This window comes from Cannabis sativa, chromosome 5, assembly GCF_029168945.1.
Source record: "Cannabis sativa cultivar Pink pepper isolate KNU-18-1 chromosome 5, ASM2916894v1, whole genome shotgun sequence".
NCBI lineage: Eukaryota > Viridiplantae > Streptophyta > Magnoliopsida > Rosales > Cannabaceae > Cannabis > Cannabis sativa.
Window position 1 is genome coordinate 25,890,796 of NC_083605.1, and position 72,089 is coordinate 25,962,884.

Consider the following 72,089-nt stretch of genomic DNA (forward strand, 5'->3'; position numbering starts at 1 on the left):
GTGTTCGTGTCCTTCTTGACACCACCAAGCCCCTCCACCGTGGAATGAACGTCCGTATTAGGAAACTATCCCTCACTAAGTGGCTGAAGTTCCTTTACGAGGGTATCCAAAACTACTGCTATCATTGTGGTAAGCTTGACCACACTTTCAACAAGTGTGATAAGTTTCTCCATCACTGTGACCACCATCCTTTTCCTCCCAGCTTAAGCTAAAAGGATGCCATCCGGGCCCCTGCCAAATCCATCTATAAGAAGAGTATCTTCGAACTGTCCAACTCCATTCCTTTTGAGGAACAACCTTCCCTTTCCAACCTTGGTCACCATAGCCTTCAAGACCAAACAAACCGGTTCATTGTGCCTACCATGCCTGCCACCTTCCCTACTACTGCTACTTCCTCTCCATCCCATAACTTTCTCCAACTCACCACTGCTCCTACTTCCAACATTACATATTCCACTCAGTCTCAAACTGTGCACTCCACCCTCCACTGCTCTCTCCCAACTCACCCCATTATGACTACCACCACCCTTCCCACCACTTCCAAAGGCAAAGCACCCATGTACCCACAGCCATCCCTGGTTTCTCTGAGCAGCCCGCCTTTCTCCAGTGTCCATATCAATGATTCCCCTGCTATCCCTTCCTCCACCAGGAAAAGGTCTTTTGCTAGGCAGACCTGTCAAGTTGGCTCTTCGGTTCGCAGCATGCTGAAAAGAGCCCGAGCCTCTCACTCTGACTTTGCTGTTGTTCCATCTATGTCTGACAACGAGGAAACGGCGGGTGTTGCTCAGCAACCCCGCCGAGAAAAATGAGTCTCATTAGTTCATTGTCTAAAATAGCAGAGGAGGATTTTCTTCCATCTAAAATAGTTCATTGTCTATCCTAAGGGTGCAGAGATACTCCAGGAGAACTAGACTATAGAACCATAATATCAGAAAAGAAAACCTCAAAACTGAGAGTTGTCACTTCCGATGCACTATTAGAACACCTACAAAATAAAGAGAAAGAAAATTAATACATAATAAATATTTAATAAAAAATAAAATTTCCCTTACAAATAAAATAAAACAAAATATAAAATTTTATATAAATAGTCACATAGAATTCTTTAATGTAAAATATTAGAACTTATCTATTCTCTTCTCCATTGCTAACGGTAACTACACTACATTTGATGTGTTATTATTAAATAAAACTGACCTTACAAAATTAAAACTAGCCATATAATAATTTTACAAAACTAAAAACTAGCCATGTTAGCCTTATAAAACTAAAATTAGTCATACTGACCTTACAAAAGAAAACTAGCCATATTGGTCATACAAAAAAACTAGCCACATTGACCTTATAAAATCAGAAAAACAAGACACTTACAAAACTAGACATATTGCCTTACAAAATATTAATTACAATAGTTAGAAAAAAATTAGATGTTAACACAATACTAATAAAAGCTAATCAAAATATGAAGAGAATTTTAAATTAATCAATATAATAAATAAAATATGATTGCCAAAAAGCCACATATAAAATAATAAATTAGTTAAAAATAATAAGACAAATAATATAGGATAATTGAGAATTAAAAGATACATATATTTATTCAAAAAAAGATATTACATACATAAGGTATTTGTAGATCAAACAAGTAATAAAATTTATAAAAAAAAAATTAACATTAATAGACATTTAATAAAATTATTTTACCATAAGTTAAAACTGTAATTTGATTAGTAATAATAATTAAATTGCATGAAAATTAATACCAAAATTTAAAATCGAGATTTTATAAATCATTATTATAAAATTTCAAAGCTGACACAAGAGAAGAAAACCTACTATAAATATAATATTTTAAAAAATAAATGATAATAAAGAAAGACAATTAATATTTAAAATAATTAAGAAGCTACCAATTTTTTTGATTGGTTTATGGAAGTGTTGGCAGTAGGCAATATGGGGTTAGTTGAAGAAGCTGTATGGCTGGTTGGGCAATTTGAAAGGCTCAGAATGATATGCTTTGGAATGGTAAACGTTGTAGTCCTGCTGATGTTGTTTGGATGGCTCGTACCACTCTTCGACAATGGACGTGTGCTCAGTCTAAGAGGCTGGACTCGATTTCCCTGGCCTCTAATCGAACTGACACAAGAGAACACTAGTCCAAAATGAATGCTCGAAAGTTAAAAATTAATGTGGATGGGGCGGTTTTTGAAGACACAAATGAGGTTGGGACTGGTTTTGTCGCACGTGGCTGTGATGGCCGATTAATTGAGGTGTTTTCAACTATTTCTTCTGTCAGTTGCCGATCCGAAATTCCAGAGGTTCTAAGTGTCAAAGAGGCACTTAGTTGGATAAAGAAGAATAACAAGTCAAATGTCATTTTAGAGACGGATTGCATCTTAGTTGCTCAAGCTATTCTTAGTTCGGTATCTATGCCTTCTGTTTTTGGTTTATTTGTTCAAGATTGTCAATTTATTTTATCTTCTCTAAGTAATGTTTCTATTGGTCCTGTTAAACTGTCTGCTAACAAAGCCACGCACTGTATGGCACGTGGTGCTTGTTATTGGTCAGGTCGTCGTTTTACTGAGAGTGATGTTCCCCTTACTCTTGAGTCCATTGTTTTAGCATATGTTTCTGTCTAATAAAGATTATTTTTATTCAAAAAAAATATTTAAAATAATTAAGAAAATAAAACTATAAGGAGAAACCCATTTTTATAAAAACTAATTAATAGCAAACAATTAAGGAATTAAATTATTAAAACTTATTGATTATTTGAAAACATAAACATAGCATAGAAATGCTGAATTAAAATAAAAAAAAAATCAATTACATATAAAATATGTACAATTTAAAATTTCGTTTATGAAGGAAAAAATAAAATAAATTTCACAAAAAAACCTCAATCTTCTTTCACCACCTTTAATGATAATTGACCATCCTGCACGTTAGATGCACGACCATCACTAAATTCTAATTACAAGCACAACCATCTCAGGCTACCGGTATAATGACCTCAAGACCACCAAAAAAAATATAATGAAACAGAAAAACTCACAGAATGAGTAAGAAACTACTAAGAAAGTAATATAATGATGGTATTTATAGAGAAAAAAATTATATATATTGTAAAGACCGCTTAGTTTAATTTGAAAATTAGTAGTTAATTATGTTTAATTATGGAAAATTATTTATAGCTATTTAAATAATTATTATGCTGTTATTGTTGAATTCTGAAATGTATTTTATGTCATTTAGTGATTTTCATAATTTTGCATTTCCGGTGCCCGGTAACATGGAACTCGGTGTTTGGCTCAGTACAATCACAACTTAGTATGATAGTATTTTGGCGAGGTCATTTAGACATTGTTAATGTCGGGATTGGCCGGGAATTTAAAATTTCCCAAAAATACCCCTTTAGTGCCTTTTATGTTATTTTAGCATGGAGGGGCAAAATGGTCATTTTGCCCCATTTATGTTTTGTCCTTTAGTGGACTTAGAAATGGAAAATAATGTTAATTGATGTTATGTATTGGCTGAAGTAAAGGTTGTTATTGCATTTCACTCTCATTATTCAAAGATTTCAAAAACTTAGAAAATTAGAAATTTCAAAAGCTCTCTTTCTCTCTCTCTCTCTCTCTCTCTCTCTCTCTCTTTTCGGCCAAGCTTGGGAGCTGCTAGGGCTGGATTTTCTTGCTTGATTCAAGTGATTTTCAGCAAGATCAAAGTAATTCTAGTGGAGGTAAACCTTGCTCTAGCCTCTTTTCTTGTTTCTTGGAAATTTTAGAAGAATTTTATGGTTTGCATGCTTAGTTTAGATTGTTGATGTTGCTGTGATTTTGTTGTTGTTTGCAGAGGTTTAAGCATGATTATTTGAGTAGATTAGAGCTAGTTTGATGCATGTTAATTGCCTTGATTCAAGCTTGGAATTTTTATACTCAAAACTATGGTTTTTCAAAGTGAAAATGTGAAAATAGCTGCTGTAAAGTTTCATTGTGTTTGAATTCGGTTTCTGCAGTTTTTATATGCATGAATATGTAATTTTAATCAAGGTTTGATGCATGGTAGGGTTGTTTAACCAAGTTTGAGTTTTGAACTCAAAGCTTGGAGCTTTAATGGCATTTTTGGTATCTGTGTGTTCTGGACTGTTTTGATACTTTAGTATTGTTCTTTGGGGTATTTAGAACAGGTCTGGAAGGTTTGGTTCAAGTTGGGTTTGAATTGAATGAATTATGAATTTTTGAAGGAACTGGAATTCCAGTTGTGTATCCGGAATTCCAGATGGGGTTCAGGAATTTCTAGAACCGGAATTCCGGTTGTGCAACCGGTCTGCCGGTTGGGAAATTTTAAGGAACCCTAGATTTTCTCGTTTTTATGTTATTTGGGGTATTGCCATGCTTTTTATCGATAGGGAAACTTTTAGTTTCTAGTTTAAGTCCCCGGGAAGTGATTTAGCATATCACTTATTAGTGTTGTGATTGTTATGGTTTAGGAGCCTGTAAACCGCCGCGCAGTTCGTTCCAGTCAGGTTGACCGGCACACCTGAATTCGGAATCCAGGTAAGATTAGTATAACAGTATGCATATGTATTACATGTTTAGCGTGCATGTAGGAAGCCTGTTAGATTACATTAGATATGTATGTTGGCTTCGAACCATTCGACTGTGTCACATCGGTACAGGCTAGAGTATGACTAGCAGCTGGAGTATGACCAGTGTATCGAGTATAGGCTGACACTGTATCACATCGGTACAGGCTAGAGTAGGACTAGCAGCTGGAGTATGGCCAGTGTACCGAGTATAGGCTGATACTAGGGTTGGTGGTTCTGTAATATTTGACGTATCACATCAGTACAGGCTAAAGTATGACTAGCAGCTGGAGTATGACCAGTGTACTGAGTATAGGCTGATACTGTAACACATCGGTACAGGCTAGAGTATGACTAGCAGCTGGAGTATGACCAGTGTACCGAGTATAGGCTGTTACTTGTCAATAGTACCGTCTTATGAACGTTCAGGACTCAGTATCGTGTGGGACACGGCAGTTAGGGTTATGGTCACGGGTATGGGCGTCTGATCATAACTCGGGATTTATGTATGATAATTGATTATGCTTTTCTTACGGAGTCTGTCGACTCACATTGCTATGTTTATGTGTAGGTAAGGGCAAGGCTAAGGCTGAAGAACTGTGAGAGCGAGCCGGTGAAGATTGTACATGTCGGGGCGGTTAGGCCTGGAGCGTACGATCCTCGGGACAGTAAGGCATTTTGTAATTAGTCGCTAGGCGACAAGTATTTTGTTTAGTCAGTAAACTTTTGTAAAATGTTTTGTAATCGGGATCCCGAGTATTTTTCTATAAATATTTTATGAGTTTAATGAAAAAGCAAAAATTTTAATTAATCACGATTTCCATAAACCTCGTTGATTAGCAACGAGCTGCACAGTATGTTTAAAAATCACGTAATACGCCTATGCTAGTTTGGGTGTTACAATTTTGTATCAGAGCTGCCAGGTTGTCTTCCAAAGATCGTCACGACATGTACAATCATCATCAGCAGTTAGCTCATTCTACGGTTCAGTAAGCTTTTATTGCTTTAGTAGCTTATTTAATTAATGTGAAATAAGAAAAGCCTGATAGGAAGCATGTTAGTAGCCTGATAGTAGAATAGGCGCATGTTTTTAATTTCCAAATTAAGCGGCATTAGTAAGCTCTCTTTGATCATGACCTGATGTGCCAACTCTTGGTTTCGCAGGCTGTTTAGACTAGATGGACGCCAGGCGAAACACCAGGAGTCAGGGCAACTCAGTCGGGTCAAATCAAGGTAAAGGGGCTCAGTCTCCCCTAAATGCTAGGGGCCGTGGTAGAGGTCCCAGGGGCAGGGCTCGTGGTCGGGGTGATGAGAACCCGCCACAGGCTGCCCAAGCCGATCAGGAAGCCCAGAATTGGGAAACTAGGTTTGCTGAAATGCAAGCCAGGATAGAGGAGCAAAATCTTGAGATACAGAGATTGAGGCAGCAGGGGGCTCCTGCAGTGCCTGAGCTAGAAGTTCCAGTGGCACCCGCCCCTGTTGCTGTTGCTAAATTTATAATCACTACGCAAGTATACGCAATCAAGTAGTAAACTCACACAGGTGAGGTCGAACCACAGGGAATTGGACTAATTACTACTAAATTATACTATTGATTCTATCTGGTAAAAGAATACTCTTTATGAATTAAATAAAACAATTCAGAAAATTAAAACTAACAAAAGGAAGATTAATCAAGATAAGAAAATAGGGAGACGAATCCTGTTGTTAAGTTACCAATGTTAATGTTTAAATGCTATCCTTCTCTTGAAGTGAATGACAGATTATGAATTAACCTAGCTCTTTTCAGATCTTCTAGGTTCTAAATCTCATGCTCTCTAATTAATCTCTTAATTAAACTAACATGAAATCAGCATTAAGCAATAATCTAAATGTCACAAAGGCTATGTAAATACTTTCGTTTCACATCAAAACCTAGACTATCCAATTTTAGCATTCTCAATTCTCACTTTTCAGATTTTGAATTAAGATCATAAAACATGTAAAAGGTGATCAATCTTGCACATGGAAATTAAACACAAATATGAATAGTATTCACAATCAAGATGGAGGAATGGCAATTAATCATTAACTAGGAAAAACTTAAACAACATTCATCATTCTCCCTAAATAGGAGTTTAGTTCAAAGCATCCATAATCAAATCCATAATTAACATTGAAATAGAAAAGAACATAGAAAAATTAAAGAGAAGAGAAAGAACTAGTTGAAGCAATCGATTCGGGTCGCCACAAGCCGCTCTTCTAGCCTCCTTCTTTGTTTCTAGGGTTCCAATTCTGAATCCCCTCTAATTTTCACGAAACCTTACTATTTAAACCAATTCTCATCTTTAAAATTCGTGAAATTACGAAACTGCCCAAAAATCCCGTCATAAGGGTCCCCGTCGCGACTGGCAAAGCCCCCGTCGCGACGGGAGTTCAACTTCGAATTTCTTGAAAACTTTCTGCCAGTTCCCGTCGCGACTGGCAAATTCCCCGTCGCGACGGGAACAGGCAGCGACACCAATCTTGGTTTTTCTTCTCGATTCTTTCACCATTTTTCCTCAATTCTTGTACATACTTTCTTTAAATGCCCGAGGACCTGAAACAAAAGAATCAAGCGTAATATAGCCCTAAAACTAGAAACAAAGAGTGAAAACTAACCGAAATATGACCCGAATCTTAGACTAATTTTAGCCTAACAAATTCCCCCAAACTAGATTCTTACTCGCCCTCGAGTAAGATAAATACTACTAACTACTAATCTACTAACTACGCTATGAGATAATCATAATACTACTGCCTCATGTGTTGTTCTCTTCTATTGCGCAAACTAGAATTTCAATTCTACCAACTCTAACAATTAATTTAGATGCTCAGTTTATAACACTATGCACAACTGCAAAAATTTATTCAAATGTGAAACATTGTTATAAAAGTTTTACTCTTTCTAACAGTTCCACAACCCGATAACTCATAAGCTTGCATGCTTACCTCTCTCCACTAATGTTGACAACATCCTTTCGGAATCAATAGGACTTTTTGAGGTTTAGAGAGTATGGCTTAGATCTTTAGAAAATGAAAAACAATTTTGGCTTAAGATATCATAAGCACAAAAATAACCCACAAGCTTCTTCTAATTTCAAATTTCCCAAAGTGTTCCCACAACTAACCAAGATTGAGAATTTTTTTTTCTTTTCCCAACATCACTGAATTTTATTATCTTTCTTGAATCATATATATATTTTTTTTCAATATATTCTTTTTCAGTGATATTGATCTTACAACTTATATTTTTTTTTCTCAATCTTGCACGTTTTTTTTCTCTATCTTCTCTCACACCATGCATTTTGCTCCCCCAAACTAATTATATAGCTTATGGTATCATTGATAAAATAGTGAGGACAAAATTTAATAGTGTGGATACATATTTCGATTCAACAGGTGAAGAATAAAACAAGTTTAGGCTCAAGAGGGTTAACTAAGGATAATCATTTCATGGTAGGCTTGAAAGGCTCAAACTATCCAACAAATGCCTAAATCATATTCCTATTGAATGTTGTCAAGGATTTCGCCTCAAAAGAATAAGACATGCAAGTTCTAAGCTATTCAGTCAATCTTACCACAAACCATAGTAAAACAATTATAACATATTTCACAGATCATCAAATTGCATTCTTACACATGTTATACAAGCATCCAAACTAATCCAAAGAGTTAACAAAATTAAGCACACAGTTATTTTGCAATTTCAGAGCACATTACAATAAACAGCAGCACACAATTATCTTTTAGCTTATTGCCATCCTTAACTAAAACAGAAAAAAAAACTAACACAGAAAATTAAAGTGCAAAAAATAAAATTTTTAATCTCTCCCCCCAAACTAAATATGACATTGTCCCCAATGTGTTAAAATAAAATTGTGGTTGAGAGATACTTACCTGCGCACCACATCAACAAGCGGTTGACGCCCGTAATAAGCGTCATGTTGGACAACTTGAAAGTTGTTTTTAAAAATGCCCTCAAGCTTGGCATGTAATGAGTTTGAACCAAAAACCACACCAACAACACAAGACTTTCGATGATGAGCTTGGGGAGAAGCCTTTCGAAGCTCGTAGAGGATATAATATGGTGTTGATGAAATATATGGATCCATTGGTGGTTTGTTTGTCAATATCATTGATGCAGTTGAATCAATGATGTCATGTTCTTCCTCATCCTCCAATGTCACAGTTTCAACACTTTCATCTAACAACCCTTCTTCTTGTTGCTCACTCTTCACTTGGCTATCCATACCCTCACTTATGATTTCATATTCAATGATTTACTTTTCACAAGGATCTTGATCTTCAACTGTAGGCTCATTATCTTCCTTGTATTCAAATAATGACCCTTCTTCATTGTACCAACAACTCTCATAACTTTCATCATTGGAGTTATTACATTCTGAATCATGAGTCATTGAATTATCACATAAAGATCTCACCATGTCAGTTAAGCGATTAATCTCTCCTGGAAGTGATTGTAGAAGTGATAGTAGTTGCTCCTCTTTTTCTGTTTGTTGGGATGAATTTGGGCAATAAGGTGGGTATTGGTGACTCCAACCCTGAAGTGATGGATTCCAATGCCAATCGTAATCAAAATCTGCCATGTTATTCAATAGATCTATTACGTCATAGCCTCTCATTAATAGAGGCGCTCCAGTTGCCTCTGCTCCATACTCAACCCAACTTCTTGTTTCATCGTTAAGTCCATTATACAAGAGCCATGTAAAACATCCACTTGAGAAAGTGGGATAACATCTCTCTCCAAGCTCTTTAAATCTCCTCCAAGCAGAATAGAATGGTTCATTGTGTTGTTGGACAAAATCATCAAGATATAGCATCTGGATTTATCTTGCAGTTCAAACTCATAAGTAAAACATTAGTAAAATTAAAAAAATAATAAAACTAAATTAGTACTAAAAAGATAAAAAAAAAAATTGAAACAACAAAATTAATACTAAAACTAAAAAGAAAAACCAAATTAGAAAAAAAAAATTTAATTTTTAATAATATTACAAAATTTAATCTAAAAGAAACAAATTAGAAATAAGCAAAAGAATTAACCAAAGTAGAAGTTAGTATAATTTTATGTAATATTAATCTTTAAACAATTCCCCGGCAACGGCGCCAAAAACTTGTTGCTAAATTTATAATCACTACGCAAGTATACGCAATCAAGTAGTAAACTCACACAGGTGAGGTCGAACCACAGGGAATTGGACTAATTACTACTAATTATACTATTGATTCTATCTGGTAAAAGAATACTCTTTATGAATTAAATAAAACAATTCAGAAAATTAAAACTAACAAAAGGAAGATTAATCAAGATAAGAAAATAGGGAGACGAATCCTGTTGTTAAGTTACCAATGTTAATGTTTAAATGCTATCCTTCTCTTGAAGTGAATGACAGATTATGAATTAACCTAGCTCTTTTCAGATCTTCTAGGTTCTAAATCTCATGCTCTCTAATTAATCTCTTAATTAAACTAACATGAAATCAGCATTAAGCAATAATCTAAATGTCACAAAGGCTATGTAAATACTTTCGTTTCACATCAAAACCTAGACTATCCAATTTTAGCATTCTCAATTCTCACTTTTCAGATTTTGAATTAAGATCATAAAACATGTAAAAGGTGATCAATCTTGCACATGGAAATTAAACACAAATATGAATAGTATTCACAATCAAGATGGAGGAATGGCAATTAATCATTAACTAGGAAAAACTTAAACAACATTCATCATTCTCCCTAAATAGGAGTTTAGTTCAAAGCATCCATAATCAAATCCATAATTAACATTGAAATAGAAAAGAACATAGAAAAATTAAAGAGAAGAGAAAGAACTAGTTGAAGCAATCGATTCGGGTCGCCACAAGCCGCTCTTCTAGCCTCCTTCTTTGTTTCTAGGGTTCCAATTCTGAATCCCCTCTAATTTTCACGAACCCTTACTATTTAAACCAATTCTCATCTTTAAAATTCGTGAAATTACGAAACTGCCCAAAAATCCCGTCATAAGGGTCCCCGTCGCGACTGGCAAAGCCCCCGTCGCGACGGGAGTTCAACTTCGAATTTCTTGAAAACTTTCTGCCGGTTCCGTCGCGGCGGCAAATTCCCCGTCGCGACGGGAACAGGCAGCGACACCAATCTTGGTTTTTCTTCTCGATTCTTTCACCATTTTTCCTCAATTCTTGTACATACTTTCTTTAAATGCCCGAGGACCTGAAACAAAAGAATCAAGCGTAATATAGCCCTAAAACTAGAAACCAAGAGTGAAAACTAACCGAAATATGACCCGAATCTTAGACTAATTTTAGCCTAACAGTTGCCCAGGCTGAGATAGTGGTAGCGGCAAACAGAATGGAACCCTTGTATGAAAGCTTCCAGAAGCAAGCACCTCCGATTTTTCTGGGAGGTCTAGATGTCATGAAAGCCGAGCAATGGCTAACGGTGATAACCAAGATACTGAATTTTATGGGTGTCACCGGAAATGACAGGGTGGTGTGTGCCACCTTCCAGTTCCAAGAAGACGCTCTAGTCTGGTCGGACATGGTGTCTCAGATTCATGATGTCACCACCATGACCTGGGAAAGGTTCCAAGAACCCTTCAATGTGAAGTATTATAATGAGGCAGTTAGAAGTGCCAAGAGAAAAGAGTTCACCCACCTGACCCAGTGGGAAAACATGAGCGTTACTGAGTATACCACCCAGTTCAATCGCTTGGCGAGGTTGGCCTTGGGGATAGTGCCAACCAATTTCAGCAAGAAGGAAAAGTATCTGGACGGGTTAAATGTGAAGATCAAACATGATCTTATGATCACCACCGACGACAAGACCACCTATGCTGAGATGGTGGAGAAGGTACTGCGAGCTGAGGGCGCAGTTGGATGTATGTCGGAGTCGGCTAGTACTCCAGTGAGTGGCGGGGCTCCTACCCCTCCTGCATCAGGATTTAGCAGGGGAGGTAGTGGTTTGGCCACGAACCAGAAGAGGAGACACGGCATCCGGTGGCTCGGGGAAGAACAAGAGGTTTCGAGGGAACCAGAATCGAGGCGGTCGTCAGGGTAGTGCTGAGACTCGTTATTCCTACCCGGAATGTCCCATTTGTAAGAGGCATCATTCGGGTGAGTGCAAAGGTCAGGGATGCTTTCAGTGTGGCATGCCCGAACATTATAAGAGGGATTGTCCCCAGCTCCGATCAAAGGCACCTAGGGCTCCGGCGAGACCTACTCCAGCTAGGGTGTTCGCCATCACGCAGGCTGATGCAGATGCCAGTCCCTCCGTTGTAACAGGTCAGCTCTCGGTTAATAACTCTTTTTACTCAGTGCTGTTTGATTCTGGGGCCACACATTCTTATGCGGCAGCCAGAATCTTTAGAAAATTGGATAGACCGTGTGATAGTTATGAATCAGGGTTTGGAACCCTTTTACCTGGCGGAGAGTTAGTTATCTCCAAAAGGTGGATTAGGTCTATGTCGATCAAAATAGATGGTAGAGAGTTAAGTGCTGACTTGTTAGAGATGAGCCTAGTAGAGTTCGATATTATTTTAGGAATGGATTTCCTATCTAAATACTCAGCTAGTATTGATTGCAAGAGGAAGATGGTGATCTTCCAACCGAAAAGTGAAGAACCATTTGTGTTTGTTTGTTCAGTTCGGGGATCTCGGATCCCGATGATTTCGGCCATGTCAGCTAAGGAATTACTGCATGGAGGTTGTTTAGGGTTTCTGGCCGTGGTGATGGACACCACTTGGCCAGATACCATTCGGCCAGAGGACATCAAGGTGGTTCGGGAATTTCTAGATGTTTTTCCCGAAGAACTTCCAGGGTTACCACCTCAGCGGGAGATTGATTTCGTTATAGATTTGGCACCAGGAGTGGAACCGGTTTCCAAGGCACCGTATAGAATGGCTCCAACTGAACTTAAGGAATTAAAGATTTAGCTTCAGGGGTTGCTTGACATCGGGTTTATTCGGCCTAGTGTGTCACCGTGGGGAGCCCCGGTTTTGTTCGTCAAGAAGAAAGATGGAACTATGAGGATGTGTATCGATTACAGAGAATTAAACAAGCTAATAGTGAAGAATAAATATCCACTACCTAGGATCGATGATCTGTTCGATCAACTTCAGGGGAAGACGGTCTTTTCCAAGATTGATCTCCGATCGGGTTATCATCAGTTGAAAATCCGAGAGGAGGACATTCCAAAGATGGCTTTCCGTACTAGGTATGGACATTACAAATTCTTGGTTATGTCGTTTGGACTAACCAATGCTCCTGCAGCATTTATGGATTTGATGAATAGGATATTCAAGGATTTCCTCGATATCTGTGTTATCGTGTTTATCGACGATATCCTTGTGTACTCTCAATCAGAAGAGGAGCATGAGTTACATCTTCAGATGGTATTGCAACGGCTTCGGGAACATAAGCTTTATGCCAAATTCAAGAAATGTGAATTTTGGCTATCTCAGGTGTCTTTCTTAGAGCACATTGTTAGCAAAGATGGGATCAAGGTGGATTGTTACGAAAATTATGTTTATACGCAAGTGCATGCAATCAAGTAGTATCTCACGCAAGTGAGGTCGAACCACAGGGAATTGGATTAAGTACTACTAAACTATACTTATGATTCTATTCCGTAAAATAATAAGATTGCAATTTGAAAGTAAATAACTCAGAAATTAAAGAGAAAATAAACGAAGATTAATCAAGATGAGAGATTAGGGAGGTGAATCCTGTTGATAAGCTACCTATGTTAATACCTAATTGCTATCCTTATCTCAATGTGAATGACAGATTATAAATTAACCTAACTCTTTTCAGATCTTTTAGGTTCTAAATAATATGTTCTCTAATTAACTTCTTAATTAAATCAACACAAAATCAGCATTAAGCAATAATCTATTAGTCACTGAGGCTATGTAAATACTTTCGTTTTACATCAGAACCTAGACTATCCAAATTTTAGCATTCTCAATTCTCACTTTTCAGATTTCGAATTGAGATCATTAAACATGTAAAAGGTGATCAAACTTGCACATGGAATTAAACACAAATAAAGATAGTATTCACACATAAGATGAAGGAATGGCAATTATTTATTAACTAGACATAAACTTAAACAACAATCATCATCCTCCCTTATTGGGAAATTTAGTTCATAATAACTCTAAAAACATCCATGATTAATTCAGAAATAAAAACAAACATAAAGAAGAATTAAAAGGGTAAAAGAAAGAAACTAGAAGGTGATATCGCTCCGGGTCTTCAAGATAGCTTCCTCTCCACTTGCCTCCACTATTAGGTCTGTTTTTGCTTACCCTTGACCTTCAATGTCGTATTCCTTATATAGGGATGAGTGGTGTGCCTCCAATTGAGAGAAAAATCAAAATTAGGTCAAATCTGCGATTTCCGTACCTAGTCGCGACTAGCATTTAAGCTGGTCGCGACTACAGGCAAAACTCGAAAAACCGAGTTTCTGCCAATTCTCGAAGTCGCGACCAGGGTCGCGACCAGGAAAAAGGGTCGCGACCTGGCTCTCTGGAGGTCGCGACTACTGATGCGTCTGGAGCCGAATTTTCCAATTTTTTTCCAAGTTTGTCCCAGTTTTTCGCCATTTGACTGAATTCGAACTTTAACACCCCGGGAACCTGAAATAATGAAAATCAAGCGTAAAACTGCTCCAAAAGACACCAATAGACGAGATAATGCTAACTTTAAAGACCCGAAACATAGGCTAATTATAACCTAACAAAATCCCCCAAACTAGATTCTTACTCGCCCCCGAGTAAGATAAAAAAAAAACTAACTACGCTATCAGATAATTACTACGCTGCTGACTCATGCTCTGTTTTCTTCCTTGCATAAACTAGAATTTTGATCCTACTAACTCTAACAATTAACTCGGATGCTCAATTAATAACACTATGTACAACTGCAACAATCTACTCAAATGTGAAACATTGTTATAAAAGTTTTACTCTTTCCATTAATATCACAATCTGATAACTCATAAGCTTGCATGCTTACCTTTCTCCACTAATGTTAACAGTGTTCTTCGAAATCATTAGGTATTTTCAAGGCTTAGGTAGTATGGCTCAGATATTCAGGGATAGGCAAAAGACAATTCTGGCTCAAGATATCATAAGCACACAAACAGAACCCACAAGCTTCTTACTTTTCTTTTTCAATACCCCATAGTGTTCCCACATTTACCAAGATTGAGAGAAGATATATTTATTATTTTCCAACATCACTGAAATCATATACTTTACTTTTTTTTTTTTGAACACATATTTTTACTTTTTCATTGTTTTTTTTTTTCATATTTTTTCAGTGACATTGATTTACACAATTTTTTTTTCTTCTCAATCTTACAAATTTTTCTCCCTCTCACTATTTCCTCACACTAAATGTTTCTCCTCCCCCAAACTAATCATGTAGCTTATGATATCATGGATAATCATGGTGAAAACAAAAATTAATAGTGTGGTTGCAAAATTTCAAATCAGTGGGTGAAAAACACAACAGGTTAAGGCTCAAAAGGGTAACTAGGGATACACATTATTACGGTAGGCTTGGAAGGCTCAAACTATCCAACAAATGCCTAAGTCATATTCCGATTGAACACTATCAAGGATTTCGCCTCAAAAGAATAAACACGCAAGTTCTAAGCTATCCTGTTAATCTTACCACAAACCATAGTAAAACAGTTATAAAAATTTTCGCAAATTGAGTAAGTACAATTAAACACAGGTTTCTAAGCATCCAAACTAATCCAAAGAGTTAGCAGAATCAAGCACACAGTTATTTTGCAATTTCAGATCACATCACACTAATCAGCAGTATACAACTATCATCAAGCTTATTGCCATTCCTTAACTAAAGCAAAAAAACTAAAAACAGAAAATTAAAATGCAGTCTCTCCCCCCAAACTAAATATTACATTGTCCCCAATGTATACAGTAATATGCAGAGAGAAGAAACTTACCTGAGACCCTTTCAGAAAGGGTTGGGCGGTGGCGGCCAGTCATAGGGATAAAACCGAGGAGGTTGTGCTAAATAGTTCGGGTCATCAATCCCAATATTCATTCTGTTGATAAGAGAGTTGAGTTGCTGAACTTGTCCCTCATCATAAATACTCCTTTGCACCATGTATTGTTGCATGTGGTTGTTCTGCTGAATTATATAACTGAGCTGTGCATGAGTGTATTGTGTTGTAGGATCAATGGGCCCAGGCAATTGTAGGAGTTGCTCCTCTTCTTCTTCAACACTAGGCTCATGTTGCCGCCTACGCCCTTGCGGTGCATTAGGTGGTGGCTGGCCATAGGGGTGTGGCTCTTTCAGCCTGTTGACAAAGGCGATGTCCATCTTGCGAAGTGGCAACACCGTGTTGTCATATTCTAACTGGGGAACTTCATATGCCCCGCAGAGTTCTGTGATAACTCCTGCCAAACCAAAACCACCTCCCGTGGCTCCTTGCACGATCTGCTCAATGCTTTGCCTTATGACTTGTCCAATGTTAATGTTGTACCCCTTCATTATGGCGTACACATATTTCAGGCGATCCATTTGGACATCGGAAAAATGCTTGTTGGGCACTAATCGAGCACTCACAAAGTACAGCCATGTTTTTGCCACCGGGTTCAGCTCACACCGGTATAGAATATTTGGCGACCCCTCGGTGCCATCATTGTCATGGAACCTCAACCCAGGAAATCCCACTGTCTCTGCCACATCCACCATATCAAACTGCTCTTCCTCCTCAATAATTCGGAGGCGTTGTTCCTCCCTAGTGTAATCTGGGACAGAGAACATCACATTGAATGCATTAGTAGTGGCGGGAACTTTCTTTCCACGCACCTTGACTTCCCCATTCCGGCGGTCGGGCCAATTCGCAAGGAACTCACAAGCCATAGTAACATTAGCTCGACCCCGAGTATCTACAAAGCTTCCCCACTTCATTCTTTCTATTTGAGCTCTGATTGTTTCAAACCGAGGTTGGCCCCTCAAGGGATTTTCCGGGAATTCAATACCCCGATCTTCAATATAAGCCCTATTCTTTAACCTCACGAAGCGATTGTGGGCCTCGATATTTCCAAAGCGGGTTCTATCAAAACCCGTTGGTGGTGGGTTTGAAGACGAACCCTCCTCTACATTCCTAGTCCTCTTTGGTGCCATGTTCTCTTTTTTTTTTTTTTTCGAAACTTTTTTTTTTAAAAAAAAAAAATTGGGCAGCACTTCCCCTTAAATTTTCTCTATCCCGAAAATAAAAATTCACTCAAACAATATTCCCAAACACTCAATACCACAATACAATAATGACAAACCCAATATCAACAATAGTTTTGCACAACACACATTTATATCACTCAAAATCTAAAAAAAATTTTAATCAAATTCTTTAAAGAATGAAGAAAGTGATACTTACAAACCCGAAAAAGCTTTACTCCACCTCCATTGTTGAATGTTCTTGAAAGCTTGAGGTTGAAGTTGAAGACAATGGTGATTTTTGGATTTGGGCTATTATGGGTTATTTTTGGTGTGGGTTTTGATGATATGTGTAGATTGTTGAGTGAAATTGGGTTTTTGAATAGTTTGGGTTTAAGAAATTTGAGAAAAGATGAAAAGATTGAAGATTGGAGATGAAAAATTGAATTTTTGAGATGGAAAGAGGATAGGGTCGGCTGAGAGGATTTGAAATTTTAAATTAGTTGGTGTAGGGTTGAATGAGGGGGAAAGTTTGTATTTATAGAAATTTTCGTGAGCAAGTCGCGACTTGGCCTAAGGCTAGTCGCGACTAGCTTACGATCGAATTTTATGCCTCTCTGGAAAATCAAGAAGTCGCGACTGGGGTTGCGACCTGGAAAAGAGGTCGCGACTTGGCCAAAGGCTAGTCACGACCACTGGGCTCCAGGTCGAAAAAAAATATTTTTTTTTCACGCTTTTCACGATTCAATTAAAAAGAAATAATGTCTGGTACTAATCTAAAAATTGAAAATACTAACAATACTAAAGCATACTAAAACATAATCAAAAGTCTAACGAAAAATACTTGGGTTGCCTCCCAGAAGCGCTGTCTTTATCGTCATACAGCTGGACGCTGAGCCTTGCACTTCAAAGTGGCGCCAAGATCATGGCGGACTTGGCTTGGTCAAATTGACCTCCCAAGTAGAGCTTTAAACGCTGTCCATTAACTTTGAAAGTTGCTGGACTTTCACCTTTTAACTCCACCGCTCCATAAGGAAACACCTTGATCACCGTGAATGGTCCTGACCACCTCGACTTCAACTTTCCAGGAAACAGTTTCAGCCTTGAATTAAAGAGTAACACTTGTTGCCCTGGTTGAAACTCTTTCCGTACTAGACCTTGATCGTGCCACTTTTTAGTTCTCTCCTTGTATATCTTTGCGTTTTCATAGGCTTCGTTCCGAAACTCCTCTAGCTCATTCAGCTGTAACAGTCTTTTCTCCCCTACAGCTTTTAGTTCCATGTTAAGAGTCTTCATGGCCCAAAAAGCTCTATGCTCTAACTCCACCGGTAGCTGACAAGCCTTTCCAAACACCAACCGATATGGGGACATGCCAATCGGTGTTTTGAAAGCAGTTCTGTATGCCCACAATGCGTCATCTAATTTCCTTGACCAATCTTTCCTTGATCTTTGCACTATTTTCTCTAGAATCATCTTAATCTCCCGATTAGAAATTTCAGCTTGGCCATTACTTTGGGGATGGTATGGTAAAGCAGTTCGATGTCGGACACCATATCTTGAAAGAAGTGCTTCAAACTACTTGTTACAGAAGTGACTCCCTTCATCGCTTACTATTGCTCGAGGAGTACCAAACCGAGTAAAAATGTTCTTTTGTAAGAAGCGGAGAACTGTCTTTCCATCATTTTGAGGTGTAGCTGAAGCTTCGACCCATTTAGACACATAATCGACAGCCAAAAGAATGTACTGATTGCTAAAGGATGAAGGAAAAGGACCCATAAAGTCTATTCCCCGCACATCAAACAATTCAACTTCTAAAATTCCTGTTAAAGGCATCTCGTTTCTTCTTGAGATATTACCTATTCGTTGACAACGATCACATGCCTTTACAAAGGTAGTAGCATCCTTGAATAGCGTTGGCCAAAAGAATCCACTTTGCAACACCTTTCCAACTGTTCTATTTCCACTAAAATGTCCTCCACATGGTAAAGCATGACAATGATTTAGGATAGAATACATCTCCTCTTCAGGCACACATCTCCTTATTATCTGATCAGCGCAGTGCTTGTAGAGGATTAGTTCTTCCCAATAGTAATGTTTCACCTCAGAAAAGAATTTCTTCAATTGTTGACGCGAAAGCTCGGGAGGAGTTATTTTTGCAGCCAAGAAATTAACATAGTCAGCGTACCACGGTACCATCAGGTTTTCCCTCACACTAAAGAGTTGTTCATCAGGAAATTGCTCATTTATTTGTACCTCCTTTGTATTCTGACTCTCTTCCAGCTCTAATCTTGAAAAGTGGTCTGCTACCAGGTTTTTCGTGCCCTTTTTATCTTTTATCTCTCAGTCAAACTCTTGAAGTAGAAGTATTCACCGAATCAGTCTTGGTTTTGCATCCTTCTTGGTCATAAGGTATTTGATTGCTGAATGATCTGTGTAGACAATTACCTTATTTCCAATCAGGTAGGGTCGAAATTTGTCACAAGCAAACACTATTGCCAACATTTCTTTCTCTGTAGTGGCGTAATTTAATTGAGCATCATTCAGAGTTCTACTAGCATAGTAGATTGTGTGGAATACTCTGTTAACTCTTTGACCCAAAACCGCTCCAATGGCATAGTCACTTGCGTCGCACATCAACTCAAACGGCAATTCCCAATTTTGGTGAAGTTACTATCGGTGCTGTAATCAATCTCTCCTTTAAAATCTTGAAAGCTTTTAAACAATCTTCTCCAAACTTAAATGGAACACTATTGACAAGTAAGCTAGATAAAGGTTTTGAGATTTTGGAGAAGTCCTTGATAAATCTGCGGTAGAAGCCAGCATGTCCTAGGAAACTCCTCACTCCTTTTACAGAAACTGGAGGTGGCAGATTTTCTATTGTTGAAACTTTAGCCTTATCCACCTCAATTCCTGCCTTTGAAATTTTGTGCCCAAGAACAATTCCTTCTGTTACCATAAAGTGGCACTTCTCCCAGTTTAACACCAAGTTAGACTTCTCGCACCTTGTTAGCACTTTTTCCAAATTTTCCAAACAATGATCGAAGGAAGAACCAAACACTGAGAAATCATCCATAAAAATTTCAATACAAGATTCAATCAAATCTGAAAAGATAGCCATCATACACCTTTGAAAAGTAGCAGGGGCGTTGCACAAGCCGAAGGGCATTCTTCTGAAAGCAAAGGTACCGTAGGGACATGTGAAAGTAGTCTTCTCTTGATCTTCAGGTGCTATAGCTATCTGGTGGTATCCAGAATATCCATCAAGAAAACAGTAATATTCTTGCCCCGCCAATCTGTCTAACATTTGATCAATGAAGGGCAAAGGGAAGTGATCTTTTCTTGTTGCTTTGTTGAGTTTCCTATAATCGATGCAAATCCTCCAACCAGTGACTGTTCTTGTAGGAATCAACTCATTCTTTTCATTCTTGATCACCGTCATTCCACCTTTCTTCGGGACCACTTGCACTGGGCTAACCCACTTACTATCTGAAATAGGATAAGCAACTCCAGCATCCAACCACTTAACTACTTCTTTTCTGACAACTTCTTTCATGGGTGGATTAAGTCTTCATTGAGCATCAATTGTTGGTTTGGCATTGTCTTCCATGAGAATTCGATGCATCACTGTTGAAGGACTGATTCCTTTGACATCACCTAGTGTCCAACCGATGGCCTTATTATGAGCTCGGAGTACCCTCAGAAGTCTATCAGTTTCCACGTCAGAGACAGAAGCTGAAACAATAACTGGCAGCTTTTTATCTTGACCCAAAAATTCATACCTCAAGTGACTAGGAAGCACCTTCAATTCAAGTTCTGGAGGCTTTTCAGTAGATGGCTTTAGCTCTTTTGGAACTGCTCCCAATTCCTCAAAATATCTTCTGTTCAAGGGCCCATAGGAATCAAGCCACTTCACATAACCCATGACCTCTTGTCCTTCTTGCTCCGTCAATTCATCTTCAGTTAGACTTAGTTCAAGAGGATCATCTAGCAGCTTTTTCTCATTCACCATTTCATCAATCAATTCAATGAAGAAACAGTTATCACTTGCCTTTGGGTACGTCATAGCCTTTAGCACATTAAAGACCACTTCTTCTCCTTGGACTCTCAGCTTTAATTCACCCTTCTGAACATCGATCAAGGCTTGGCCAGTTGCCAAGAATGGTCTCCCAAGAATAATTGGGACATTGCTATCTTCTTCCATATCCAAAACGATGAAGTCAGCTGGAAAGATGAACTTGTCAACCTTAACTAACACATCCTCAATGACTCCTCTAGGATGGGCTAGTGATCGGTCCGCCAATTGGAGAGTTACTGTTGTTGGCTTTGCTTCACCCAGCTGCAATCTTTTAAACACCGATAGAGGCATCAAGTTAATGCTGGCTCCCAAGTCACAAAGTGCATTTATTCCCTCAATTTTCCCAATAGTACAAGGAATAGTGAAACTCCCTGGATCTCTGAGTTTAGGAGGGAGTTTCTTCTGTAGGATGGCGCTGCACTCTTCAGTTAGAGCCACTGTCTCATAATCCTCCATCTTTCTCTTCTTTGACAGGATTTCCTTCATAAACTTCACATAACTTGGCATCTGCTCTAAAGCTTCAGCAAAGGGAATGTTAATGTGAAGTCTTTTGAAAACTTCCAGGAATTTGGTGAACTGCTTGTCTAAGCTTGACTTTCTAAGCCTTTGAGGGTATGGTATTTTTACATGGTGATCACTATTAGTTGGTGGAGACTGCTGTGGTTGTGTTTGACTATCAGTAGCCTTTGTTGAAGTGGGTGTTGGGGTTGACATTGGTTGCTCTTCATTCTCCTTTTCTCCATTCACTAGTTGTGGCATTTCAAGACCATCATAACTTTTACCGCTTCTCAGGGTAATTGCTTTTCAGTTTTCTTTGGGGTTTACTTCAGTTGTGCTAGGCAAATTCCCTTGAGGACGGGTTGCTACTTGAGTTGCTAGTTGGCCCATCTGTGTCTGCAGGTCTTTGATTGAAGATCTAGTTTCAGTCATGAATTGAAGCAGTAAATCTGTCTGCAAACTAGAATTTCCACCAGAGGTTTGTTGCTGATTAAACTGTTGATTCTGATTCTGGTTCTGATTTCGTTGCTGATAGAACCCACTGTTTCTTCGGTTATTACCCTGGTTGAACCCATAGTTGTTGTTGTTGTTCTGTAAATAATTTCCAATGGCTTTAGCTTCATCCATTGGCAAATCATCCACAGCAGCTTGACACTCTGAAAAGTGATGACTTCCTCCACATAACTCACAAACAACTTGGGCTTGTTTAGCTTGCCCTGCAATTAGCTTTGTCAATGCCTCAGCTTTGTCTTTTGTCAACTTTGTGATGGCATCAACCTCTAACACACCAGCTACCTTCTTTGATTGACTCCTTTCAGTTGGCCACTGCTGATTGTTTAGAGCCATCTCCTCCAATAGATCATAAGCCTCATTAGCACTCTTCCTCATAAAGGCTCCTCAGAATTTCTTTGCATCTATTAAAGTTCTAGTGTTTCCTACCAACCCATTGTAGAAGTTGTGGACCAGCATCCACTTCTCTATACCATGATGAGGGCACTTTCTGATCAGATCTTTAAACCTCTCCCAAGCCTCATGGAGAGATTCATTATCTTGTTGGCAGAAGTTATTGATTTCTCCTCTCAGCTTTGCAGACTTGGCTGGAGGAAAGAACTTTGACAAGAATTTCGTTGCCAGATCATTCCAGGTGGCGATAGAGTTGGGTGGCAAGGAGTTTAGCCAACTCTTGGCTCGTTCTCTAAGAGAGAATGGGAACAGTCTCAGTCGAATAGCATCATCACTAACTCCATTAACTTTAAAAGTTTCACAAAGTTCCATGAAGTTAGAGAGATGCAGGTTAGGATCTTCAGAAGGGAGGCCACCAAACTGAACTGAAGACTGCACCATTTGAAGTATGGCAGGTTTGATCTCAAAGTTATTTGCATCCACTGCCGGTGGCCTGATACACGACTGCACTCCCGTCAGAGTAGGGAGAATGTAATCTCTCAAGCTGCGGCCATTAGCTTGATCTTCTACTGCGCCACCATTATTTCTGTTATTGCCTCCATTGTTAGCAGCATTAGCAGCCATGATTTCTGAAGTTTTAGCAGTTGCTGAATCTCCCTCTTGCCTCTTGTTCTTTCGGTTTCTCCTACAAGTTTTCTCGATTTCGGGATCAACTGGTAATATCACAGCTTGTCCTTGACGGCGCATACACTTATGATTCCTGAAATAGATCACGAAAATATTGCAAGAAAAAGGTTAGAAAAATCAGCAAGAGAAAATATACCAAAGTAGAAGTTAGTATAATTTTGTGTAATATTAATCTTTAAACAATTCCCCGGCAACGGCGCCAAAAACTTGTTACGAAAATTGTTTATACGCAAGTGCACGCAATCAAGTAGTATCTCACGCAAGTGAGGTCAAACCACAGGGAATTGGATTAAGTACTACTATACTATACTTATGATTCTATTCGGTAAAATAATAAGATTGCAATTTGAAAGTAAATAACTTAGAAATTAAAGAGAAAATAAACGAAGATTAATCAAGATGAGAGATTAGGGAGGTGAATCCTGTTGATAAGCTACCTATGTTAATACCTAATTGCTATCCTTATCTCAATGTGAATGACAGATTATAAATTAACCTAACTCTTTTCAGATCTTTTAGGTTCTAAATAATATGTTCTCTAATTAACTTCTTAATTAAATCAACACAAAATCAGCATTAAGCAATAATCTATTAGTCACTGAGGCTATGTAAATACTTTCGTTTTACATCAGAACCTAGACTATCCAAATTTTAGCATTCTCAATTCTCACTTTTCAGATTTCGAATTGAGATCATTAAACATGTAAAAGGTGATCAAGCTTGCACATGGAATTAAACACAAATAAAGATAGTATTCACACATAAGATGAAGGAATGGCAATTATTTATTAACTAGGCATAAACTTAAACAACAATCATCATCCTCCCTTATTGGGAAATTTAGTTCATAATAACTCTAAAAACATCCATGATTAATTCAGAAATAAAAACAAACATAAAGAAGAATTAAAAGGGTAAAAGAAAGAAACTAGAAGGTGATATCGCTCCAGGTCTTCAAGATAGCTTCCTCTCCACTTGCCTCCACTATTAGGTCTGTTTTTGCTTACTTCTGACCTTCAATGTCGTATTCCTTATATAGGGATGAGTGGTGTGCCTCCAATTGAGAGAAAAATCAAAATTAGGTCAAATCTGCGATTTCCGTACCTAGTCGCGACTAGCATTTAAGCTGGTCGCGACTACAGGCAAAACTCGAAAAACCGAGTTTCTGCCAATTCTCGAAGTCGCGACCAGGGTCGCGACCAGGAAAAAGGGTCGCGACCTGGCTCTCTGGAGGTCGCGACTACTGATGCGTCTGGAGCTGAATTTTCCAATTTTTTTCCAAGTTTGTCCCAATTTTTCGCCATTTGACTGAATTCGAACTTTAACACCCCGGAAACCTGAAATAATGAAAATCAAGCGTAAAAATGCTCCAAAAGACACCAATAGACGAGATAATGCTACCTTTAAAGACCCGAAACATAGGCTAATTATAACCTAACATGGATCCCGGAAAAATAGAATTCGTCAGGGATTGGCCAAGACCGAAGACTGTGACAGAAATTAGAAGCTTCTTGGGTTTAGCCGGGTATTATCGTAGGTTCGTGGAAGGGTTTTCTAAAATTTCAACACCCTTAACCGAACTTACAAAGAAGAATCAGCGGTTTGTCTGGTCAGATAAGTGCGAAGCTAGTTTTCAGGAGCTGAAACAGAGATTGATTACTGCTCCAGTGCTAGCTTTGCCTTCAGACAAAGAGAAATTTGTAGTCTATTGCCATGCATCCAGATAGGGTCTGGGGTGTGTGCTAATGCAAGCCGATCGGGTTATCGCTTATGCCTCCCGTCAATTAAAGGATTATGAACAGCGATACCCGACTCATGATCTAGAGTTGGCCGCGGTGGTTTTTGCATTGAAGATCTGGCGGTATTACCTTTATGGAGAAAGGTGTGAAATCTATACCGACCATAAAAGTCTCAAACATTTCTTTACTCAGAAAGATTTGAATATGAGACAGAGGCGTTGGTTGGAATTAGTGAAAGATTACGACTGTGAGATTCTCTATCACCCTGGGAAGGCCAATGTAGTGGCCGATGCCCTGAGCAGGAAGGGTCCCGGGCAGGTAGCTAGCATGATTCAGATCTCACCTCAGTTAGCTGAAGACATGGTTAGATCCAATATTGAGTTTGTGGTAGGTCAACTTCACAACTTGACGCTGCAATCTGATCTGTTGGAAAGAATTAAAGCCGCTCAGATGAATGATCCAGAGTTAGTGAAAATCAGAGATGAGATTTTGGCTGGTCAAGCCAGGGATTTCTCAGTATCAGACAACGGGATGCTTCTGTATAAAGCCAGGGTTTGTGTTCCGAGTAGTGTGGAACTCAGGAATGAGATCTTTGAGGAGGCTCATTCTACCCCTTATTCTCTGCATCCCGGCACCACTAAGATGTACAAGGATCTTAAACCGTACTTCTAGTGGAGCGGTATGAAGAAGAATTTGGTAGAATTTGTATCGAGATGCCTCACCTGTCAGCAGATTAAGGTTGAACATCAGAGACCAGCAGGGTTGTTGCAGCCTTTAACCCTACCTGAATGGAAGTGGGAAGATATCACGATGGATTTCGTGGTTGGGCTACCTAGAACCACGGGTTTGTTCGATTCCATCTGGATTGTGGTGGATCGATTCACGAAATCTGCTCATTTTCTGCCTGTTAGAACAACTTTTAAAGTGGATCAGTTGGCAGAATTGTATGTTAGAGAGATTGTAAGACTTCATGGGGTACCGAAGTCTATAGTTTCGGATAGAGATCCGAAGTTCACCTCCAAGTTTTGGCAGAGTTTGCAATGAGCAATGGGTACAAAACTGAAATTCAATACAGCGTTCCATCCTCAGACAGATGGTCAGTCCGAAAGGACAATTCAGATATTGGAAGACATGTTACGAGCCTATGTTATGGATTTCAAAGGCTCTTGGAATAAATATCTACCGTTGATAAAATTTTCTTACAACAACAGTTATCAGAGTACGATAGGGATGGCTCCCTATGAACTGTTATACGGTAGGAAGTGTAGATCTCCCATCCACTGGGATGAGACAGGGGAGAGGAAATACCTAGGTCCAGAATCAGTGCAGCGGACCAATGAGGCAATTGAGAAAATAAAAGCTAGAATGCTTGCCTCACAGAGTAGACAGAAAAGTTACGCTGATCCGAAGCGCAGAGATGTTGAGTTCCGAGTAGGGGACCATGTGTTTTTACGGGTATCTCCAATGAAGGGGATCAAACATTTCGGGAAAAGAGGTAAGTTATGCCCTAGATTTACAGGACCTTTCGAGATTCTCGAGAAGATAGGTCAAGTGGCATACCGGTTAGCATTGCCTCCAGCTTTATCAGCAGTTCACAACGTATTCCATGTCTCTATGTTGAGAAAATACGTTTCAGATCCCTCTCATATACTCAGTTATGAGAGCCTTGAATTGCAGCCAGATATGACTTACGAAGAACAGCCAGTGGAGATCCTGGATAGAAAGGATAAAGTCCTTCGGAATAAGACCATAGCATTGGTCAAAGTACTCTGGAGAAACAGCAAGGTGGAGGAAGTTGTTGGGTTTTATGCCCTAAATAAAACTCTTTACAATCTGATTAGTTATCAATATAAGAAATTTGAAGTGATTGATGTTTGGATGAATTCTACATGCTAATGGTTTAATATGTTTTTTACTATTATACACAGAATCAGTTAAATCCAGAACATATGTTTATACAATTACAGTATCGTCAACACAGTGGAATGTGATTGTCATCATATGAATCAAAAGACTTGGTCCTTGTTTCATCAGTGTTATTGGATTTACACTAATGTGATAATCAGCGATGAGGTATACTTACACTTGGAGTAAGTGTTATGTTCTTTCCAGGACATTAGTAAAGTATACTAGTTTCGAATGTATGGAGTATACATTGGACTGGACCGATATTGCAACTAAGTTAAGATATTACAAACTTACCGTTATATATATCTTTCCAAGTCAATATCAGTAGTTGATCTTAAGATTAAAAGAATCTAAATCCTGGTATGCTTGGGCTCAACTCAGGAGTGCTATTCAAGTTCTTTGATTTATTAGTTAAGCTTACTTTTAGGTTAGGGTGATACGTATATTTTGGGAACATGATAGTATGATTGAGTGGGAGTGCTGAACATAAATATGGAATCTATAGCTTCTACTGGTGTATAGAAGTCATGTGATGATTCCCTTCGAGCTTAGCAAATAGAAGTAAATAGATGAGCTCTTGTTTAACTGACTAATTATTAGATCACTAAACACCATTTACAGGTAGCTAAGTTTTTTAAGGGGCAAAATACATTGAGGGGTGAGAACGGTAAAGAAATCCCATCTTCATGTAGATCATCTATATAGAGGATCTTTAAATCACAATAAGATTATAACAATGGTTAAATGAGATAGCATATTGATATCGTGGAACATACAATATGCTCTATATAAGTCTGAGAGTCCAATTCTAAGTTCTAAGAGTGGATTCAACGAAGAATTAATAAGTAGGAATTTACTTGGTAAATTTGGTTCACTTATTGGAAGCTCAGCATATAGATCCATGGTCCCCATTCTAGTTGAGAACATTTTGCTTGTAAGACTCATTAATTGATTCGTGATTGATCAATTATAATTCTAAAGTTAGACTATGTCTAATTTTATGAATTTTCACTAAGCAGGGGTGAAATTGTAAAGAAAAGAGTTTCTAGGTTTATTTATTTATTAATCGACTTTATATGTCTAATTAATAATTAAATTAAATGACAATATTATTTAATAATCTATTTTAGTTATTAAATAATTAGTTTTGGCATTTAAAAGGTTAGAATTGAAAAATTGGCGTTTTTAAGAAAATAGAAATAAAATTTGATAAAACTGCAAAATCAAGTGGGACCCACTACAACACCATGGCCGGCCACTTATTGTGGAAATTCAAATTGATTTTTTCATTATTTTAATGCCAAATAATTCCTAACCTAAACCTAGTAGTTGCCTATAAATAGAAAGTAATGGCTAAGTCAAATCACATGCTTTAACATGCTTGTTCATTAGCTTTCTGACAGAAATTTCTCTCTTCAGAAAAACTGAGCCTTCCCCACTTTCTATACCTGGCCGAAACCCTCTCTTCTCTTTTCCCTTCATCAATTTCGACCCTAGTGAAAGAGTAAGTGCCCACACACAGCAAGCAGTAACTGAATCATAGATTGGAAGACTGTGAAGTATCGAACTTGAAGAAGAAGGACATTCGAGCTCAGATCTTGATTATACTCTGCTACAAAAAGGATACAAGGGTTAGAGATCTGAGCGGAAGGAGACATTAATTCCGCTGCATCAATGTAAGATTTTCTTAACTTTATATGTGTTTAATTTATCGTTTTAGAAAGTTCATATTTAGGGTGTTTAAACAACATACTTGTGAGTAGATCTAAGATCCTGGTAAAATATATTCCAACAACTTGTATCAGAGCCCTGGTAATTGATTTACTTGCATGAAATTTGGACTTTAAAACGATTGTTTGTTATTTGGATGGTTTCATGTTCTATTGAGTGTTATATGATGATTGATTGATGTTTGTGAATTTTCGTGGAAATAATTAAAATTTTGTTTCTGGAATTATTTTTATTAGATAGTATGGAAAAAATTAAGCAAATTATTTTTTTACAGAACTCAATTTCGATTTAATTTGAATTAGTTATGATTTTTTGAAGATTCAAAAAAAGATAAGGGACTGTGCACTCACACGCGCGCGGACCTGGTCTGGTGCCTGCCTACGCTCGTGGACACCCTGCAAGCTCCTCTGTTCCGCCGAGGTTTCTAGGCTGTCACCAAGGGTTGCGCGCGCGGACAGTATGCTTGGCATACTGTCCGTACAACTCCCAAAATTTTCGTTTTTCTTCATTTTTTCATTCTTTTTCATGGAATTAACTTCCAATTTTTTGTGTAGTTTTGTATTTATAGATTTACTATTCCTAATTCAACTCTAATTATCATAATGAATTAATTTAATATTTTTTTAAAATTTAATTCAAGATATTAGTGTAATTTGAATTTGAAATTAGTAAATATCTATCTTTTTGCTTAATTATCTATCTTATTTTTAAATTTAATTATATCTTATCTTATTTTTAAATTTAAGGTCAGATATTAAAATTTTTTTAAAATTAATTTTTTTTTTCAATATTTTGACCTTATTTAAATTTAAAATAAGATAACTATAATCATGTAATTTTAAATAGATGTAAGATATTTTGCTAACTTTTAAATTTTGTTATTTTATTTATTTAAATTAAATTTAAAATCTGAAAAAGATATTTAATTTATCTTTTCTAATTTTTTATTTAATTTTTATTTATAAAATAACATTTAATTTTTAAAAGTAGTTAGCAAATTTTGAAATGATATTTAGGTTAGTTGAAACCTAATTTTTCAAAATTGTAGGTTTAATTTTAAATATTTTTTTTATATATAATTTCGAAATTTAAATAATTTTTTTTTCGAAAAATTAAATTTTATTTTTTTTATTTATTTTTTGAAAATAAATTAATATTATTGTTTTTTTATTTTTTTTTAAATAAAATATTTATTTAACTATTTATTTTTCGAAATTTATTTATTTAAAATTAAATAAATCCTACTTCCAACTATCCAGCTAACCTTGTTGCAGGAGTATGTGGTTTTAGCTTGTGTGTAAGTTTTCAAAACCTATTATTACTTGATTGCAAATAGCCATGGTTAACTTGTTGACAGATCCAATGATCTGATTTTAACTCATGGCTCCCTTGGTCAAGTTAATAATTTGTAACAGGTAAATTTTACAATCTTGTTTCATCTGTGTATGACCTAGCAACATGATAGGATCCATCCAAATGTGTACATGTGTGAACCTATGTGTTTATTTTATTATATAGATGCATATAGGTTGTTGCTAAATAAAATGTCACACCATGATAGATTTTATTTAGGTCCATTTAGTTATTGGACCTATTCAATTAATAACAATTATTTATTTTAAGGTTAAATTCCTCTCTTTTGGGCCTTGTGTGAGAGTTGGGAGCCATAGAAGTGGGTACGACATACTGAACACAGCACCCGCTCACATGAACTACCCCAATTGTGAAGGCCCATTTGCCTGATTTGAATAACTGTACTAGGTTAATTATATTAGTTTGACCTAATAAAATTGAATTAGCAACATAATTAACTTTTAAAATATATGAAAATTTATTTTCATTTAATATTTTAAAGTTAATTTTAAGAAAAACACTTTTAGTTTTAGAAATTATTTCTAGACAAACTATTTGTATTTTTCTTGTATTTAATTAAATATAGAATTTTAACTAACTAGATTCTTTCTGGAGCTTATTTAATTAAATATTCCTATTTAAGTTATAAATTAGTTGTATCAACTGATTTTTCTTATCTAACTTAAATTTGAGTATTTTATTTAAATTTTAAATCAAGTTGAGGAATCCTAGGCATTAGTTATTAAAGATTCTTGAGATATTTTTTAAGTTAATATCTTTTCGAATATTAACTTAAAATGGAATATTTTAGATTTTTTTTAGGTTAATATCTTTTTGAATATTAACTTAAAAAGATATCTTCAAATTAAGTGGTTACAACTTAATTTTTGATATTTAATTAAATCTAAATTTGAAATCATTTAAGTTTTAGATTTTTTCTATATAACTTAAATTAGATATTTTTCAAATTTTTGTTGAAAAGATACTTAGTCAAATAAGATATTTTCTAGATAGTTATCTCTAGACTACTTATTATTTCTAATATTTAATAGGAAAATATTATACATTGTGAAATTAATTATTTAAATAATTAATTTTGGTAAAATTTTATTTAAATATATTTTTCCTAGTATTAAACTAGAAATTAATAATTAAGCCTTCTCTACACTTAATTATTTATTTCTTGAAATTAATACATTTAATTAACTTGAATAATTTAAATATCTAAGTTGATTTTCATCATGATACTTAAATATTTATTTATTTTTCATGACACTTAATTAAATAGAAAATTATTTTTAGGTTGAAATTTAATTTTTCAACTTAAATTTAAATAATTTTCAATATATATTTTTTCTTTATTTTCTTAATCCATTTCGAAAATTGCATTTTATTTATGCAATATTTTTCGAATTTATTTTTGAAAAATAGATTGAGTTGTAAATTAATTATTTATTTTAATTAATTCTTGGGCCAACTTCAATCAATGATTTTTTCATTTAATTGATTAATTTAAAATAAATGAATTTAAATTATATATATATTATTAGAAATTGAATTAATTAGTCAAAAGAAAATCTAGATAGGTGATATTTTTGCTTGAAGTATTTCTTTTCTAATTCGAAATTTGTATAATTTTAATATATACTTAATTTTCGAATACAATAAATATATTCTCAAGGAAATTTTTAAGTTGCTAATTAATTTAATTTAATTCAACTTAAATTAATTTCCTTAATATTTATATTTAAGATTATTACTAAGATGAAAATAATTAATTTTATTTCAATCACCATCTAGGTATAATTTTATAAATATTATATTAAATTCTTATTTTGAATTTTAATTCTAAATTTTGAATTTAATGAGAATTTATTTATTAGAATAATAAAGAAAATACATTTTAAAGAATGAGCTTTATTATTATTAAGACATTCGATCTCCATTGTGGGTTTTACATCGCGTTTGTTTTAGTGAGTAATCCTCCCTAATGGAGGAACGTTCATTAGCAATTTCGCACCGTTTAATCTCAAAAGATAAGTAGTTTGTAAGTGTTTTATATGGTATAGATCACCCTAATGGTGGCGACCATATTTGACTTGCAAATTGCGAAACAATGGTAGTAGCTCATAAGATAGAATAGCCTTGACTCTCGCCTAAACGGGACAACGCTGGATTCCAATCTTGATCGAATAAAAGGTTGCTAGAATGTTTAACATTTTAGATGAGCTGACAACTCTATTCAATGGATGGTAACTTTGACTCTCGCCTAAACGGGACACTGATATCAGTTTATTGAAAAACCTTGGAAATTATTTATGATTGAATTTTTTAAGTATTTTCTCATATCTTTCCTACTTGCTATGTGCTTATAATTTCTGAATTGATTTTGTGTTAAACCATTATTAATTTCTATTTGTTGATTTCTATTATTTTGATACTTTATCATGTATTATCAAAATGAATCCCATGTTATCACTGTTGACTGAAAACAAGCTGAATGGATCTAACTTTAATAAATGGAATGAGAACATTAATATTGCTCTCATAGGAGAAAGTGCCTTGTTTGTTTTAACTGAGCCGTCACACGAAGTGCACAGGGACAATGCTTCCAAAGCTGTGAAAGAAAAGTATGAGCGTTGGCAGAAAGCAAATGACAAAGCTCTATACTTTATGCTTTCTAGCATGGTAGACACCCTCAAAACTCGGTTTTCTAAAGCCGAAAATTTCTTGAAGTTATGACGAAGTTAAATGAGCTATTCGGTAAGGCATCACTTCAGTCACGCTTTGACGCGACTAAGAAGTACATTAATGCACGGATGGAACCTCATCAAAACGTGCGTGACCATGTTCTCCTAATGTCAAGTTATTTCCAAGAAGCCCAAGATCATGGTGCTGAAATGGACAGTGCTACTGAAGTAAGCCTTATCTTGAATAGCCTGACTCCAGCATTTCTACCATACACTTCAAATTATGTCATGAATAAGAAAGAAATTGACTTTCATGAATTAGTCAATGACCTTCAAACTTATGAAAATTTTATTGGAGGACCCAAGAAGAAAGGGAGTAAACCTGATAATCCATGTGAATGGTAATGGGACGATTAAACCTGAAGCAAATGTTGCCTCTGCTTCAAAGCCCAAATCGAAGAAGAAGTGGAAGAACACCAAGAAGCGAACAAAAGCCATGAAGAATAAAAAGGCTGCTCCTTCTGGTGATGCTACACTTAAAGGAAAGTGTTTCTACTGCAATGAAAAAGGTCATTGGAAACCCCAATGTCCTAAACTTCTTGGAAAGAAACAAGGTATTTCTATTTATAAACTTTAAGAGTTTTAGTGAATTATTATCCAATTGGATTTATGATTCTGGACGAACTTTGTTTATTTGTTTTCTTCTTCTTATAGGCCAAGCTACTTGAACTCAGATGAGTTGGATCGGAAAGCTGGACCAAGGCTGAAATCGTCCAGATAAAGATGAAGCTCTTCAATTTTTTTTGAATTAATTGTTTTAGTTTAAAGACAATTTGGATTTCAAATTTTAGTTAGGGATATTTATCCCTGTTTTTCTCATATTGTTGCAATACATTTTTTATTTTATTATTAATAAAGTTTTATTTTCGAAATTCAATATTGCAAATTATGAGATTGACCTTCGTTTATTTTATCTTCATCAACTATTACCACATTATATTTATATGTTTAAATGTGTAAGTGTTTTTATTATTGATGCAAATTCTATAATATTTACAACTCTTCATAGAGTTATATTAAATAAACACTAGAAATTAATTCTATGTTTATTAATAATTGTTAATTCTAATACAATTATTATGAATTTGTTTAATAAAAGGATCTTTTGATCTGATAGGGGTGGAGAAAAGTTAAGAAAACTATGCAGTTCAACGATCTTTTATATCTAATGAACTCTGGATAGTATTCAACTCCACATAAACTCTATCACACTTAGGGCCCGTTTGGAACGCAGGATTGGACTGGATTGGACTGGACTGGACAAGATTGGATTCTGCTGAAAGTAATCTTGTGTTTGGTTTCAGAATGGACTGGACTATTTTATTTATTTCCTTTTAGAAAAAAAAAACTTAAATTAAATAAAAATATATAATAATAAATTAAAATTAAAATATATAAATATAAATAAATAATTCGTAGCAAAAACAATAATATATCATATATAATTAAGAATATATCATAAATATATAATAAAATATTTTGTCATATTTTTTATTTAATAAATAATTAAAATAGTAAAATAAAAATACTTGAATAACATAAAATTGTTTATCTTAAACACTAATTTAATATAAATATTAATTTTTTAAAATATTTATATAAATTTTTTAGTAATTTAAAAATAATATATAATTTTATTGTCATATTTTTTTTTCTTAGAATCAATTTAAGTAGCTATTATTTAATTAATAATATTCTAAATTTTAAAAACTTATGTGTAATAATTCAAAATTATATATTTTCACTAATTTCAATGAATAAGTTTTTGATAAAAAAATGTATAAATAAATGTGTGATAATTATTTCCTTTAAATTCTTATTAAATTTAAAATATATTAATAAAAATTTAAAAAAAAAAATCTCACTTGCATGGGATTATTTATCCCACCCTGCTGGATGGGATAAATAATCCCAGACAGATGAGGTTAACTGGATTAGTTATCTAGACTTGTAACATGCCCAAACACTGGATTGGACAAATTAGCCTGTCTAATCCAATCCAGTCCTGCGTACCAAACGGGCCCTAAGAGAATAATGATCTTTACAACCTTTAGGGGTGGATCATAATCTCTATATACTTAGGGGTGGAGGTTATCCACAGGTACCCTATATGTATATTTTTAGGGGTGGAGTCTATTCCACAATTCCCTATATGACACATATTTTCTTTAAACATGGAAGTAATATAATGAGTTAGCTATTGTCAATATAAATGCTTGATCTTGATTGTATGTTCCACTTCGATTTTACTATTGTAAGTAAAAGTTTGATACTTTTGAAAGTTCTTTGTTAAAGTTTCACACTACCTTAATTGAGTGGGAGAATTTTAAAGTTCTATACCCATCTTCATTAGGTTGATACTTGTGATAGGTACTTAAGAACACTACTGAAAAGCAAATCTATCAATTCACATGGATATGAATAGCTTATCAGAATTATGAGAATAAGATAAAGAACTCTAGTTCAGTCCATTCGAATGACTTGAACCTAGAATTCTTAATCATCATAAAATTTTATGGTATCTTAATTTTTGATTACTTTATCTCTGGCATGTATTTTTCACTTCAAATACTAGTCTGCTATGTTGATGACTTAGTCTTGACTTAAAGTTTTAAGACTAATACAAAAGTCACAACTAGGTAACTTTCTAAACAATCAGAAGTTAAAAGTATTATTTAACCAGACATCTGCTATTGAGTGGGAGCTATCTGAGATGTAATCAAATAGGGAATATTAGAAGATATTCAAGAAAGATTTATGAAAGTGATCTATATGTCAGATATTAAGGAATTGTGTATCAGTTATCCTTGTATCTCACCATCTAATTTCGAGATTCTTGAGATGGTGCTTACTTTGGGGGTGGAGGAATTATTGTATAATAATTCAAGCTCTACCAGAGAAGAACTATAACTTTGTGTATTCGAAAATCCAAGAAAGTTATATTACTGAAGAAAGTCTACACTGTATTATCTCAATTACGTATTTTAAAATATGAGAGATATGTCTTCTGTTTATTCAGATGTACTCTTAAAACAGTAAAGATTTCAGTATCCCTTGATGAGTAAAGCATATAGTAAAGGATGTTTCATAAGTATTTTATGAACTAGTTCCAAAAGTTTGGGTGGATTCTAATATACTACACTTGATCTGAAGATCAACACATCAAATTGACCTACTTGCACAGTTTGTTTTATGTTAGTTCAAGTGGGAGTTTGTTGGGTTTTATGCCCTAAATAAAACTCTTTACAATCTGATTAGTTATCAATATAAGAAATTTGAAGTGATTGATGTTTGCATGAATTCTACATGCTAATGGTTTAATATGTTTATTACTATTATACACAGAATCAGTTAAATCCAGATCATATTTTTATTCACAATTACAGTATCGTCAACACAGTGGAATGTGATTGTGATCATATGAATCAAAAGACTTGGTCCCTGTTTCATCAGTGTTATTGGATTTACACTAATGTGATAATCAGCGATGAGGTGTACTTACACTTGGAGTAAGTGTTATGTTCTTTCCAGGACATTAGTAAAGTATACTAGTTTCGAATGTATGGAGTATACATTGGACTGGACCGATATTACAACTAAGTTAAGATATTACAAACTTACCCTTATATATATATATATATATCTTTCCAAGTCAATATCAGTAGTTGATCTTAAGATTAAAAGAATCTAAATCCTGATATGCTTGGGCTCAACTCAGGAGTGTTATTCACGTTCTTTGATTTATTAGTTAAGCCTACTTTTAGGTCAGGGTGATACGTATATTTTGGGAACATGATAGTATGATTGAGTGGGAGTGCTGAACATAAATATGGAATCTATAGCTTCTACTGGTGTATAGAAGTCAAGTGATGATTCCCTTCGAGCTTAGCAAATAGAAGTAAATAGATGAGCTCTTGTTTAACTGACTAATTATTAGATCACTAAACACCATTTACAGGTAGCTAAGTGTTTTAAGGGGCAAAATACATTGAGGGGTGAGAACGGTAAAGAAATCCCATCTTGATGTAGATCATCTATATAGAGGATCTTTAAATCACAATAAGATTATAACAATGGTTAAATGAGATAGCATATTGATATCGTGGAACATACAATATGCTCTATATAAGTACCGAGTGCAATTCTAAGTTCTAAGAGTGGATTCAACGAAGAATTAATAAGTAGGAATTTACTTGGTAAATTTGGTTCACTTATTGGAAGCTCAGCATATAGATCCATGGTCCCCATTCTAGTTGAGAACATTTTGTTTGTAAGACTCATTTATTGATTCGTGATTGATCAATTATAATTCTAAAGTTAGACTATGTCTAATTTTATGAATTTTCACTAAGCAGGGGTGAAATTGTAAAGAAAAGAGTTTCTAGGTTTATTTATTTATTAATGGACTTTATATGTCTAATTAATAATTAAATTAAATGACAATATTATTTAATAATCTATTTTAGTTATTAAATATTTAGTTTTGGCATTTAAAAGGTTAGAATTGGAAAATTGACGTTTTTGAGAAAATAGAAAGAAAATTTGATAAAATTGCAAAATCAAGTGGGGCCCACTACAACACCTTGGCCGGCCACTTATTGTGGAAATTCAAATTGATTTTTTCATTATTTTAATGCCAAATAATTCCTAACGTATACCTAGTAGTTGCCTATAAATAGAAAGTGATGGCTCAGTCAAATCACATGCTTTTTCATTAGCTTTCTGACAGAAATTTCTCTCTTCAGAAAAACTGAGCCTTCCCCACTTTCTATACCTGGCCGAAACCCTCTCTTCTCTTTTCCCTTCATCAATTTCGACCCTAGTGAAAGAGTAAGTGCCCACACACAGCAAGCGATAACTCAATCATAGATTGGAAGACTGTGAACGATCAAACTTGAAGAAGAAGGACATTCGGGCACAGATCTTGATTATACTCTGCTACAGAAAGGATACAAGGGTTAGAGATCTGAGCGGAAGGAGACATTAATTCCGCTGCATCAATGTAAGGTTTTCTTAACTTTATATGTGTTTAATTTATCATTTTAGAAAGTTCATATTTAGGGTGTTTAAACAACATACTTGTGAGTAGATCTAAGATCCTGGTAAAATATATTCCAATAGAAGCCACCTGGGAGCTAGAGTCAGATATGAAAGCTCAATATCCAGAGTTATTCAGGTTAGATTTCGGGGACGAAATCCTTTTAAGGGGGGAATAGTTGTAAAGACTGCTTAGTTTAATTTGAAAATTAGCAGTTAATTATGTTTAATTATGGAAAATTATTTATAGCTATTTGAATAATTATTATGCTGTTATTGTTGAATTCTGAAATGCATTTTATGTCATTTAGTGATTTTTATAATTTTACATTTCCGGTGCCCGGTAACATAGAACTCGATGTTTGGCTCAGTACAATCACAACTTAGTATGTTAGTATTTTGGGGCGGTTAATTAGACATTGGGAATGTGGGGATTGGCCGGGAATTTAGAATTTCCCAAAAATACCCCTTTAGTGCCTTTTATGTTATTTTAGCATGGAAAATAATGTTAATTGATGTTATTTGTTGGCTGAAGTAAAGGTTGTAATTGCATTTCACTCTCATTATTCAAAGACTTCCAAAACTTAGAAAATTAGAAATTTCAAAAGCTCTCTCTCTCTCTCTCTCTCTCTCTCTCTCTCTCTCTCTCTCTCTCTCTCTCTCTCTCTCTCTCTCTCTCTCTCTCTCTCTCTCTCTCTCTCTCTCTTTTCGGCCAAGCTTGGGAGCTGCTAGGGCTGGGTTTTCTTGCTTGATTCAAGTGATTTTCAGCAAGATCAAAGTAATTCTAGTGGAGGTAAACCTTGCTCTAGCCTCTTTTCTTATTTCTTGGAAATTTTGGAAGAATTTTATGGTTTGCATGCTTAGTTTAGATTATTGTTGTTGCTGTGATTTTGTTGTTGTTTGCAGAGGTTTAAGCATGATTATTTGAGTAGATTAGAGCTAGTTTGATGCATGTTAGTTGCCTTGATTCAAGCTTGGAATTTTTATACTCAAAACTATGGTTTTTCAAAGTGAAAATGTGAAAATAGCTGTTGTAAAGTTTGATTGTGTTTGAGTTCAGTTTCTGCAGTTTTTATATGCATGAATATGTAATTTTAATCAAGGTTTGATGCATGATAGGGTTGTTTAACCAAGTTTGAGTTTTGAACTCAAAGCTTGGAGCTTTAATGGCATTTTTGGTATTTGTGTGTTCTGGACTGTTTTGATGCTTTAGTATTGTTCTCTGGGGTATTTAGAACAGGTCTGGAAGATTCGGTTTAAGTTGGGTTTGAATTGAATGAATTATGAATTTTTGAAGGTTTCCTGCGAGGAACCGATTACAGTTGGGCATCCGAGTGCAGATTGGGTTCGAGGAATTTCCGTAAGCTGAATTCGGTTGTGCAACGGTAAATCGTCAGGTTGGGAAATTTTCAGGAACCCTAGATTTTCTCGTTTTTAGGTTATTTGGGGTATTGCCATGCTTTTTATTGATAGGAAACTTTTAGTTTCTAGTTTAAGTCCCCGGGAAGTGATTTAGCATATCACTTATTAGTGTTGTGATTGTTCTGGTTTAGGAGCCTGTAAACCGCCGCGCAGTTCATTCTAGTCAGGTTGACCGGCACACCTGAATTCGGAATCCAGGTAAGATTAGTATAACAGTATGCATATGTATTACATGTTTAGCGTGCATGCAGGAAGCCTGTTAGATTACATTAGATATGTATGTTGGCTTCGAACCATTCGACTGTGTCACATCGGTACAGGCTAGAGTATGACTAGCAGTTGGAGTATGACCAGTGTACCGAGTATAGGCTGACACTGTATCACATCGGTACAGGCTAGAGTAGGACTAGCAGCTGGAGTATGACCAGTGTACCGAGTATAGGTTGATACTAGGGTTGGTGGTTCTGTACTATTTGACGTATCACATCAGTACAGGCTAGAGTATGACTAGCGGTGAGTATGACCAAAGGTACCGAGTATAGGCGATGCTTGTAACACATCGGTACAGGCTCGAGTATGACTAGCAGTTGGAGTATGACCGATTAATACCGAGTATAGGTACATTACTTGTCAATAGTACTGTCTTATGAACGTTCAGGACTCAGTATCGTGTGGGACACGGCAGTTAGGGTTATGGTCAGGGGTATGAACGTCTGATCATAACTCGGGATTTATGTATGATAATTGATTATGCTTTTCTTACTGAATCTGTCGACTCACAGTGCTATGTTTATGTGTAGGTAAGGGCAAGGCTAAGGCTGAAGAACCGTGAGAGCGAGCCAGTGAAGATTGTACATGTCGGGGCGGTTAGGCCTGGAGCGTACGATCCTCGGGACAGCAAGGCTTTTTGTAATTAGTCGCTAGGCGACAAGTATTTTGTTTAGTCAGTAAACTTTTGTAAAATATTTTGTAATCGGGATCTCGAGTATTTTTGTATAAATATTTTATGAATTTAATTAAAAAGCAAAATTTTTAATTAATCACGATTTCCATAAACCTCGTTGATTAGCAACGAGCTGCACAGTATGTTTAAAAATCACTTAATACGCCTATGCTAGTTAGGGTGTTACATATATATATATATATATGTTTTGCACACAAAGGCTACACAGACACAAAAATATAAATGGTACCTGAAATCCACTTTGATTGCATGTAAGTTGCCATCATCAATACATAATCTCTTCATCAAGCACAATATCCACGTTCCAAAAAATATTAGACTCAGAAAACTTCTCAGTCCCATCATGGCCACCAATCTCCTCATCAAGAACAAAAGAAAGGTAAGCCGAATGAAGGGGCTGAAACCCAAAAGTTTTCAATCGACGAATAGCCTCCAAGTACTGCATACCCATGCACTTTGTTGTAATTCTAGCAACAATAACATCAAGAATTCAATCATAAAACCTGGAATAAACTCACAACTTTGACAAAAATAATGAACACAAACTAATTACACATAATGAATCAAAACCAGAAATCCAACAAAGAACAACACAAGAATTTATCCTGGTTTCGGTCCTAGAGATCAACATGATCCCTGGCCATACTCCAGCTGAGAAACATCACCAATTCTTCATTAATATGTGGAATAAGAGAGTATCGATACAATTACAAGATTCAGAGCAATCTCAGCCCTGTGGTACTCGAAACACACCAGAGAAAACAGTCACAGTTTTCTCTCTACCAACCCGAGTACATCCCTTGTTCTGGACCCTCTTCAAGAATAGAACTCACAGCTTAGAAATCCTAAGCAACTCTCTCTCATCCTCTCTTTTATTCTCTATCTTGACCTCTTTCTTAAAGTGAAAAGACTAGACATATATATAGGCCCAACTCAAACAAGGATAGCACCAACTAACTAACTAACATAACAGAAAGTTAGTTAAGTTAGTTGGTTTAGGTGAGTTGGATAATAAGTTGGTTTAGAGGATCAACTTCCACAAATTTCCACCTTGATTCTCTAAAGCAACCTACCAGAATCTTTTCACTGAAGCCTTGATGATGTGTTATCTCGAAATGTTCAGCAAGAACCAATGTTCAGCAAACTGAGACAATGCATCAGTTTGCTGAATGTAAGAACCTTTGTTCCCATGTCAGCAGGGTTGTCACTTGTGTGCACCTTTTCCAATTCCAGAACCCTGTTCTCAATCTTCTCTCGAATCCAATACAATCTAATGTCAATGTGTTTGCTCTTCTCATGATATACAGGATTCTTGCACAGGTGAATAGATGACAGACTATCAGAATAGACTGTCCCTTTGTCTTTGAGCAGCAGCAGCTCTTGCAATATTCCTTGTAGCGAAATAGCTTCCTTGAAAGCTTCAGTGGTGGCCATGAATTCTGATTCAGTAGTTGACGGTGCCACCACTGGTTGTTGTTGTGATTTCCAACATATGCAGCTTTTGTTAACCATGAATACATAGGCAATGGTGCTCCTTCTATTGTCCCTGTTTGATGCATAATCAGCATCAACATAGCCTTCTAACCTCACTTCAGATGTGTCTTTCTGATAGATCAAACCATACTTGATTGTCCCTTTCAAGTATCTAATCAGCCACTTCACAGCATTCTAATGCTCTAACCCAGGGTTTGCAATAAACCTACTCAAAACACTTAGAGAATGTGCTATATCAGGTCTAGTACTGACCATGATATACATTAGACATCCAACAGCCATAGCATATGGAACACCTCTCATATTTTCCCTTTCAGTTTGAGTTTTAGCGCAGTACTCATTAGACAACTTGAAGTGCCCTGCAAGTGGAACTGCAATGGCCTTAGATGAGTCTAAGTTAAACTTCTTGATCACCTTCTCAATGTAGCTTCTCTGAGTTAGCACCATCTTTCCTTCTTGCTTGTTCCTCATGACTTCAATCCCCAAAATTTTCTTGACTGCTCCCAAGTCCTTCATTTCGAATTCAGAGTTGAGTTTGTTCTTAATGACTTGTATTTCAGCTTTGTCTTTGCTGATGATCATCATATCATCAACATATAGTAATAGGTAGACAACCTTAGGTGTCCCTAGTTCCTTGTAGTAAAGACAAGAGTCAAATTTTAACCTTGAAAAACCAATACTCTGAACAAACTGGCTAAACCTTTGATTCCATTGTCTAGGTGACTGTTTCAACCCATACAATGACCTTTTAAGCAGGCAGACCAGATCAGTTTTGCCATTTTCCACCTGAAAACTAGGTTGTTGCTCCATGAATATCTCTTCATCCTAAAAACCATTTAAGAAGGCAGTTTTGACATCGAACTACTCAACTTCCAAGTCATTGTGTGCAGCAATGGCTAACATCATTCTAATGGTTTTGTACTTCACAACAGGTGAGAAGATATCTGTGTAATCAACTCCCTCAACCTGTGTGAATCCCCTAGCTACCAATCTCTCTTTATATCTAGGTTGTTCACCCTCTGACATTCCCTCTTTTTCTTTGAACAACCATCTGCAGGAGACAACTTCCTTGTCTTTTGGTCTTGGCACCAGAATCCAAGTTCTTTTCTTCTTCAAGGAATGCATCTCCTCTCCCATTGCAGCAAGCCATTTCTTCTTTGATTTGCATGCAATTGCTTCTTCATAGGTAGTTGGTTCAGGTTCACTATCAGATTGTATCACACCAAGGGCATAGGCTATCAAATCAGCTTCAGCATACCTACTGGGAGGTCTAATTTCTCTCCTTGTCCTGTCTCTAGCCAATTGATAGTTGGTCAAATCTAGTTGATCATCTTGGCTGGTTTCCAGGGATTTCACCTCAGTTGTACCTGTACCAACCTCAGTTGTGTCTGCAACCTGTGTTTCCACCTCAGTAGATGTCCTTGCTTCTGGTGTGTGGGGTAATTCAATGGAGACTTCAATCTTGTCAGTGTTGATCTCCAACTCAGCAAGGCCATCCCTGTTAGTACCTGCAACATCAGAACCCTTGCCTTCCTTGGCTGTCAAGTGCATGAAATCATGCTCATTAAAGACTACATCCCTAGATATAATAATCTTAGGTTTTTCATTTTCAACATGACATAGTCTATATCCTTTAACACCCTTAGGATATCCAAGAAAGAAACATTTAATAGCCCAAGGTTCCAATTGGTCAAGTTTCTGGTGTGCATATGCAGTGCAGCCAAATATTTTCAAGTGATTCAGTTTAGGTGTAGTGCCATGCAATTTTTCATAGGGAGTTTTTAAATCAATCACTCTACTAGGGCTCTTATTAATCAAATAACATGCAGTGATCAAAGCCTCCCCCCAATAGATTTTACCTAAACCAGAACTAATCAACAAGCACCTAACCTTGTTCAACAAAGTTCAATTCATCCTCTCAGCAACACCATTTTGGTGAGGTGTGTGCTTAACAGTCCTATGTCTAACAATTCTAAATTCAGAACACAACAAGAAAATTCAATATTAATGAACTCTGAACCATTATCTGTCCTAAGCACTTTCAATTTCCTTTCATACGGATTTTCCACTTCAATTTTCCATTCTCTGAATTTCTCTAGACATTCATTTTTGGTTTTAAGTAAATAAACCCATACATGCCTACTGAAATCATCTACAATAGACAAAAATTAGTGTTTACCTGAGTGAGTTCCAACCTTGTGAGATCCCCATAAATCAGCATGAACATATTCTAATGGCCTTTTAGAACAATGATGGCCTGCCATGAATTTCCATCTGTGATGCTTTCCCAACACACACGTTTCACAGAAGGGTAGTGAGTTTGGTTTGAAATTGCCTAAGAGCCCTTGCTTGGTTAGTTCTTTGATCCCTTGTTCACTCATGTGACCCATCCTTTTATGCCACATTTCCATCTCAGTTTCTTGGTGTTGCACAACACTAGCTTCACAAGCCATCACTGTTTCTCCTTGCAAAATGTACAAACCATTCTTCTTTTCACCTTTCATGATGGTAAGAGACCCCTTTGCAATCCTCATCTGACCATTGTTAGACTTGTAGCTGTAGCCTTCATCCTCAAGAGTACCAAGGGATATCAAGTTCCTTCTAAGTTCTGGTATATGCCTCACTTCATGCAGCATTCGAACAGTACCATCAAAGTGCCTAGTAGCAACCTTTCCAATGCCAATTACCCTGCAAGAATTGTCATTTCCCATTAGTACAGTACCAGAACTTACTTTCCTATAGTCAATAATTTTTTTCAAAAATAGGACACATATGGTATGTGCATCCAGAATCAAGAATCCATTCATTTATGATTCTTTGATCTGAAACCATGTACAAGTCACCATCAGATGAGCAATGATTTGAGTCTTCAACATTAGAAGCAGAATCATGGTTCTTTACTCTGTCTTCTTTGAGTTTGTTCTTGAACTCAACGCAAAACCTCCTGATGTGACCTACTTTCCCACAGAAATAACATTTTCAGTCCTTATGGTATTTTCCTCTTGATTTCGATCTTAACTGGGATCTATGTTGGCCTTTGAAATGATCTTTTCGATAGTGATCTCTGGCCCTGTTGTTGTCTCTTCCTCTGGCCAGGTAAGCTTCATCCTTGACATTGTCTTTCTCCTTGGACATTTCTTGTTCTTTGGACTTCAAGGCTCCAAGAACATCATCAAGGGTGAGAGTATCTCTTCCATACTTGATCACAACCTTCAATTCTTGGTATGCAGGTGGCAATGATCTGAGAAGAATGACAGCTTGGCTTTCTTCATCAGCAGTGTGCTTCAAGTTAGCAAATCCTATATGATTTGGTTAAATACATCAAGGTTATCATCTAAAGACAAATGAGAAGACATTTTAAAACCATATAAAGATTCTAACAAATTAGTCTTGTTAGTTAGAGAGGGTTTAATGTAAATCTCTTCAAGCTTGCTCCATAGCTCTCGAGCTGTCTTCATATTCTGAACCTTCCTTCTCACTGTATTGGACAAGTACATTTTATAGTGTAATATGCCAATTCCTCCATATCTTCAAGTTCTTCCTTCTACAACTTGTCAGTGAGTTCTTCCTTGGGTTTCAATGCCTTGGCAACTTTTTGATGAACAAGAATTCCCTTCAAACTTTCCCTCTATAGGCCAAAGTCCCCTGTCCGATTGAACTTTTCAAGTTCAAATCTTGCTGATCCTGTCATGACTGGTTGTAGATGAGTCTTAATTGAATCTTGATTCTTGACTTCCTCAATTGGATCTTGAACCTAAGCACTAATTTTGTTGTAATTCCAGCAACAATAACATCAAGAATTCAATCATAAAACCTACAATAAACTCACAACTTTGACAGCAATAATGAACACAAACTAATGAACAACATAATGAATCAAAACCAGAAATCAAACAAAGAACAACACAAGAATTTCTTCTGGTTCCGGTCCTAGAGATCAACATAATCTCTGGCCATACTCGAGCTGAGAAACATAACCAATTCTTCATTAATATGTGGAATAAGAGAGTATCAATACAATTACAAGATTCAGAGCAATCTCAGCCCTGTGGTACTCGAAACACACCAGAGAAAACAGTCACAGTTTTCTCTCTACCAACCCGAGTACATCCCTTGTTCTGGACCCTCTTCAAGAATAGAACTCACAGCTTAGAAATCCTAAGCAACTCTCTCTCATCCTCTCTTTTATTCTCTATCTTGACCTCTTTCTTAAAGTGAAAAGACTAGACATATATATAGGCCCAACTCAAACAAGGATAGCACCAACTAACTAACTAACATAACAGAAAGTTAGTTAAGTTAGTTGGTTTAGGTGAGTTGGATAATAAGTTGGTTTAGAGGATCAACTTCCACACACTTCATATCCAAACAACATAAAGATCCTCACTTTCTTGAATCTCCTTCCTAATTATTCTCGTCCATTATTCTCTCCCTCCATCTTACCAAAGATTTAACATAGCCTAAGATCTCCCTCTTTTTTACGGTCAGCGCGACGATTGGTGGAGCAAGAGGCGTGAGTCGGATCGTCGGACAAGTAACCGTCGCGTTCGTCGTTGTGCTAGAGAAGTTACCGTCACGTTATATAATGGTTGTATATTTAATACTAATAAATTAGTTTTCGAGTAGTAAATAATTATTAAATAGATCTTCCAACTGTAACTATATACATGAAGAATGATTATGTAAGCAAATTATTTTAAAAAAATAGCATAATGTAATTAAATTTAGGAAGATATTTAGCTCATGAAAATTTTTATGACAACAAAAAAAGTTCAGAAATTAATAAAACTCAACAAATATTAGATAGAATGAAAAAAAAAAATTAGTTTAAATGATGTTGATGTTTTATGAGAGAAAAAAAGAGAAAATACTATTTTGGAACATGTATTTTGCAAAAGTTACCGAATGGATTTTCTGTTTTGTTAAATGACAAAATGGATCTTGTATTTTCCAAAATAGTCAAAATAGGACCCTGAGTTTAATTTTTAACAATTTTTTTTTTAATATAACCAACTTGAAGACAATTCCTAATATACGAAGAGATACAGAAAATGTAAATATTTTTGTTGTAACACTTTTAGATCGGATTATTATTAAATTTTATTTTGATAAAAAATCAGTTCAAGATTGTATCATTTTGAAAAATACAGGATCCATTTTGTCATTTAACAAAATAAAGAATCCAATTAGTAACTTTTACAAAACACATGGTACAAAAAGGTATTTACGCGAGAAAAAATGATATTGAATTCATTGATCGGATATAGATTGAGACCTCAAAATTGAAGGATGTTCTTTAAAATAACAATCTATTTAGTATAAATCCAATTTTAAAATTGCCACGACACTATGAATATATGATAAAAAATTTTTTAAAATCAATAGTACTTTTATATACTATTATCTTCTATCTCTTTATATTATATACACGAGGATTGTTATTGGACACCAATAATGTCGAGCATTGCAATTAGGCACTAGTGGTGCCTAACACCTTTGCGACATGTCGCGTTGCGATTTGCTAGCGATACTCCCTAAAAGCTATTATATTAAATTATATGAGACCCGATATTTAAATGGACCAATAGTGCTAGGCACCACTAGTGCTCTTTCACGTCTTACAATTAGTTAGTGATATTTTTTAAAATTATTACACTCATATAAAACCAAAAAAGTACTAAGAACCAATATTATTTTTTAATAATTCTCTATATAGTTATTTATAATAGAAAATTAGCAAATAACAAGGTATTAAAATAAAGGGAAATGTCAATTCAACCATTTTGACACGTGACTAAAAATAGTAGAATAAAAAAAAGCTCACACATGCAGCTTCCTCGAAACATGACTGACATCGTGCAATCAAACATTATAAAAGTGTTTCTCTTTCCAGATTCCTCTATTAAACATCTATAACTATTTCTTCTTATAAATTGTACAGTCACAATCACAAACACAACCAAAATTATATACTCGAAGTAGTACCTTCATTATTAGAAAGCACTTCATCTCTCAATAATCAAAAAAGAAAAAAGTAAGCTCTTCTAGAGAACACTACAAAAATATTCAATATATATAGGATGTCTGGATCTATACTGGTTAGTAGCTCAGATTCTGTAGATTTAAATCTTCTGGAGGCTATAAGGATATACCTCCTTTGTGATGAAGATCTCATCACACGTATTGACTCTCCAGATACTTTGAACTTTAGCAACAATTTCTTTGCTGATGCTGATAATCTGCATATTAAAGTGGAGGACTACACCACAGAAGACATGGCAGTTATCGATGGATGGAGTCCCTCTGACGAGGGCTCTTCAACAAAAGATTTCACTGAATTGGAGAGAAGTGATTACCAGCCGATTGCGGTGGCGCGTTTGTCGAATCCGCCGCAAGCGAAGAATAAGGGGAATAAAGTTAGCTTTAAGGGAGTGAGGCGGAGACCTTGGGGGAAGTATGCTGCGGAGATTAGGGACCCAAAACAGAAGGGGAAGAGGATTTGGCTGGGAACGTATGAGATGCCAGAGGATGCGGCTTTGGCTTATGACAAAGCGGCTTTCGAGATTCGAGGAGCCAAGGCCAAGCTCAATTTTCCTCACCTTGTTGGATCGGTGACTAGGGAACCAATCCGAATAACCCCAAAGCGACGTTCTCTACAGCCTTCTTCGTTGTCATCTGAAAATGGCTCCTTGACTGCGAAGACAAAGAGACAAAAAGTTTGGCTCGCTGGAGAGTACCAATTTTGAATGTGAGATTAATGAGGAATTCGAAGTATGTCAGTTAGGGTTTGAAGATGCTTGGTTCAGTAATTGGAATGATTTGGTGCACAAACAACAACGCTGATTTTTGTTTGCCATAACGATTCTACTTCGATTCTGCAATTGTAAAAATTAGAAAATAATTAAAAATTGCAATATAATCATCAATGGTACACAAGTTATTAGTGCAATTAACATCAGATGGCATATATATATTTAGTTAACACAGAATATGTGGAAATCCATAAATCCTCTTTCTACCAACATTATGGTACTGTTTATACTATGTGATATTTGTACTATGTGGAAGCTGGTCGTTGAGCAAGTAGCATATTTAACAAATGTTATAGAATCATGCTGTCAATGGTATCTCAACAAGAGCAATTCATATTGCAATAATAAGTCAAATAACTAGGATTAGATGAAAGTAGAAAATTATTGTACAAATATTTATTGACGGGGAGAAGAGTTCTTGATTTTTTTTGTTTTTTTTTTTTTTTTGTTTTTACATATATATCTATTCTATATGAAAGTTACGTAGCCACGTAAATATTAGTTTTATTAAAGTTCTAATAGTTTTTGGTTAAGGATTCGGCAACTAATTGTAAATTATTTTTTAAATGATTTATTTTATAAAAGTAAACTTGTTAAGAATGTCCTATATAAACATATGATATACACATTGATTTTAATAATAAACAGTAAATTTATCTCAATATATTTATACTCATATAGTAATTATCCTTAATGTAATGAAATAATTTATGTGTTCCAGTCGATTGGCTGGACTACTTTATATCGTACTTTTTTCTTTGGTTGCTCGTCTTCTTCTATATTAATAGGTGTCTTTCCTCGTTTTTTGCCTCACCTATTTTTAAAAAGACTAAAAATTAGTTTTAAGGAAGAACATAAAACAAACAGAAGAGATTAAATATATTTTGATTACCTTAAGCGCACCATGTATTCTAATTGGTCTCAATGGAACTATTGGCTCTATCAGGCTATCAAAATATGATATCAGCTTGGCATAGTTTGGCTCTTCATCAAACTTCATATTTGTAATAGCTTCAAGAAACTGCTTGAATGGTGTTGGACAAAAGCAGCACATCAATTCAGGGGAAATAGCCATCTTTTTCTTACATACTAGAAAGCTTTTGTTCTCACCTTGCATATCATTTAGAGCAATGTTAGGAAGAGTGTAATCATGTATCAGAAGTTTTGAGCATGTTTCGTAAAGCAACAACTCACCTGATAACCTTGCCAGGGTAACCTTCCTTTTATGAGGAAGACTAACGTGTATGCTAAGGACTCGATATCAACCCATGTCATCATTTAAATGAGACATCTCCTCCCTCTGATCATTACTTTTGGTTGTGCAAGCAAATCTTCTTCCTTCCTCTATAATTAACACAAACAAAATGTTAGATTATGGCTGGCTAAATGAAATTGAATTTCAAATCTGTGAGAGAAAAAAAAAACAATAATTGGTTTTTTTTTTTTTTTTTGCTAATTAAGTTTATTTCATGTATACAATTCATAAAAAGTAGATTTTTATTGACAAATTATTAAGTGATTAAGAAGAAAAAAGAAAAACCTTTTCTAGCCAAACTGGTTATACCTAATAAGATTTATTTGTGCACACTCACCCGATCAAAAAACAACTCAATGAAGTTACATTACATTAAAACAACTCAATTTGACAGCTACATTTCCATATATACATATACAAATACAAATACAACACTGGGCTTCCCTTCCCATGTTTAAGAATTACAATATATAACACAGCCAAAGTGACACTTTTCATTGCTGACAGTGACAAACTGATCATCTTACTTAGATGATGGAAAACTTTCACATTAGCAGCCTATTCCATTCTAAATGCAGAGACTAAAATCAGATAGATACCTTGATTGATTGATTGATGATTTTCATCCATAGCAAAGAAGAGACCACACCATGCTTTACTTGGCAGCGTACCAGTTTTGTGCACACTTAGCATCAACAGCAAGATCAACACTTAGTATATTTCTGTCGTTAAAAGGCTTCGACATGCACTCATTAACGATGCCTTTGGCAACCTCCGCTGATTCTGATGGCCCTTCCAAGATCACTTTATCATGAACCTGATTTTCATAAGGAAAGATAGAAACAAGAGTAATTTCAATAAACTTTTCTCGCAACGAAAACCAGAAAATCAAAACTAAGATAGCAACCAGAATAAAAGAGCAGGAATCCGAATAATAGTACTGATGAGAAAAGGATGCAAATATGTGAACTTAACCTGTAAAAGCAGCCTCCATCCAAGTTCCTTCAAACGTTCATTCGTGGATATCTCCAACATGGCACACATGGCAACATCAGCGACACTACCCTGGACCGAAGTATTAACGGCTGCCCTTTCAATATGACCTCTTTGAGAATAAGAAGCACCAACCAATGAAGGAAACCAGCGCGCTCGTCCTAATAAGGTTCGAACACACCCTTTTTCATGAGCTTCTCTTTTACGTTTTTCTTGCCATCTTAGTACTTCTTGTCTATCTCTGTACCATAGAGCAACTGTTTCTTTTGCTTCCTCCACAGAAACCTGAGAAAGACCAATAAATAACTCCCTTTAGTACATCAATTTTTTTATTGGTTCTACTCCATCTTATTTTATCTTTAATCTGGTTGTGAAGTAAACAAAATCCTCCGCGCTTATACAGATATATAGAATATTCCATTGATACCTTCCAATCCCGGGAAAGACCAACCGACGTTTTTCCATATGCAATAGAAAATATATAAATTACAACTCAATGTCTGGACCTCCTTGATATAATTCTAAAACGTATTCATTGAATGAATCAAAACAGTGAAATGTCTATATATACCTTTAGCAAAGGCACAGGTGGTTTATCTTCACCAGGTTGAGGATCCCATTCAAGAAGAACCTGCTTATTTTTAACGGCTTCACGAATATGCGGGTACATGTTCAAGGCAGTCCTTGAATGAAAATCTCCACCAGCTTTGAAGGCATCCAACATAGTTGGCAATATGAGCCAAAATCCTAAGTTCCAACTGTGATATGAACAGATATCAATCAACAGATGACATCTTATTACTATTATATTTATTTATTTATTTTATAATTTTTTTGTTAAAGATGAAATCTCACTTTTCAAATTTGTCCACACAAAACTTACCTGTCCATAGTCAGCAACAATGACGGAATTACCAGGTGCAGCTATAAATGCCTGACGTATCTTATATCGATCTTCTCAAGAGCAGGTTGATTCTAATTTTACAAAGTGGGAAAAATATACAGTAAATACCAGCTACAATCCAATATAGTTTGGATACAGTCATCCAATTGGATTGAATGATAATCGATCATTTCGAAAATACATGTAAAAGTAAAAATAACCTGCAAATTTGGTCGTCTAGCATATAAATGTCCAGTTTCTGTTATATAATTTCTCATAATTTATTATTTAATTTCTCAGTTTCTGTTATATAATTTCTTATAATTTATTATTTTTTTATTTAAAAAAAGTCACCCAATAATTTCTCATAAACTAAAAATTCTCTAAAAATTCTGTTATATAGCCACATTAGATATAAAGTGTGCCTATAACAGAATTCTTAGTTTATGAGAAATTTATGGGTGACTTTTTGTTTATATTAAAAATAAAATGGTTTATTAATAAAAATAAAATAGTTTATAAGAAATTCATGAGTCACTTTTTATTTATATATAATAAAATAAATAAAAAATCTCATTAAATCTAAAAAAAATACAATTGGATTTTTGCTTTGTACATCTACTATTGGCTTTTTTAAATACACTTATGTTATTTAGTTGGATTTTATTTAAAATAAGAATTTACTACTAGTTATATATTATATATATATATATTACTAAAGAATTTTTCTATTTATTTTTTTGGCTAATCAGGTTATAATTGTTTGCCTCCACATCTGAATCTGAATATGTAAAATGTGGCTATATAAACGAATTCTTAGTTTATGAAAAATTATTGAGTGACTTTTTTTTTATGACTAGAGAATTTTGGTTATTGTATTATCATTGCTGCTACATAGTTGATCATTTTTAGATTTTTTATGTGAAATTTTGTATTGTGAGGTTTTTAGAGTTTCTAATAGACTTCAATGAGTAATAGATTTATATAATTATACTTGGAATAAATTTTGATAATGTCGTTTGATGGATTCCTATTTTGTTATTAGGTAACATAATGTTATTATTCGTTAGGTTGTCACAATTATTAAGTGAGAATAAATCAATTTAAAAACCTTTCACTATATTGAAAGGTGAGATTGATTTTAATATGAGCTTAATTATATTTTTTATTTTGTATATCTATTGTTTTATTTGAAAACAGGTGAATAAATGACTGCACTATATACAACAATTAAGGACATCACTCCAACTACCAAAAGTTGGAAGAATAAAATGAGAGTGTTAGGAAAATTTGAAAAGCGGACAAATAAGAGTTCACCACTCAAATATCAAATACTTAATGTTAGCAGACAAAAAAGTATATAATCAGTTAATTTACTGTTGAAATTGTCAATACTCTACTAATAAATAATATATTTTCCAAATTTTGCATGTACACGCGTTGCAACAAATTATTATTTCATAAATATATTTTTTTCCTTAAAAATGAACACAGGGTAATGATGTTGAACCTAATAACTAATAATATATATATATATTTTTTTTAATTTTTCATTGTATCACTTTTTAATAACGTAGAAAAAAATTAGCATAAAATTTAGTATACATGCCTCGCACGTAATTTTTTGCTAGTATATATATATATATAATAGGTGAATGTTACGTGACGAGCCACGTATTGTTAGTTTTATTTTGTTTTTTTTAGATTTTGTTAACTAAAGTGTTACAATTATTTGAACGATTTGTTTTATAAAATTAAACTGTATGTAGTGCAACTGACTCCCCTCTTTCTGCACCATGTATAACCTGAAATACATACTTTTCCAATGTAAGTAACTTTACAGAGAATTCACATTCAGACGAACCAAATGTTCCACACAGAAATCTACATATGATTATTATAGACACATAAAAGATGTGTACCAACAACTTATATGACAAAACATTTGGAAAATCTAGTTAGCTATATCAGATTTTATCTTTTCCTTGCTCATGTGAGTATATCACAGAAGTTACTCAAGTAGACATAAGTCGCATGAGAACTGTAAACCATAATATTAATGTATATTTGTTTTTAAAAAAAAAAGTATAGTGAAAATTAAGGAAAATCTGATTTACAAAGTTCTTTTTGTTGTGGAGAAAATACAGCGTGGAAAAAGCAAAGTCCAAGTTTCGACAAACCTCCCTTGAATGCATGGCTATTGTCAAAATCAATAATCAAGAGAAGAGGTCTACGTGTAAATGGAATAATAACTCCAGGATATAAATTATTTGAACCTAAAATTCAACAAAAGACCTGACATTAATAGATGTTAACTTGAATGTACACTACTACAAAAATGGGTTTTCCCGACGCTTTTAAACAGTCGTTTAAAGTATTGTCGTCGGTTTCTATAACCGTCGCCTATTCGGCCGTCGTAAATTGGGCAAAATAGGCGACGGTTTAAAACCGTCGCTAATCTGGGATTCCCGACGGTTTAAAACCGTCGCCTATAACTGGGTATAGGCGACGGTTTTAAACCGTGCCTAATACTATAGGCGACGGTTTTAAACCGTCGCCTATAGTATTAGGCACGGTTCTTAACCGTCGCCTATACCCAGTTATAGGCGACGGTTTTAAAACGTGCCTTATATGCTGGTTTCGTTTTTAAATTTTTTTAGCGACGGTTTTTTTCGGTCGGTACATTTGAAAAATAGGAAAAAAAAAACAAATTTTCTGCAATTTTTTTCCCTGCATTAATTTTTAAATTTTGTAAAAATCTGCATAGTGACAACAATTAAACTAACGTCTAAATATATTTAAAATTTTGTATAGTCACAATAATTGAACTAACGCTAATTAATATCATCTAAATATGTATATGTTTCAAAACTTTCATCCTGCTCATTGAACTTTCTTGTTACAAAAATGACAACATTGTAGAATAATAGTTGAACTACCTTGCCATTCAAATAGATAGATAGCTCAAGGGCATCTTCAAGGATCTTCTTTGCCCAATACATCCTGCACAAGAGAAATGCTCCAAAGTTGGATAAGTTAGAAGATGATAAAGGCATCCTTCAAGAGAAAAATAATCACACAAGAATTAAAGAATGTTCAAATATCTGATTCTCTATTAGAAACAATGAATGCACTGCAAGATAAATCGATCATATAGTTGATTGAATACTATTACAGCTACGATCACAATGGTAAAGCAATAGCTTACAAGGCAGAAACTATAAAAAATAGATATCTCTATCCAAAATTAACCTGCCTCATAAACCCATGCATCTTTCCATAGTGGACCTAGAGGCTAATAATAATAATAACTTGGAGGAGTACTTCAACATTCAACAACATATTCATGGTTGGTCTCAATTAGTTGCAGAAGCTGTAAAATAAGTTGTCATAGAAAAATTCTACATACAATGATTCTCTAATACAGTACAATTTGTTGGGTTTTATGCCCTAAATAAAACTCATTTCAATATAATCAGATTTACTTATTAACAAAGATCAGAAATAACATTTAATGTTGCATGGTTCACATGATTTATTTCATGATTATTTACATAATGTATGAATTCTATTTAAGTCCAGAACATATCGATTTGTTAATGATTATAGTGTTGTCAACACAGTGGAATATAATCTTAATTATATGTTCGAAAGTTTATTCCCTGATTTGTCAGTTCACTGGATTTAGACTGACATGATAATCTGCGATAGGTATTCTTACACCTTGGATAAGTGTTATGTCCTTTCTAGGGCATTGGCAAAGTTTACCAGTATCGGATGTATGGAGTATACATCGGAAGGGACCGATATTGAACTTTGATTAGATATATTAAAATTTACCGTAATATCTATTCAATTCAATATCACCCGTTGATCCTAGATCAAATGATCTTAATCCTGATATGTTTAGGTTCAATCTCAAGAGTATTATACATGTTCTTTGATTTGTTAGTTAAGCCTACTTTTGGGTCAGGGTGATACGTACATTTTGGGAACATGATAGTATAAGTGAGTGGGAGCGCTAACATAAATATGGAATCTATAACTTCTATAGGAATTTAGAAGTGAAACGATAATATCCTTCGAGCTTGGCTAAACAGAGATAAATGGTGGAGATCTCATTTAACTTCGCTGAAATATCATTTATACGGAGCTAAGTGTTTTAAGGATAAAATACATTGAAGGTGTAATGGTAACTTAGTGCCTATTCAATGTAGATCATCTATTGGAGGGTCATTGATCAACTTAGGATTATAACAATGGATAACTAATGACGTATCTATATCGTGGAACATATAGAGCGTTCTATATACTGAGAGTGCAATTCTAAGTTCTATGCGTGGATTCAACGAAGAATTAATAAGTCAGTGAATTTAAGATATAAATTCTTGATCTGCTTATTTGAAGCTCGGATATATAGACCCATGGTCCCCATACTAGTTGAGACCATACTGCTTGTAAGACTCAGTTAATTGATTTTGATTAATCAATCATAATTCTAAAGTTAGACTATGTCTAGTTTATGAATTTTCACTAAGCAAGGGCGAAATTGTAAAAAAAAGAGATTCTAGGTTTATTTATTAATTAAGAGACTTTATATGTCTAACTAATAAATATATTAAATGACAATATTATTTAATAATTAATTTTAGTTATTACATAATTAGAATTGGCATTTAAATGGTTGAATTTGAAAATTGGCGTTTTTGAGAAAATGAGATGCAGAAATGATAAAACAGTAAAATTTCATAAGTGAGGCCCATTATCCAAAGCCCAGGCCGGTCACTTTTGTAGGCTTTTATCATTTAATTTTTCATTATTTTAATACCAAATAATTCTAACTTAAACCTAGGTGGTTACCTATAAATAGGTAGTGATGGCTTCAGGAAAAATAGATACATTTCATTCCTTCAGAGAAAAAATTCTAGCTGCCACCTTCTCTCTTCTTTTCTTCTCTAAATTTCGAAATCCTTGAGTGAATGAGTGGGTGTCCACACACATCAAGTGGTATCTCAATCATAGTGTGTAAGACTGTGGAAAATCAACCAACAAGAAGGAGAATCAGGATCAAAGGAAGGAGAGAAAGAGATCCAGGTTTAGATCTTGGTGATGCTCTGCTACAGAAATGAATCAAGGGCTAGAGATCTGAACGGAAGGAGTTATTATATTCCGCTGCACCCAATGTAAGGTTTCTTAAACTTTATATGTGTTTATTTCATTGTTTTAGAATTCATAATAGGATGTTAATGAAACATACTTGTTAGTAAATCTAGATCCTAATAAAATATATCCAACAAATGACCTTAGAGCCATGGTAATGATTTACTTTCATGAAATATGAATTAAAACGATGTTTTGCATTGATTTGGATGGTTTCATGTGGTTTATGTGCTTATTTGATGATAGTTTAGAAATCGCAATATATGTTACTAAAATATTTTTTATTTCGATCTGAAATTATTTTTTATGGAAATTAGACGAAAAATTAATAAATTTAGGCTTTTACAGAACCTAATTTGGATTTTTTATGAATTAATTATGATTTTTTGAAGTTGAAGGAAAATATTAGGATTTGAATGCACACACGCGCGCGCGGACGCTCGGACAGCTCCCTGTCTGAAGGGCAGCTCGCGCCCACTTCCCTCGGTCAAATGAGGCTGCTTGCAGCCTCTTTCCTAGGCCTAAACCATGCTTCCGCGCGCGCAGGGTTATGCAATGCATACCCCTGTGCCTCAAACTTTTTTTCGTCATAACTTTTGATTCAAAAATCGTTTTTCATTAAAACAAAAGCCAATTTTTGGTAGAATTTTGTGTAGAATCTGAATTTTCAATTAAAAATCTAATTGTCAGAATAAAATTAATTTTTATTAATTTTTTAATTAATTAAAATTAGTTTCTGATATTAGTAGGCTTTGAATTTTGAAAATTTGATTTCTCACAAAAGAGCCTTATGGTCATTTTTGAAAATTTTAGATTATTTTATTGCACACGTTTCAGGGGGCACATCCCCCCGAACCCCCTATCGTTCGTGTCCTACACCCGTAGTTCACTCACTTGTTTCATTGCTTTCACTCTAATTACAGGTTTAGGTTCCTTTCCCGTTACTAGTTTCTTCCAATCACAAGATACGTTAGAAGGACTACAACGCACTGAAACGACGTAAGTGACCAAGTCTTCTGACTTGGATTGGCATACTGGGGTCAATTCCACCTATCCTCTTGATTCCATCTCCTTTACGTACAGCTAAGGTTTTCATTCCTAACTCATCAAATCAAGTAGACAAACTTCTAGGTGACGTGGCCTTTTCCTGACATCATCACATTGGGCATTGCTTGAGCTAAGTCAAGCTTGGATCAAGTTAAGTAAAGACTGACTACAATTAAAGATCCTTCACAGCACACTTTCTATATATCTTTCTTCATTATCGGCTGCATGCTATCTCCGATAGAGCAATGGGAGGTTCAGTCTTACCGTGCACCGCACTCAATTCTTCCCCCTACCCAACCAACTATTTTAATTATAAGATCAGATATTATTTTTTAAATGATCTTACTTTGATATTAAAATATTATCTTTTAAAAATAATCTTGTACTAATTTTAAAATTTGCTAACCATATCATATCTTTTTCAAATTTGTTATTTTTTTGAAATATATTTTATTAATTAAAATTATATGATTAGGAATATGTTAGGTTTAAGATTTTATCTTATTAGATATTTTTTTATTAAAATTATATTTTGGCAAAAAATAACATGAAGATTTGAAAAATTAGTTAGTTTAGTTTGAATAGATATTTTAGGGTTTCAAACCATAAATTTTTCAAACTTATTATTTTATTATTTTTTAAAAAAAATATTCTAACCATATAAAATATCTTATTTTTCAATTAGTTTATTTATGTAATATTTAAATTTATTAAATTATAAGACTCAGAATATAATAAAATATCTAAATTTAAAATTCAAGATATTATATTATATTATCTTATTAGAAATTTTAAATAAATTTAAATTTTGAATAAACTTGATATTTAAAAAATTGGTTAGATATTTTTTATTTTTTGTTAGAATTTAAGAAATTTAGGAGTTTGTTGAATTTTGAATTTTTTTTCAAATATTCTCTAACAACCTAAATTTGAATTCTAGTTAAGATATTTATTTGAAAATTTAATTTTATTTTAAATTTTAAAATTGAGATATTTTAGCTTACTTTTCAGATATTCCAGATCAGTTATTATTGTTTGTATTGTTTGATTATATTATTATGTATTCAATTTTTTTTTACAAACCTATTATTTATTTGATCTAAATTGCTATGATTAACTTGTTGACAGATCCAATGATCTGATTTTAATCATAGTCCAATTGTCAATAGATCTTATAAATAATTTGTAACAGGTAAATTTTGCAATTTCTTTCATCTGTGTAAACCTAGTAACATGATAGGGCCCATCCAAATCATTTGACCTGTGTGAGCCTATATGTTTGCTATTGGGCTTAGATGCATATAGGAAGCCCATTTAAGTTTTACTAAGTAAATGGACTAGGTTGCTAAAATAAATTTTGACATAAGTAAATTTATTTAGGCCCAATTAGATTTGGACTTATTCAATGAATAACAATTATTTATTTAAAGGTTAAATTCCTCTCTTTTGGGTCTTGTGTGAGAGTTGGGGGCCAATAGAAGTGGGTACGACATACTGAACCCAACTCCCCCTCACATGAACTACCCCAATTGTGAAGGCCCATTTGCCTTATTTAAATAATTGTATTAGGTTAATTATATTAGTCTAACCTAATTAAAATTGAATTAGCAACATAATTAACTTTTAAAATATATGAAATTTATTTTTTCATTTAATATTTTAAAGTTAATTTTAGAAAAACACTTAGTAAATGAAATTATTCTAGATAGTTATTTCTAGAACTAATTATTTTTTCTAATATTTAATGAGGAAAATATCATTGATTGTGAAATTACTGTTAAATAATCAATTTTGGTAGAATCTAAGTTAACTATATTTTTCGTAGTATTAAATTAGAATTAATAATTAAGTCTTCTCTATACTTAATTATTTATTTCTTGAATTTAATACATTTAATCAAATTGAAAATTGAAATATTTAAGTTGATTTTCATCATGATACTTAAATATTATTATTTTCATGTTATTTATTTAAAATTGAAAATTATTTTAAGTTTGAAATCTTATTTGAATAATTTGCAAAATATATTTTATTTTATTTTATATGAATAATCTTTTTTCCACAATTTCGAAATTGCATTTCTTAAATGCAGAAATTTCGAATTTTATTTGAAAAATAGATTAAAGTTGTAAATTATCTATTTTAATTTTGGACCAACTTAAATCAATGATTTTTTCATTTAATGATTAATTAAAATAAATGAAGTAAAATATATTTAATTAGAAAATGAATTAATTAGTCAATGAAAGTCTAGATAGATATTGTCTGTTTTGCTTGAAGTATTTTTCTAGTGTATTTAACTAAATAGAAAATTAATATTTAAGTTGATTTTCATCATAATACTTAAATATTTGAAAATTTTCTTATATATTTAATTAAATAGGAAAATTATATTTTTTGTTGTAAATTAATTTTAAGCCAACATAAAATTAGAATAATTTTTCCCAGGATTTATTTTTATTTTATTTTAACAAGCAATTTCGAAAATTGTATTCTTAAATACTTCAATTTTTTGAAATGCAATATATATTTATAGAAAATTAAATTTGAGTTGTAAGTTAATTTAAATTAATTTTGAAACAATTTAAATTGAATAATTTTCTAAATATTTATTGGAAATTATTATTAAGATGGAAATAATTCATGTTATTTTCATATCCATCTAAGTAAAATTTATAAACATTAAATTAAAATTTAGATTTAGAATTTTTCATTCTAAATTGGAAATTTTAATTAAATAAATATATATTTAAAATAAATTGATTAAAATAAATATTAGAAGAAAATACACTTTAAATAATGAGCTTTATTATTAAGACATTCGATCTCCATTGTTGGTTTTACATAGCTTTTGTTTTAGTGAGTAATCCTCCCTAATGGAGGAACATTCATTAGCAAGTTAGCACCGTTTAATCTCGAAAGATAAGTATATTTGTAAGTGTTTTATATGGTATTGATCACCCTAATGGTGGCGACTGTATTTGACTTACAAAATATGAAACAATGGTGGAATCTCATAAGATAGAATAGCCTTGACTCTCGCCTAAACGGGACAACGCTGGATTCCAATCTTGATCGAATAAAAGGTTGCTAGAATATTTATTATTTTAGATGAGCTGACAACTCTATTCAATGGATGATAGCTTTGACTCTCGCCTAAACGGGACACTGACATCAGTTTGTTGAAAACCTTTGAAATTATTTAGGATTGTATGTTTTAGTATTTTCACTTGTCATTCCTACTTGCTATATGTTTAGTAATTTCTAAATTGTGTATGAATTTATATTGAACCATGTTATTTTCTATTATTAAATTGTAGTTTAATTTCGAATCTTCATCTTTGGTCTAACTTGGTTTGTTTTTCTAATGAGATAAATCCCTAATGGATTTTCACTATTAGACAAACATGATAGTGTTAAATCTCGAAAGATAAATATTGTATATGCAACATCTAGCTTTCTTCAATTGATGACACCTTAGACTAGTATTTTACAATATGAAACAAGAAGATTGTATAAATAAGATTACTTTGACTCTCGCTAATCGGAGCATCGTTGGATTCTTATTTAAATACGAAATTATTCTAATTCCTCTTAGCTTATTCATTTCGAATTAGCTCAATAACATATCATTGGGTGAATGGTCTATAAATCATTTCATGGCATTCTAGAAATTTAATGACGCATATGATTATATTCCCGAAATTCTATCCCAAAATGATATAAATCCTCATTCTTAGAAATCTCCTACTTGTATGGGCAAATCTAACTTAGAGTTAAAATTAGTAGTGGTGGTCCAAGAAAGAATTACTCATTATATTTGGTATAAATTTAAGTCTTTGAATTTAATTTTAGAATCCAAATATTTTTACAATACAGTTTCACTTTCACAAGTGTTTAATAACCATTTTCTATCAATGGTTTCAAACTGTAAGGAATATGAGTTTAGTATTCTGTGACCAGGATCCACTTGCACCATTCTAAAACTCTTTGATGTAACTAAACCCAAGTCATCAAAAGACACAACCACAATTTTTTTTAATCTATGGCATTTGTATCTTGTTCATAGTGGTTTTGACAAGATTAATCTCTACAAAGAGTTAATATGCCTATATCCACTGAAAGTAGTTCATCTCATTCGCAGATGGATGTACATTCAGGGGTGGATGTGAGTTTATCGTTATATTCTTGAAATGATCACTCTAGATTATACCTTATGTAAAAGAAATTTGAAATGTTTGAAATTTCATGAATTTCTAGCAATGGTGATAAACCATTAAGGTAAGTGGTTAAAGATCTTGCGAATTGATAGGGGTGGAGAAATAGTTAGTAGATATGCAGTTCAAAGATAATTAAATTGACTTTTGAATAATGTCCAAACTCACCTCCCCATAAATTTCGATTTGCATAGAGATGATTAGTTACTAGTCGTTGCCTAAATCCTTCTATGGTAATACAATTTCAGAATGATGTAATGGTTGTATACTTAATGTAAATCATTACTAGATTCATGGATGACCTAATCGAAATCTTAAGAAAAGCTAGAACTGTTAATCATGGTTTGTTAGCTATTCTAAGTGATTAGGGGTGGACCATCCCATAGTCAATAGATAAGAAAGTGTTTGTTTAAACGAATACAACTTTTTTAAGAAAATGACTAAGTCTGAAAATAAAGTAGCAAATAAAGGAGATATTTTTTTCTTGATTCCAAAAATGTTCTATCATCTTATTCCATATAATGATCCCACTGTCTCTGTTGTTTTGACACAACCGAAGAGGTTAATACCATTTAGTTTTCTTAGACATAATTCACGGTACCTTGTCGTAGTGGGAGAGTTTCTAGGAACTCACCTTCTTATGACTTGAAGACACTAGTGATTAAAATCCATTGTGAGTTTAAACAAGTAATGGATTGTCGAGATAAGAAACTAAGAAGAAAAGCCAATAGAATTATGGTTTAATCCATTCACATGGAGTAACCTAAACTTTCTATGACAAGGACATAAAAGGAAATTTCGTGTATAAGTCTATTCAATGGACTTAACAAGACTTCTTGTTCCTAGTATTATAGGTTTTAGTTTATCTAAACCTATGGCTTGTGGTATACCTGGTAATTACTTACTCTAATGCACGCAACTTACTTTAGTAAGATGCTGAAGCATTTTCTTTCTAATGGCAATCTATAGAAGCTTCTTGACTTCTAGGCATAGATTTTATTTATCTAAGGAAAAGTCTCAACTATTCCAGAAAAGATAAAGCCATGAAAGAATTTCTTAAATCAACCGTGAGAGGTCTCAGATATGCTTTAGTATGCCTTAGACCAGACACCTGTTGTTCAGTGGGAGTAATGAGTAGGTATTAGATTAATCCAGGAGAGGAACATTGGAAGACAATCAAGTAAATCTTAAGATTAAGAAGAGGAACTATATGTTAGTCAATAAGGGTGTGTTTAAAACTCTTAGACTACACCACATCAGATTTCGAGACTTGCCTTTGTGCTAGAAAGTCTGCTGATAAGATGGTGATTACTCTGGGGGTGGAGTAGTAATTTTGGAGAAGTGTTAAAACCTATCTGAAATCTCTAGGTCTACCAGAGAGGGACTGAATGTTAAAGTTGCAGGAACGGTACTTATTCAGTCTAAGGAAAGTTCTATACATTTGTGGCACCGTTCCAACTTGTCTTAACTACTAGTGTTATTTCCTGATTAACCAAAAGTAGTTGCCAAAGGTATAGAATCCAGTATCCCAAAAGAGTAGACATATAGAGAGGAATTTCACAATATCAAGGATTTTGTGATTAAGGGAAAGTAATTGTGGAGAAAAGGTTGTTGTTAATTCAACCTGTCAGATCCTATTACGAGGAGTTGACTACTACTACACTTGATTTGTATATCAAGGTGTTAATGATTATTTGAAATGCACATTTTGTTTTATATTTGTGCAAGTGGGAGTTTGTTGGGTTTTCTGCCCTAAATAAAACTCATTTCAATATAATCAGATTTACTTATTAATAAAGATCAGAAATAACATTTAATGTTGCATGGTTCACATGATTTATTTCATGATTATTTACATAATGTATGAATTCTATTTAAGTCCAGAACATACCAATTTGTTAATGATTATAGTGTTGTCAACACAGTGGAATATAATCTTAATTATATGTTCAAAAGTTTATTCCCTGATTTGTCAGTTCATTGGATTTAGACTGACATGATAATCTGCGATAGGTATTCTTACACCTTGGATAAGTGTTATGTCCTTTCAAGGGCATTGGCAAAGTTTACCAGTATCAGATGTATGGAGTATACATCGGAAGGGACCGATATTGAACTTTGATTAGATATATTAAAATTTACCGTAATATTTATTCAATTGAATATTACCCGTTGATTCTAGATCAAATAATCTTAATCCTGATATGTTTAGGTTCGATCTCAAGAGTATTATACATGTTCTTTGATTTGTTAGTTAAGCCTACTTTTGGGTCAGGGTGATATTGTTGGGAATTATTTTACCAGGATCTTAGATCTACTCACAAGTATGTTTATTAACATCCTAAATATGAACTTTCTAAAACGATAAAATAAACACATATAAAGTTAAGAAAACCTTACATTGATGCAGCGGAATAAATGTCTCCTTCCACTCAGATCTCTAACCCTTGATTCCTTTCTGTAGCAGAGTATAATCAAGATCTGAGCCCGAATCTCCTTCTTCTTCAAGCTTTGATCCTTCACAGTCTTCCAATCTATGATTGAGTTATCGCTTCTTGTGTGTGGGCACTTACTCTTTCACTAGGGTCACGAAAAAGATGAAGGAAAAGAGGGAGAGAGGTTTCGGCCAAGGTAGAGAGTGAGGGAAGGCTCAGTTTTTCTGAAGAGAGAAATTTCTGTCAGAAAGCTAATGAAAGCATGTATTGTGAATGAGCCATCACTTTCTATTTATAGGCAACTTACTAGGTTTAGGTTTAGAATTATTTGGCATTAAAATAATGAAAATATTAATTTGAAAAAGCCTTATAAGTGGCCGGCCATAGGTGTTGTAATGGGCCCCACTTAATTTTGCAATTTTATCAAATTTTATCTCTATTTTCTCAAAAATGCCAATTTTCCAATTCTAACCTTTTAAATGCCAAAACTAATTATTTAATAATTAAAATACATTATTAAATAATATTGTCATTTAATTTAATTATTAATTAGACATATAAAGTCTATTAATAAATAAATAAACCTAGAAAACTCTTTTCCTTACAATTTCACCCCTGAATAGTGAAAATTCATAAAATCAGACATAGTCTAACTTTAGAATTATAATTGATCAATCACGAATCAATTAATGAGTCTTATAAGCAGAATGTTCTCAACTAGAATGGGGACCATGGATCTATATGCTGAGCTTCCAATAAGTGAACCAAATTTACCAAGTAAATTCCTACTTATTAATTCTTCGTTGAATCCACTCTTAGAACTTAGAATTGCACTCTCAGACTTATATAGAGCATATTGTATGTTTCACGATACCAATATACTATCTCATTTAACCATTGTTATAATCTTATTGTGATTTAAAGATCCTCTATATAGATGATTTACATCGAGATGGGATTTCTTTACCGTTCTCACCCCTCAATGTATTTTGCCCCTTAAAACACTTAGCTACCTGTAAATGGTGTTTAATGATCTAATAATTAGTCAGTTAAACAAGAGCTCATCCATTTACTTCTATTTGCTAAGCTCGAAGGGAATCATCACTTAACTTCTATACACCAGTAGAAGCTATAGATTCCATATTTATGTTCAGCACTCCCACTCAATTGCACTACCGTGTTCCCAAAATGTACGTATCACCCTGACCCAAAAGTAGGCTTAACTAATAAATCAAAGAACATGAATAGCACTCCTGAGTTGAGCCCAAGCATATCAGGATTTAGATTCTTTTCAATCTTAAGATCAACTACTGATATTGACTTGGAAAGATATGTATAACGGTAAGTTTGTAATATCTTAACTTAGTTGCAATATCGGTCCAATCCAATGTATACTCCATACATTCGAAACTAGTATACTTTACTAATGTCCTGGAAAGAACATAACACTTACTCCAAGTGTAAGTACACATCATCGCCGATTATCACATTAGTGTAAATCCAATAACAACGATGAAACGAGGACCAAAACTTTTGATTCATATGATCACAATCACATTCCACCGTGTTGACGATACCGTAATTGTGAATAAACATATAATCCGGATTTAACCGATTTTGTGTGTATGAATGTAATAAACATATTAAACATATTAAACCATTAGCATGTAAAATTCATGCAAACATCAATCACTTCAAATTTCTTATATTGATAACTAATCGGCATTGTAAAGAGTTTTATTTAGGGCATAAAACCTAACAAACTCCCACTTGCACTAATATAAAACAAAGCGTGCAAATAGGTCAATATGATGTCTTGATCTTTAGATCAAGTGTAGTATATTTGAATCCACCCAAACTTCTGGAAACAAGTTCATAAATACTCTTATGAAACATCCTTAACTATATGCTTTACTCATCTAGGGATACTTAAATCTTTACTGTTTTAAAAGTACATACGAATTAACGAGAGGACATATCTCTCATATTTTAAAATATGTAATTGAGATAATACAGTGTAGACTTTTCTTCGGTGATATAACTTTCGGTATTTTCGAATAGACCAAGTTATAGTTCTTCTCAGTAGAGCTTGAATTATTATACAATAATTCCTCCACCCCCAAAGTAAGCACCATCTCATATAAATCGAAATTAGATGGTGAGATACAAGGACAATCGATACACAGTTCCTTAATATCTGACATATAGATCACTTTCATAAATCCTTCTTGAATATCTTCTAATGTTCCCTATTTGATTACATCTCAGATAGCTCCCACTCAATAACAGATGTCTGGTTAAATAATACTTTTAACCTCTGATTGTTTAGAGAGTTACCTAGTTGTGACTTTTGTATTAGTCTGAAACTTTAAGTCAAGACTAAGTCATCAACATAGCAGACTAGTATTTGAAGTGAAAAATACATGCCAGAGATTAAGTAATCAAAATTAAGATACCATCAAATTTTATGAGGATTAAGAATTCTATGTTCAAGTCATTTGAATGGACTGAACTAGAGTTCTTTATCTTATTCTCATAATTCTGATAAGCTATACCTATCCATGTGAATGGTTAGATTTGCTTTTCAGTAGTGTTCTTAAGTACCTATCACAATTATCAACCTAATGAAGATGGGTATAGAACTTTAAAATTCTCCCACTCAATTAAGGTAGTGTGAAACTTTAACAAAGAACTTTCAAAGGTATCAAACTCTTACTTACAAGAGTAAAAACGAAATGGAACATACAATCAAGATCAAGAATTTATATTGACAATAGCTGACTCATTATATTACTTCTATGTTTAAACAAGATATGTGTTTCATAGGGAATTGTGGAATAGACTCCACCCCTAAGTATATAGAGATTATGATCCACCCCTAAAGGTTGTAAAGATCATGATTCTCTAAGTGTGATAGAGTTTATGTGGAGTTGAATACTATCCAGAGTTCATTAGATATAAAAGATCGTTGAACTGCATAGTTTTCTTAACTTTTCTCCACCCCTATCGGTATCATAAGATCCTTTTATTAAACAAATTCTTAATAATTGTATGAGAATGAACAATTATTGATAAACATAGAAATAATTTCTAGTGTTTATATAATATAACTCTATGAAGAGTTGTAAATATTATAGAATTTGTATCAATAATAAAAACACTTACACATACAAACATATAAATATAATGTGGTAATAATTGATGAAGATAGAATTAAATGAAGCTCAATCTCATAAATTGCAATAGGGAATTTCGAAAAAATAAACTTTATTAATAATAAAAAAAAATATTGCAACAATATGAGAGAAACAGGGATAAATATCCCTAACTAAAATTTGAAATCCAAATTGTCTTTAAACTAAAACAATTAATTCAAAAAATAAATTGAAGAGCTTCATCTTCATCTGGACGATTTCACCCTTGGTCCAACTTGCCGATCCAACTCAATTGAGTTCAAGTAGCTTGGCCTATAAGAAGAAGAAAACAAATAAACAAAGTTAGTCCAGAATTATAAATCCAATTGGATAATAATTCACTAAAACTCTTAAAGTTTATGAAAGGAAATCCCTTGTTTCTTTGCAAGAAGTTTAGGACATTGGGGTTTCCAATGGCCTTTTTCATTGCAGTGGAAACACTTTCCTTTAAGTGTAGCATCACCGAAGGAGCGATCTTTTTCATGACTTTTGTTCGCTTCTTGGTGTTCTTCCACTTCTTCTTCGATTTGGGCTTTGAAGCGGGCGACATTTGCTTCAGGTTTCATCGTCCCATTACCATTACCAGGATGAGGTTTACTCCCTTTCTTCTTGGGTCCTCCAATCAAATTTTCATAAGTTTGAAGGTCATTGACTAATTCATGAAAGTCAATTTCCTTCTTATTCATGACATAATTTGATGTGTATGGTAGAAATGTCAGAGTCGAGCCGTTCAAGATAAGACTTACTTGAGTAGCACTGTCCATTTCAGCACCATGATCCTGGGCTTCTTGGAAATAACTGGACATGAGGAGAACATGATCACGCACGTTTTGATGAGGTTCCATCCGTGCGTTAATGTACTTCTTAGTCGCGTCAAAGCGTGACTGAAGTGATGCCTTACCGAATAGCTCATTTAACTTCGTCATAACTTCAAGGCCTTCTCGGTTTAGAAAACCGAGTTTTGAGGGTGTCAACCATGCTAGAAAGCATAAAGTATAGAGCTTTGTCATTTGCCTTACGCCAATGCTCATACTTTTCTTTCACAGCTTTGGATGCATTATCCCAAGCACTTCAGGTGACGGCTCAGTTAAAACAAACAAGGCACTTTCTCCTATGAGAGCAATATTAATGTTCTCATTCCATTTATTAAAGTTAGATCCATTCAGCTTATTTTCAGTCAACAGTGATAACATGGGATTCATTTTGACAAACAGGATACTACAAAATAATAGAAATCAACAAATAGAAATTAATAATGGTTTAACACACAAAATCAATTCAGAAATTATAAGCACATAGCAAGTAGGAATGATATGAGAAAATACTTAAAATTCAATCCTAAATAATTTCCAAGGTTTTCAACAAACTGATATCAGTGTCCCGTTTAGGCGAGAGTCAAAGCTACCATCCATTGAATAGAGTTGTCAGCTCATCTAAAATGTTAAACATTCTAGCAACCTTTTATTCGATCAAGATCAGAATCCAGCGTTGTCCCGTTTAGGCGAGAGTCAAGGCTATTCTATCTCATGAGCTTCTACCATTGTTTCGCAATTTGCAAGTCAAATATGGTCGCCACCATTAGGGTGATCTATACCATATAAAACACTTACAAACCACTTATCATGCGAGATTAAACGGTGCGAAATTGCTAATGAACGTTCCTCCATTAGGGAGGATTACTCACTAAAACAAACGCGGTGTAAAACCCACAATGGAGATCGAATATCTTAATAATAATAAAGCTCATTGTTTAAAATGTATTTTCTTATTATTCTAATAAATAAATCTCATTAAATTCTATTTAAGAATTAAAATTCAAAAATAAGAATTTAATATAATATTTATAAAATTATACTAGATGGTGATTGAAATAAAATTAATTATTTCCATCTTAGTAATAATCTTAAATATAAATATTAAGGAAATTAATTTAAGATGAATTAAATAAATAATTAACAACTTAAAAATTTCCTTTGAGAATATATTTATTGGGTTCGAAAATTAAGTATAAAAAAATTATACAATTTTCGAAAATAATAAAAATAGAAAAGCAATACTTCAAGCAAAAATATCACCTATCTAGATATTCTTTTGACTAGTTAATTCAATTTCTAATATATATATTTTAAATTCACTTATTTTAAATTAATCTATTAAATGAAAAAATCATTGACTTGAGTTGGTCCAAGAATTAATTAAAATAAATAATTAATTTACAACTCAATCTATTTTTCAAAAAAAATTCGAAAATATTGCATAATTAAAATGCAATTTCGAAATTGATTAATAAAATAAAGAAAAATATATATTTTGAAAATTATTTAAATTTAAGTTGAAAAATTAAATTTCAACCTAAAAATAATTTTCGATTTAATTAAGTGTCATGAAAAATCAATAAATATTTAAGTATCATGATGAAAATCAACTTAGATATTTAGATTTTTCAAGTTAATTAAATATATTAAATTCAAGAAATAATAATTAAGTGTAGAGAAGCCTTAATTATTAATTTCTATTTAATACTAGGAAAAATATACTTAATAAAATTGTACCAAAATTAATTATTTAAATAATTAATTTCACAAAAGTATAATATTTTCCTATTTAAATATTAGAAATAATAAGTAGTCTAGAAATTACTATCTAGAAAATATCTTATTTGACTAAGTATCTTTTCAAAAATTTGAAAAATATCTAATTTAAGTTATATAGAAAAAATCTAAAACTTAAATAATTTCAAATCTAGATTTAATTAAATATCACAAATTAAGTTGTAACCACTTAATTTGAAGATATCTTTTGAAGTTAATATTTTAAAAAAAATATCAACCAAAAAATATCTAAAATATTATATTTTAAGTTAATATTTGAAAAGATATTAACTTAAAAAAAAATATCTTAAGAATCTTTAATAACTAATGCCTAAGATTCCTCAACTTGATTTAAAATTTAAATCAAATATTCAAATTTAAGTTTGTTAAGAAAAATCAGTTGATACAACTAATTTATAACTTAAATAGGAATATTTAATTAAATAAGTTCCAGAAAGAATCTTAGTTAGTTAAAATTCTATATTTAATTAAATACAAGAAAAATACAAATAGTTTATCTAGAAATAATATCTAAACTAAAAGTGTTTTTCTTAAAATTAACTTTAAAATATTAAAATGAAAATAAATTTTCATATATTTTAAAAGTTAATTATGTTGCTAATTCAATTTTATTAGGTCAAACTATTATAATTAACCTAGTACGATTATTCAAATCGAGCAAATGGGCCTTCACAATTGGGGTAGTTCATGTGAGGGGGTGCTGGGTTCAGTATGTCGTACCCACTTCTATGGCACCCAACTCTCACACAAGGCCCAAAAGAGAGGAATTTAACCTTAAAATGAATAACTGTTATTAATTGAATAGGTCCAATAACTAAATGGACCTAAATAAAATCTATCATGGTGTGACATTTTATTTAGCAACAACCTATATGCATCTATATAATAAAATAAACATATAGGCTCACACGAGCACACTTTGGATGGATCCTATCATGTTGCTAGGTCATACACGGATGAAAGAAGATTGTAAAATTTACTGTTACAAATTATTTACTTGACCAAGGGAGCCATCGTATCATTAGATGCGCAAAAAGTAACCATGGCTATTTGCAATCAAGTAATAATAGGTTTTTAAAACTTACATACAAGCTAAAAACACATACTCCTGCAACAAGGTTAGCTGGATAGTTGGAAGTAGGATTTATTTAATTTTAAATAAATAATTTCGAAAAATAAATAATTAAATAAAATATTTTAATTAATTTCAAAAAATAAAAAAAAATTAATTAATTTCGAAAAAAAAAAATATTTAAAATTTCGAAATTATTTTAAAAAAAAATTTAAAATTAAACCTACTATTTGAAAAATTAGGTTTCAACCAACCTAAATATCATTTCAAAATTTGCTAACTACTTTTTAAAAATTAAATGTTATTTTAAAAATAAAAAATTAAATAAAAATTAGAAAAGATAAATAAAATATCTTTTCAGATTTTTAAATTTAATTTAAATAAATAAAATAACAAAATTTAAAAGTTAGCAAAATATCTTATATCTATTTAAAATTACATGATTATAAATATCTTATTTTAAATTTTAAATAAGGTCAAAATATCTAAAAAGATTTAAAAAATCTTAATAGATAAGATATTTTTAAAATATCTTAAAAGATAGGATATTTTTAAATATCTTAAAAGATATTATAAATATCTTTAAAAGATATTATAAATATCTTAAAAGATAAGATATTTTTAAATATCTTAAAAGATATTATAAATATCTTAAAAGATATTTTAAATATCAAAAAATATCTGACCTTAAATTTAAAAAAATATAATCAAATTTAAAAATAAGATAGATTTTTAAGCAAAAAGATAAATACTAGTTCTATTCAAATTCAAATTACACTAATATCTTGAATTAAATAAAAAAAATTAAATTAATTCAAAATGATAATTAGAATTGAATTAGGAATAGAAATAGTATATATATAAAACCATACAAAAAATTGGAAGTTAATTCCATGAAAAGGTATGAAAAATTGAAGAAAATTGAAAAAAATCGAAACTGTACGGACAGCTCTGCGATCGCAGGAAACTATCAAGACAAATTTCCGATTTTGTCAAATCTTCAAAAAATCATAACTAATTCAAATAA

The 72,089-nt window shown here is 33.7% G+C and overlaps 2 protein-coding genes and 1 non-coding gene across 3 annotated transcripts; 2 read left to right on the forward strand and 1 right to left on the reverse strand.

Moving 5' to 3' along the window:
• Positions 1 to 16,887: 16,887 nt before the first annotated feature.
• Positions 16,888 to 18,294, reverse strand: LOC133038241 (uncharacterized). The gene is made up of 2 exons (XM_061116331.1): positions 17,863 to 18,294; positions 16,888 to 16,989 (listed from the first exon to the last, which is right to left on the reverse strand). Exons 1-2 carry the CDS (start codon positions 18,292 to 18,294, stop codon positions 16,888 to 16,890), a joined length of 534 nt encoding a protein of 177 aa, XP_060972314.1.
• A 4,079-nt stretch (positions 18,295 to 22,373) lies between these two features.
• On the forward strand, positions 22,374 to 22,480 carry LOC115718251 (small nucleolar RNA R71). Its single transcript, XR_004011832.2, has one exon. It is a non-coding gene; the product is annotated as a small nucleolar RNA R71 (small nucleolar RNA).
• A 24,868-nt stretch (positions 22,481 to 47,348) lies between these two features.
• On the forward strand, positions 47,349 to 48,667 carry LOC115718176 (ethylene-responsive transcription factor 13-like). Its single transcript, XM_030647138.2, has one exon. The coding sequence runs from the start codon at positions 47,463 to 47,465 to the stop codon at positions 48,126 to 48,128; it is 666 nt and encodes a 221-aa protein (XP_030502998.2). The 5' UTR covers positions 47,349 to 47,462; the 3' UTR covers positions 48,129 to 48,667.
• Positions 48,668 to 72,089: the final 23,422 nt, after the last annotated feature.

Excerpts from the sequence above, each read along its gene's own strand:
- LOC115718176 (XM_030647138.2), top strand. The coding sequence starts at position 47,463 with ATGTCTGGATCTATACTGGTTAGTAGCTCAGATTCTGTAGATTTAAAT.
- LOC133038241 (XM_061116331.1), bottom strand. The coding sequence starts at position 18,294 with ATGATTCTAGAGAAAATAGTGCAAAGATCAAGGAAAGATTGGTCAAGG. Across the intron at positions 16,990-17,862 it reads GACCATTCACGGTGATCAAG|ATTTTGAGTGATATAAATGT; the intron begins GTGTTTCCTTAT and ends AATTTTTTTTAG.